Raw genomic sequence first — 70,887 nt, 5'->3', positions numbered from 1 at the left:
ACTTTGAGTCCATTGCAAAGTGACAATCTGGGACACAGAATAAAGAGGAAATTTGTGCCCTGAAATTTGGCCTTTAAATTTGAAGAAGTCAGGTCAAATACTGCCACCCTTATTCAGTTTTTCTGAACCTACCCTGCATGCATGGGGTGAGTTTCAGTATTTGTACAGGAACATGCACTCAGATACACAAATACAGCAGTGTCTTTCTGTTCCTACTTCCATATGTGTGTTTATGAAAATGTTGTTTGTTTTAAAAAATGCTGTCTCTCCTTTCCGGTGTGCGCACACCCTTCTGTCTATTGGCACAGCGTTTTCTCCCAGCTTGATTTATACACTATGTCGACGGTTGTTGATCATGGCCACAATGTGTGTCAGGTCCAAACTTTTCATCATAACCTCCATGAACTCGTCGTCTTTTCTTGCTCCCTCCACAAATTCATCCAGAGAAAGTTCACCTGTGTCAGACAGACAGAAGGCATCGGAATCATGCCAATACACATTTGAAAAGGAAAAGGAGTACAGTAATCTAAGCTTCCTTTTTTTTTTCCCCACACACAAGGGAAATGGTACATAAGAAGGAATAGAGGAAGTGAGGAAGTGCACAGCTAAGGTTTTGGGTTTTGTCAGAGTTAGGTTGATGGTTGGACTAGATGATCTGAAAGGTCCCTTCCAACCTAGGCAATTCTATGATTCTGTGACGCTAAGAACTTCCTATAAATACGGCTAGATTAACTGTCTCCTTTTTGGCCTAACCTGTCATAGTCCTAACCTGCTCCATGCTTGTTGATTTTCATGTTTAAAAGAACTGACAGAAGGAAGCTGTGAAAGGCAGAAATAGGTTTTCTGTCCTAAGCCAAAAAGCCTTTGTGCAATGAACCAGCTCGGCAGAGTTCTTCTGGAATAAAAAAAGAGCCCACCAGAAGGTAATGAGCACATGAAGTAGCAAGGAAAGAAAAATCTCTCAGGGACATAGAGCAACTACAGGGGCATTAACCAACTTTTGACTGACTGGTCCATAGCACTTCACTTGCTGGCTGTACCGCCTGTAGCAGGCCCAGTGAAGAAATTCTGAATTTCGAGATTAAATTCCAGTTTTTTCTTTCCCTGCTGCTGAAATACTTTGGAGCAGTTGTGGACATCTGTTAGTATTTCCCACTTCTAACTCTGACATAAGCTTCACAGCAACATAAAAAAGGCAAAAAAAAACCACTTCAAAAGCCCACTACCAAACTCACGTGGACAGAACATAGCTGAGACTTAGTACAGGGAACAAATCCTCTCATACTGATTATGCAAGGAGAAAAAAACCCTAGCAAAAGTCATGGAGAATGCGTTACTGGATGAGAATTCATATAACAAGCAAAGATAAAACGAAGAGGCATAAAGTTCAATCAAGAAGGGAAGACATGGGTGTCTCTCTGTAGCACAGAGACCATCTGAGTAGGATGACAAAGACAGGAATCTTACCATCTCCATTCACATCAATTTTGTTGAAGACTCGGTTGGTGAACTCTTCTGCACTAGTTTCATGGTCACCACCATTAATAGCTCGAATAGCCTAAAAGAAAAGAGCAAGAATAGGAAGCTGCCTAATGGCTACCAAAAGGATAGACTGATTCCACTGCACCCTGTCAGTGTAGATTCAGAAGATGACAGTCATGCCTGGTACCTTCTCCATACAAGTGAACCACCACCATAGGAAAACACAGAAGAAATCATCAGGCCTTACAGTTGGCATTGAAGGGTGCAAACGGAGCATGGTTCTGGAGTATGGAATGAGCAATGAAACCCAGAGGATCACACTAAATCTGCTTAGGTAAAGGTTAAACGCTGCAGAAATGGCAGAATCAGGATCCACCTAATTGATTCACTTTCTATTACCCTATGGTCCACCAAGCCCAATAAACAGCATCAAACACCCTCTGCATGTGACATTATGAAATTCCTTTGTTATGTGCCATGGTCATTTAGTTCTGTTCTTGTTTTCCCTATTTCCATTTATATACTGCTTCCTGTGTGTCCTGCTTCTCCCTAAAGCTCACTGGAAATTAATTTTCAGCTTGAGAAAGTTTGAGCATTATTCACTACTGTTTACTACAATTCGTCTCATTCGTAACCATATAGTGCAGGGTTCTCTTTCTTTCCATACCTAATTGTTTTCTTGCTTAAGGATGTCCATGAATTATGTGATTCCATAGCCTTCATATTGATTCTAAGACTATTCATTTTCTACATTTTACTTTCCAATTTTTGGTAAGTTTCTGAATTCTTTTTCAAATTACATTTTACTAAAACTAAGTGTCACCTCAGCAACTTCCTAAGGCTGCCAAAAAGACACTGAACTACACCCACAAAATTCAAAGGGCAGTAAATCAGTTATCACCCACAGGATTTTTTTCTCAAGAGCTCTGTGTTAAACAATTACTATCTGTTCTTTCACTTATATGTCTGAGTATTTTTATTGCAAGCTATTAGTAGGAGGTTATATATTATTACAGTTACTGATTTGGTTTAGTCTCTTCAATGCCCAGCACTAAAATTCATATCCAGATGAGAATGCATTACTAACATCTTATAAATGGTTTTATTTGTGGACAGCTCAGGCTTCAGATCTTTATCAAATTCATTTTCTGACCTTTCTTATTCAGAAATGTAAATTATTTAGGGTCATTGAATCTTTCCTGCACCTTTCTAGTTTCCTAGTCTCTACAGAATAATTTGAACTTCCAGCATGATTCATTCTGAGATATTCATAAGGTCATGTTATTGCCTGTAATTCCAACACCTTCCACAATAGCTATTTGCATACAATCTTTTCCATTGACAGTCATTCTTCTTCAAACTATTTGCCAAAGTCAGAAATGTTTTATTACGTTGACATTTAGGAGCTGGTTCTAAAAAGCAAGCTGGGAGTAACTCTCCAACTACTATTCACATGGGGAAAAAAACAGATGAAGGACACATTTCAGAGACTGCAACTGGCAGTCACGGAGTTTGAAGTCTTGGAAAGTGCAATTTAGGTCCTAGGCAGCTAAAACAATTTTATATAGTTAGCTATGCTGTAACATACATTGCAGTGGTAAAGAAGAGTCTGTCAAGTCTGCTTACTGACTTGGATAGATTGGACCGATGAGCCAATGCTCATGGAATGAGCTTCAACAAGGCCAAGTGCCGGGTCCTGCACTTGGGCCACAACAGCCCCATGCATCACTACAGGCTTGGGGAAGTGTGGCTGGAGAGCTGCCCGGCAGAAAAGGACCTGGGGGTTCTAATTGACGAGCGGCTGAACATGAGCCAGCAGTGTTCCCAGGTGGCCAAGAAAGCCAATGCCATCCTGGCTTGTATTAGAAATAGTGTGACCAGCAGAAGGAGGGAGGTGATTGTCCCCCTGTACTCAGCACTGGGCAGGCCACACCTGGAGTATTGTGTCCGGTTCTGGGCACCTCAAGATGAGAGAGATCTCGAGGTGCTGGAGCGAGTGCAGAGGAGGGCAACAAAGCTGGTGAAGGGCCTGGAGAATAAATCTGACGAGGAGCGATTGAGGGAGCTGGGACTGTTTAGTTTGAGGAAGAGGAGGCTGAGGGGAGACCTCATCACTCTCTACAACGACTTGAAAGGACATTGTAGAGAGGTTGGTGCTGGTCTCTTCTCACAGGTAATTAGCAATAGAACAAGAGGGAATGGGTTCAAGCTGCATCAGGCTAGGTTTAGGCTGGACATTAGGAAAAAATTCTTCCCAGAAAGAGTGGTCAGACACTGGAATAGGCTGCCCAGGGAGGTGGTGGAGTCACCATCCCTGAATGTGTTTAAGACTTGTTTAGATGTGGTGTTAAGGGATATGGTGTAAGGGAGAACTTTGTAGAGTGGAGTTGATGGTTGGACTCGATGATCCCAAGGGTCTTTTCCAACCTAAATGATTCTATGATTCTATGATTCTACTGGACTATGAGATTGTGGGGAATTCTGCTAAAAGAAAGAATGCTGCTAAAGAAGGTCTTATCCATGATCAGCCATATGGGGAATAGTGAAAGTCTTACTTGTGTGGTGGAATTTGTCTTTAAGAGGAAAGAACACAGACCCCTGGAGACTCACCTTAATGATGTTGAGCAATTCATGTCGATCAATGCAGCCATTGCCGTCCACATCATAGAGCTTGAAATACCACCGCAATTTCTGCTCCATCTTCCCACGGAGAACAAGGCTGAGGGCAGCCACGTATTCCATGAAGTCAATATATCCATCCTGTGGGAAAATGAAAACCAAATTGTGACAAGAACAAACTGAAAGAGTTATGGCTCTGGAGGTGTTTTACCTTAATGCTCTTTAGATTCACAGCTAAAAGAGAAAGGAAAACAAATGGCACAGGGACTCGGATTTAGGGAAAAGCTTTAGTACGTGTACACACACACACACTCTCCACTCTGAAAAAAAAAAAAAAAGTGACTGAAGATAGTTTTTAAAATCCATAGAACATGTTTTGATAGCTGAAAAAATTGTTCTGTACTTAGGTTTTTAAACATTCAATTTCTTAAATCTACAAAGAAACTCAAAAAGCTCTTGTTTCCTCGGCAAAAAAAATGCTGGATAGTAAAGGTTCATAATCTCTTGATATAACACTGGATAAAATTTGAAGTGGTTAAAAAGAAACAACAAATAAAGTGCCTGTCTCTGGCAAAGATTCCAAATAACTACTTCAACAAATTACAGAGCAAAAAACCGAAACTTTCATTTATTGAGGTATTTAAACGAAGTTATATGCCTTTATGGAATGGACGTAAATAAATATATGTAAAAGGTAAAGGTAGGTGGACTAGCAGAGCACTACTGTTTTACAGCAAGGATCACAACATTTTAAAATATTAATTCAGGGTCACTGTAGTACTCTCCTTATGTGAGTTTTTCATAACTTCATTGAGCAAAGTCACATAAAACAAGATAACCAGCTCTAAAGGTGGGAAGGAGGGCATGACCGCAATTTATAAAATAACTATTTAAAATTTATCCTCTACGTCCTCAGCAGAGGTCCCGAGAGCAAATGATTCCATCCATCATCAATGTCTGTACTATTACAAGGTGCTCTTCCTCTGGGTGCTCTTGTTCCTTGCCCTCGTTTATAAAAGGAGCTTAGATTAAGTGGCTAAGTACTAACAGGCTAAGATTAACTCATGTAGGTCCATCTCCACTAGCTGCCACACATTTACTTCATGACCCTTGAGATCACTATCACTTTATTTAGAAGATAGCTTTTTACCTTTGTATGACCAAATTTGAATATGAGAGTCTTCTTAAAACATTGTTTACTGCATAACATGGGCCTCACAGGAGAACTTTGGAATGCGTAACATCCTTGAACAAATTTTAAAGTCCTTAAAGATCCCAAGAAATCACAGAGGTAAAGACTTGCGCAAGAACTGTAAACGTGTCAGTTTAGTTTATAAAACTCCTTCTCATCACCATCATCATCCTGGGCACAGAGAACTTTACGATGAGAATCACAGAATCACAGAATGGTAGGGGTTGGAAGGGACCTCTGGAGATCATCTGACCAGCCCCCCTGACAAAGCAGGGTCACCCAGAGCAGGACGGACAGGAACGCATTCGGGTGGGTTTGGAATATCTCCAGAGAAGGAGACTCTGCAGCCTCTCTGGGCAGCCTGTGCCAGGGCTCTGGTGCCCTCCCAGTAAAGAAGTTTTTCCTCATGTTGAGACGGAATTTCCGGTGTTCCAGCTTGTGCCCGTTGCCCCTTGTCCTGTCACCAGGCACCACTGAGAAGAGTCTGACCCCATCCTCTTGACACCCGCCCTTTAGCTATTGATGAGCACTGATGAGATCCTCTCTCAGTCTTCTCTTCTCCAGGCCGAACAGCACCACATCTCTCAGCCTTTCCTCATAAGAGAGATGGTCCAGTCCCTTGATCATCTTCGTAGCCTCCGCTGGACTCTCTCCAGCAGTTCGCTGTCCTTCTTGAACTGGGGGGCCCAGAACTGGACACAGTGCTCCAGATGTGGCCTCCCCAGGGCAAAGCAGAGGGGGAGGATGACCTCCCGCGACCTGGTGGCCACACTCTTTTTTAATGCACCCCAGGAGACCACTGGCCTTCTTGGCCACAAGGGCACATTGCTGCCTCATGGTCAATTTGTCGTCTGCCAGGACTCCAAGGTCTCTCTCTGCAGAGCTGCTTTCCATCAGGTCAGTGCCCAAACTGTACTGGTACATGGGTATATTACCGGTTTAGTAATGGTGTCTAACAGAGACAGAAATCCTCCATCTCCTGTACACGCTGTCCTTCTTAAATGGATTAATACTGATAATTTTCAAGGCTCAGTTACACTAGTATCTCACTACATTTCTGTAACACAAACAATTTTTTAATTGGTCTTAATAATGATTACCTGCAGCTTCAGTATAAGAATACTTGCTGAGATTTGCAGTCATTTCCAGTCATTATATCCACCACAAGACCTGAGCTACCTTAATGGAGCCTAGTTACTCCTCTCTTGCCTTTAAAGATTTTGTAATATTCCTTAGCATTCCTTATTGTCTAAACCAACGTTCTTTGCTCGGTCCCTAGGCTTTCCTTCTTCAAAACCGACCCAAAACCCCCCACCTGTTTCACATGTCTCTGTGACTAGTTCCTCCTCAACTCACAGAACCTTGGAGCAGAGCACAAAGCTGAATTTTCACAGGCTGCCTTAAAACCAGATTTCTCTGTCATTGAGATACAGGCCTGCAAGCATAGGCTTAAGTATATATGGATTTTTTTTAAAAAGGAAAAAGTGAGGGGCATTGTATGGTTAAAGAAATTATGGGAGCTACTGTTTCTTACCTTAGAGACAGCCAGTAGTTGCCTGCCACAGTAAGGAATACTACCTACCTCCTAACTACTGCTATATGCTATACCTCTGTCCTGGCTTCAGCTGTGATAGAGTTAATTTTCTTTTTAGTTGTTGCTAATTGACATTTATACTATACAAAGACTTTTTCAGCTTCCCGGAGAAGCTGAGAAGCAGCATACACAGAACAATGGAATGGCCAATGAAATATTCTGTACCATAGATGTCATGTATATAAATGGGGGTTGGCCAGGGAGGAAGAATCGATGATCACTGCTTGGGACGGGCTGGGCAAACAATTTACTGAGTGCTGAGAGTTATTTGTGTTGTATTACTTTATCTCGTATATTATTTTACCACCATTATTGTTATTGTTATTTTTCTGTTATTGTTCTATTAAACTGTCTTTACCTCAACCCATGAGGTTTATTCCCTATCCTTTCCCCTCCTTTTGTCCGTCTTCTCCCTGCCCTTCTGGGGGAAGGGGGGAAAACTGCATGAGCAGCTGCGTAGTCCTGGCTGCCGGCTGGAGTTAAACCACAACAACCTCCTAGCACTGAGGAGAGCCACACAGATTGTCTGTCCACACAGTATTAACTTCAGCTGCCAAATACCTGGAAATTACATCTTCTGTAAATGTTATAATGATTTCTATTGTGTTTGGTTCCTGTAGTCTCTACTAGCTAATACAGGTGGATTTTAAAATAATAAGAACATAAGAATAAGAATAAGAATAAGAATAAGAACAAGAACAAGAACAAGAACAAGAATAAGAATGAAATCTTCTTTCATTAGTATTTTGCTAGTAAAACAAGGGGAAGTCAATTAATACACAATCAGGAATTCTCAAAATTCAAACATAAACTTGCACAAGGTAGTTAGATAATAAGGTGTTATTATCTATGGTTACGTTATCTATGTTATTATCTATGCACATTAATTTGCTCCTTGCATTTAGCTACTTTACATTACTGTCCCTCTGCAGCTTTCCACAGCAATGTTTGTAAGAGAAAAACAAGGACTCTAAAAGTGCAGGAGCTGGTTTGCTGTTAAGCAGCACGAGGCAGTTAATTTTCTTGCCAGAGGACTCACCTTGTTCATATCAAATGTGCGGAACATCTGCTCAATGTACTCATTGGCCTCTGGATCCAGCCCTCGAAGCCCAAAGAACTGTTTAAATTCATACTCCGTCAGCTGTCCAGAGGGGCACTCCGTCATGAACTTTTTGTACCAGTGGTGGATCTCAACAGCCTGCAGATCATCCACTGTTGAGCTACTATTGTTCCCCATGCGTATGTGTGGTCAGAAAAAGGATGCTACAGAAACAATCCTTTTCCTCCTGCTGCTCTCACAGCACTGCCTGTCTGCTTCTGTCACGCTTGACGTTAGTTGTCAGTTAAGTGAGGGCTCTAACTTTCCATGAGCCAATTATAAATATTAATCTGCTTAGAGGCTGATTTACAAACCTGAAAGTTTCAATGGTACAAACAGTCTTCTTAGAATGGAAAGGAAGTGCAAAATAATCTAGCAAATCACTGCTATTTCAGGAGCCAAATCAGAGAGGGTGAGAAGGTTAATCAGACACTGACATCAGGAGCTATACTGGTTTGGTAGACTACCCTATTTTTAATCTTGATATATTTATACATGAAGATAAGAGGAAAAGGCTACAAGATGTGGGATTTGAGGTGAAGTAGGATTGGAGAGTATGTTTTCTCAAATAGAAATGTTGAATTACTTAGTGTATAGGACCAGAAAGTGTTACAGAAGTAGCCCATCATAAATGTTAGGCTATGTGGAAAAAAGCTCATCTCTATATACACAAAGGGGCACATAAGAACAATGGCAGGTGGGGGCACCCAAACAATCCTCTGACCTGGCTAATCCCAGAACTACTATAGAACTGCAATCAACCCATAAAAGGCTCATCTGCATAAAAAGGAAGGTGCAAAAAGCAGGATGCATCCATTGGTGCTCTTTGTGTTTGTGTAAGTGTTTCTGTCTGTGTTGCTGGCTGGGCACGTATGTATATATGTGTTGTATACATGTGTTTGTGTGTGTGCCTACTAAGAATACATTCTCAGTTTTGCAACCAGTTGGGCCCGGGGGCATGGAGCTGTAGCAGCCTCACCTCTGTCAGGCCATCAGATCTGGCAGCTCCTAACAGCAGCACAGATGAATCGGAGGCAAATGTGTACTTAGGAACGGCTGTCATTCCAACGTTTTATCCTCACAAGTCTGTATCTACTAAAACACAGTAATAGCTTTCTTTTGTAGCATAATTTACAAAAAAAAATAAAATCCACACCCATAAACATTTTATAGTAAAACAAAGAGAAGCAATTTTAGATCCTGAAACAATGAACAGTGCTAAACGGTCCATGTACTTATCTTTTGTGGCTAGCGTCATATAACAATGTAAGTAGTACCACCTCAAATTCACTTTCTCAAGAGCGTATTAGATCAGTGCAATAAGACTATGTATCACAAATGTTTCAGCTACTTATATTGAAGTTGCAGATAATCATTATTAAGACCATCAGAAATTGTTTGTGTTACTGAAATGTAGTGAAATACTAGTGGAACTGAGCCTTGAAAATTATCAGCATTAATCCATTTAAGAAGGACAGTATGTAAAGGAGATGGAGGATTTCTGTCTCTGTTAGACACCATTACTAAACATTCTTAAATTAATAACTCAGTGTTACTTTTAAAATCTTGTTTATGGACAAAGAGGAAGTATACCTTACATATAGAATTATAGATCATAGAATGGTTTGGGTTGGAAGGGACCTTAAAGGTCATCTGCTTCCAACCCCCCTGCCCTGGGCAGGGACACCTCCCACCAGACCACGTTGCTCCAAGCCCCGTCCAACCTGGCCTTGAACCCCTCCAGGGATGGGGCAGCCACAGCTTCTCTGGGCAACCTGGCCCAGGGGCTCACCCCCCTCACAGCAAAGGATTTCTTCCCAATATCTCATCTAAATCTCCCCTCTTTCACTGTAAAACCCTTCCCCCTCGTCCCATGGCTCCCCTCCCTGATCCAGAGTCCTTCCCCAGCTTTCCTGGAGCCCCTTTAGGGACTGGTAGGGGCTGGAAGGTCTCCCTGGAGCCTTCTCTTCTCCAGGCTGAACAACCCCAACTCTCTCAGCCTGTCGTCATAGGAGAGGTGCTTTACATATATATGTAAAGTCAAGAATTTATTATTAGTATAATAGAAATTTTAACAGTCTAGTTCAAGATTCATGATCAGTTTAGATCTAATTACAGAAAAGCAAAGAAAAATAATGTAGGTCAAGTACTTATATACAGGAAAAAAGTCGCACTGATAGCAATAATACATTTAAAATTGCAACACACACACACTTAGTTCATATGCCTTTTCTGGTGTCACACTCACCTGACTGCTGCTCCTCTGGATATTAAGATCTGTGCTTCACTGATGTTTGGGGCGTGTGTGTGTCATGGCAAGTTGTCAGCATCTAGACTCCTGAACTGGGAGGAATGTGATGTTCTTGTTAATGGTTTAATCCTCTCTTTTTTCTTTTTTTTCCCCTTTCTTCTCTTTCCTTCCACTTTTGCTCATGTATATATGTTTGCTAATATAAATTTACACTTTTTTCTTTTTACGTTTATATTTGCATTTACTCTTTATGGTGCCCCATACCTATCTTAGATACATTTACTTTGTTATCCCTAAACCCAGTTTTGTCCAGCTCTGGGTCTGCATTTTTTTTAACTAATCATTAGTTAGTTGTTTATAGCCATGGGGTCTCCAGCACAAAGCCCGTGCCCCATCTCTTATTGTCCCATGTCTGTTCTCTACACCAAATCCTGCACCTCCACTTCTCAAGACCTCAGCTGTTTTACCAGGCCTGTATTTCTCTGTTCTACATCATTGTATTAGCATTTTAAATACCTCATTTTACCTAGAATAACTGCTTGCTAATACTACTGTCCTGTTTTGAGGTAAAACAGAACCAACTCTCTCTTCAGTAATTTTATTTCTCAGCTAGGCCTCTTCTAACTCTCTGAAATTAACAGCATATTGTGCAGAAAACCATTTGTTCTCAGAGTGGTGTGGTAAGACCAATGTTTATAGTTCATGCCAAGGCATGGTGTGTAGAGAGGCTCTTGCTTGTACTTACTGCTGTAACAGCCAAGCTCAGCTAATTTCATTATTTGCCGCGTTGGAGGGTCGCAAGCGGAGAAGCGCAGAGGGGTCGCACCTGCAGGGAGGGCGGACGGGACAGGTGACCCAAAATCAACCCACATGGGTATTCCATCCCATCTGCCCCACGCTCAGTGTAAAAGCTGAGGGATCAAAGGGTCAGCCTCCTTCTTCGATGGCCAGCGAAAGAGGAGGACTCTGTTTGTTTGCCTTTGATCCCTACCCGTGCATTCCTGACTCCAGCTCTGGAATCCAGTTCCCACCCGTCGCTGAGACCAGTCTGGGACTCCCCCAGTGCCTGATGGTGACATCATCCTGGGAGCTTAATATGGCTTTGTTTATACTGTATCTATTGTATTATTTCCCTTTTTATGTTATTATTAATATTTCATTAAAGTAGTGTAGTTTCTTCTAAACTCGTAAATCTCTTTATCTCTCCTCCTACTCTCCTTGGAGCAAGAGCTGGGGGAGAGCATTTGTCACGGGCCATTGGCCAATTTGGCCAAAACCACGACAACTACCTATATAAAACCATGGTTGTACCATACAAGGATAAAGAAGCAAAATAAATTAGACATAGACACCTGATAATTAGAGAAATTGCTCTCACAGCTAAACCAAATGAAACAAAGCTGCAGGCAGGTCATGACAAATTCAGAGCAGGCCTGGCAAGCCTTAGGCCTTGTGAAGTCGGTGCAGAGCCTATGGCTATTAATACCCTATGACAGGACTACATTGTCACATCAGAAGCAGGAACAGGAGTGCACTTGAATGGCGATTGCACTGCTTGGACTTCATGAAGTCTTTGTCAACTTCATGAAGTGTAAAAAAGCCAAGTGCACGGTCCTGCAGCTGGGCTGGGGCAATCCCCAGTATCAGCACAGACCAGGGAGCAAACGGACAGGGGGAAGGCCTGAGAATGGCTCAGGGACACTAGGAAATGAAAAATTGGACAGGAGACAGCAGTATGCAGCTGCAGCTCAGAAAGCCACCCACGTCAAAAGAAGTGTGAGCAGCGGGGCAAGGTGGGTGATTCTGCCCCTCTGTTCCGCTCTGGGGAGACCCCACCCAGAGCACTGCATCCAGCTCTGGGACCCCCAGCACAAGAGAGACTCGGACCTGTTGGGGTGGGTCCAGAGGAGGCCATGGAGATAGGCAGAGTGTTGGAACACCCCCTGTGAAGAGAGGCTGCGGGAGTTGGGCTAAACAACTAGCCCAGAGGAGGCGGCTCTGGGGACACCTTATTGCAGCCTTTCAATATATAAAGTGGTCTTAGAAGAAAGATGGAGAAAGACTTTACCGAGGCCTGGAGTGACACAACGAGAAGCCAGAGTTTTAAACTGAAAGAGGGCAGGTTTAGATTGGACATCCCCGGGGGTGTTCGAGGCCAGGCTGGACGGAGCTCCGACAACCTGGTCTAGTGGGAGGTGCCCATGGCGGGGGTCGGACTAGTTGACCCTTAGAGGTCCCTTCAACCCGACCCCGCAGCGCCCTCGGCCCGGCCCGGCCCGGCCCTGCGGCACCGAGCGCGCGCCGGTCACACCGCCCCGTCACACCCCTGACGGCGCCTCAGGAAGCCGCAGCTGATTGGTCGCTTCCTTGTTATTGAGCGAGTCCCCAAGTCCTGCTCGGGATTGGTGATTTTGTGCCATGTTGCAGGATAGCTATGGCGCCGAGGCGGCTGCTTCGTCGCAATTCGCTGATGATCACGTCTATCCTCGTGTTTCAGCAGTTGATTGGCTGTTCTCCTGCGGGAAGGCGGGGCCGCGCTGGCGGCGGAAGTCTCCGCGGCGTGTTCCGGTGCTGAGGTGGCTGGGGTGGGACGGGTTTTACAGCGGCGGAGCGTGGCGGGTTTGGTGGTAGGTTGGTGTCAGGTTGGTGTCTCCCTGTCCCTCTCGGTGCTGTCCTTCTGCCGTGTGCGGTCTGTGGAGTCGGAGCTGTTGCTCGGCTCTCGGCGGTGGTCGCGGACCGGGCTGTCTCCAGCGTGCAGAGCCGGGACGCTGCTGCCAGCCCTACGGGGAGCGGCCCTGCCGGGCCCAGGGAACTGGGGTGGGTTCGCAGCTTCTCGGGGTACAGGGTGGCGAGGGACAGCGGGACGGGCTGGGCCGGTGGCGGCCATCCCTCTGCCGGGCTCCGTGGTGCCTGCGGTGCCCCCGTGCCGCCTGTCGCCGGCGGCCTGCCCGCGGTGTCCAGGCGTGACGGGCAGCGGAGCCCGACCTCGGAAGGTTTCTGCCTTGCGAGGCCCACCGCAGGCCTTGCATTGGGGAGGCTCTCGTCGGTAAATCTGCGGGACTGGCAGGGCAACCAAGCGCTCCTGCAGCTGTGCCGGTGCTGGCTTTCCCTTCCCTTGGTGGAAGGTTGTTGCCAGCTCCCGAGGCTTGGGATTGTGGGTGACAGCAACAGTCGAGATCTGTTGCTCTCTTTCCGTCCTTGTCCCTTTCAGAGCCCCTCTGCACAGCGTGAGAGATTGGATCCAGGGCTCGTGTACAGCAGCAGGGCCTTTAATGCCTCTTTGCATTCAAAAGAAGGTGAAATGCAAAGAATTAAACTTAATTTAGTATAATAAATGTGTAATAGAATAAGCTAGGGAAAAACACTGTCAAGTCTTTCTTTCCTATGGCTGATACCTAGAGATAGAAATATGGGGATTTATGCATTGATTATTGCTTGTATGCAGACCGCTCTATGACTAGTAATGGGCTTAGGCTGTTTGGATCAGTAAGGGAAGTATAACTCAGAGTAAAGGAGCGTCTTCTGGAATACTGCTGGTAGTCCCAGTGTTCAAAGTGAAGTCTTATGAGCAAAAGTTCATTAGTCATAGGAACGCTGAGCAAAACATTGTTTTCAACTACAACCAGAACACAAATGGTACTGGCTTACATTTGAACATAGTGCAGGTCTTTTGTATTCTGCTATGAATTACAAAAATGGAAATCTCTACCAAAGTTAGTATGACTCTGGAAGAACAATAGTCTTGTCTCTGAGAGTTGTACTGTTTGCTTTATTTGGGTGAGGCAGTGAAACACAGAATAACCTCTGTCCTTTTGTGTTTGTCTACTTTTGTTTATGAGGAGATTGGCCAACATTGTATAATGCTTTCCTGCTATAAGCTCAGAAGTAAATAAAAAGTGCAAGCACCAGGGTGTTCCTGCCACAAGTCCTTCAGGCTAATGCATAAGACAGCTACCACCTCATGTGTGAACTGTTGGCTTGGAGACAGTATTTAAAGCTACAGTGTGCTTGTTCCTGGATTTATTCTCAGGGAGAGTTTGAAGAAGACTGAGCCAGGCTCTTTACAGTGGTGTCCAGTGACAGGAGGAGAGGCAACACGCACAAACTGAAACACAGGACGTTCCCACTGAACATCAGGAAGCACTTTTTTTACTGTGTGGGTTACTGAGTAGTGGCACAGGTTGCCCAGGGAGGTTGTGGAGCCTCCGTCTTTGGAGATATTCAAAAGCTGTCTGGATATGGTCCTTGGCAGCTATCTCTACGTGGTCCTGTTTGAGCAGGGAGGTTGGACCAGATGACCCGGTCTAACCTCACCCGTTCTGTGATAAGATCCTTCCTGAGACAACTCTTTGTTGTCCTTCATTGAATTTGCTCCAGCACGTTCCCGTCTCTCTTGTTCGGGTGAGACCAGAACTAGACACAGTACTCCAGATGTGGTCTCACCGGTGCTGAGTAGAGAGGAAGGATCACCTTCCTCCTGGCATTGCCCCTAATGCAGCCCAGGATGATGCTGGCCTTTGCCATGAGGGTGCATGGATGGCTTATGGTCAGCTGCTTGGCCACCATGATCCCCAGGTCCTTCTCTGCAGAGCTGCTTTCCAGCTTGTCTGCCTCCAGCATGTACTGGTGCATGGGGTTATACTTCCCCAGGTGCAGGAGTTTGCATTTCCCTTTGTTGAACTTCATGAGGTTCCCCTTGGCCCATTTCCCCAGCCTGCCCAGGTCCCGCTGGATGGCAGCACACCCCTTTGTGGGGTATCAGCCACCCCTTTCAGTTCTGTGTCTGCTGCAAAGTTGCTGAGGGTGCACTCTGCAGTGATATCAGCCAGCTTCTGGGTGCATCCTGTCAGGCCCCGTGGACTTGTGTATGACCAGTTTGTGCTCCCTAGCTTGGTTCTCTTCCACATAAGGTAAGTCTTCTTTGCTCCAGACTTTCCATTCGGTGTCAGTGGACTGGGATTCCCGAAGCCTGGTCTTGCCACTAAATGTTGGGGGAAAGAAGACAGTGAGTACTTCAGCCTTTTCTGTGGTCAGGGTCCCTGCCACATTTAGCAGCGGGTCCATGTTTTCCCTGGGCTTCCTTTTGCTGTTTATATAATTGTAGAATCGCTTTTCATTCCCCTTCACATCCCTTGCCATATTCAGCTCACCTGAGAATACAATGTCAAGGCGAGTTCAAAAGATGTAAATCTATAAGACTTGAGTTCAGGTTACTAAAGTCCATGCCTGGGCAAATAGTTGCAGACAGGCCTCAGTTCCTCTGTTTGCATTTTGAGGACCCAACTGTAAGCCAAGCCCAGCAAGGCATATTATCTTGAGTTCAGTATCAAGTTAATGTAGCTAGCCTGGACGAAGGCCAGGGAATCACTGACTTCTCAACATGTTCCATGTACGCATGCTTGAAATTTTAATACCTGTAGCATGCAGATATGTGCTGAGCCCCATATGTATTTCTGATTACAGTGGATGTCTGCAGATGCCTAGATTCTGCCTTTTTCCATTTTTCTAATACCACTTCTAACAATTCATCTATTGGTTCTATCAGTCCTAAGTCATGTTATCTTATGTTACCTCATGTCACATATCAACCATATATTGTGCATTTGTGACTTTAAGAACCTGTAGCCTAATGCTCAATAGGAAGATCAAATGCATTCTCTTCAAATATTATTAACAGTCTGAAAGAGGCACTTTTGCATTTGGATGACTGTTTTCTAAAATGTGCTTTTACCATTGCCAAGACAGCAGGCTCTGTTCCTTATTAGGGTGTTCTGGCGATGGTGGTTTACAAAACTATAAATTCTTTATTATTTTTGTAATGAACCAGGGATTCCAGGTCTTTAAATGAGTCTTTTATATTACCAGCTTGGTGAATAGTTGGTGTTGACAGAAGTTTCTCTAGTAGGAACAGGAAAACTATATTATTCTGGAATACCATGCCTTATTCTCACTCAGGGCCAGCTGAGACATAAGCAAAGCAGCAGTACTTTTTTACTGGCTATTGTATTGATACAGAATGTGGACAGTCCTGGCTCTCTGACATTATGCTGCTTGAGTAGATTGATCCTCTAGAACTCTTTGCAAGAGACTGTCTGAGGCCTGGCTTCTTGCCTCATGTCTTTTTGATTCACTAACTGCTTCTTGAGCGTTTTCTTCTGTAGGCTGAAGAGACTAAGCTCATGCCGTACAGCATAAGAAACAGAGGCATGTCTCTGCAAGAACAGGAGAAATTAAGTTTCCTGAATGGGGAAGAATTTTCACTTTTTATGCTTATTGCAAATGACTGACTGTAATAATCCCAAAGTGTACTGTGTAGGATGAAGAATGGGCTTATTTACTGCTGCATAAATTCTTTTCCTCTCGTTGAATGAAAGGGGCAAAGCAGTTTTGGCAGAAAATAAACCCCCATGCATTCTAACACTCCTCACTGAGGTGGGAGGCTAGCTGTGGCTAGGTTTAAATTATGAGCGATGCACAATTCAGCACTATCAGTCCAATCGCGTTTAATATGTATTAAACTATTACGATTTGGATACACTGATAGTGGACTGCACCTTCAGTCTAGTCGTGCTCGTGAACTGGCACGGCCACTCTCGAGCCTTTGGTCACATTCAGTGAGAAACCGAAACAACTAGCTACTTAAACAGCACAGTTTATTTAAACAACAGATATGTAGGTTCTTAGGATTGCTGGTGATAAATACGCTGTCTGCAAAGCATGTGCAAATGAAAGTATTGTTACATATACAAAACCTGCGACAAAGTTATAAACGATACAGCCTGGCTATAAATGTAGGAAAGAGATTCTCTAGAGAAATTTCTAACTTTCCCAAGAAAGCACTCGGTATAATCTAAGTCTTACCCAAAGGCATCCCTATGTGGGGGAAGAGAGGCTCAGCCCGTTGACTGATCCCAGAAGTCAGTGATGGAGTTCTTTGCGATGGTGTCTTCCCTGGGTATCCCCCCGTCTCTCAGGCTATTTTTATACTATTTGTTATCTTCAAGGTGGAGTTTGAGTGACTTTAGTCATACATACTTTTACTATGATTGGTGTAAAATTCTCTCGCTTCATAATTAAAGGTATAGTTTATGAGAAATTCAGGGCGCAGACTCAAGAAGGAGTGCTCGCACCTTGGAGGCAGGTAGCCTTCGGGATGGAGGTGTGTTTTGGTATTATAATGACATTATAATGAGCAAAATTAGCATAAAGGACAGCATTTCATCAAAATTTGACAAAATGTTGGCTCTGAGTATTGAGCAGGCAGCTAATTGGCAGTTTATCTGTTTCATGGTATCATCTCATTCCTATATCTGCTATACATCATAAGGTAAAGCCGCGGAATAATTGCATCCCACCCTATACCTCATGTAGATTCACAAGCATCCTTATCAGGGAGCCGCAGATGTTGTATTCTTCATGCCAGCTGCAGCTGTTTTCTACCTCAGAAGCCTCTTGATTTTATACTTTTCCTTAATGTGTGAACAATGCTGTACTTTTGTATTTTTAGACAACTTAGTAATTATTCCGCACCTCTTTTTTTTTTTTTTTTTTTTCTCTCTCAAGAGTCTTGGTTCATGCAACCTGTCAGTACCCAAGAACCCAAGAGATAAAAAAGAATGGTGTGAAGGACCTGTGTATGACCGCTCTGCCTTGGAAACCTCTTTAGTACTGAAAAAGCAGAGCTATGAGCTACTTCGTGCATAAAAAAGGTTGGTGTTCACACGCCCTTTTCTGCTATTGGTGCTCTAATGTGCATTGTGACATTTTCTACATCTGCAAAATCAGATGGTTAGAAAGTGTGACTGCTACAGAAGAATAATGCACTACTGTTCTCTCCATTGTCAATATTTCCACGCTTTAAGTGTCAATCTAAGAGCAAAGATTTGCTTACTAAGATGAAGGAGGTCAAGAATGAGTGGGTCATTGTAGCCAGATTAGAAGCCTACTTCTAGATAAGGGAGCCATCTTGTCATATTAAAAGATTCCATTTGATGGAGATAATTATTGTAATGTAAACTACTGTGAGTTTGCCTAGCTTTGCTTTGCGCTACTGGAGCTTCTTTTATATTTGTACAAATTATTTTGCCGTTTACAGGCATGGACTTACAGTTGGGACAGATCTACAGCTTTTCTGTTAAGAGATATGTTAAGTGTCACGTGTGACGTTTTTTCACGGAGTACTAGAATGATTTAGGTCTTAAGGGACCTTGGGAGTTCATTTGGTCAAACCCTCTGCCCTTAGTATGGCTAACTTCAAAGGTAGATCAGGTTTCTATGAGCCTGTTCTGGTATTTTTTTTATCATTTTCCCTGTGTATATGTGTTTTTCTGATTGAAATTTCTTGTGCTGCAACTTGTGTCCACTGCCTCATGTCCATCTGCTGTGCATCTCGTAAGAAGTGTCTGTCTCTGTCTTTAGGTTCCTAATAGGCAATTATAGGAAAGACAGCAATTGTATCCCATTCCTTACCCGTTGTTTCAAGGCTGAACAAGCTAAGCATTCTTAGCCTCTCTGTGTGGTTTGTAATCCAACCCTCAGTCATCCTGGGAGCTTTCCGCTGTACTTGCTTCGGTTTGTCCCTGTCATTTTTGTGTATCAGGGAGCTTGAAGGTGGACGCTGTACTTCAAATGTAGAATGACAAGTGCTGAATAGAAAGGAACAATTGCTTCCCTCAACCTGCTGGCTGCGGTCTTACCAATACAATTCAGTATGTAGTTGACCTCTGCTGTGAGAGCACGCTGCTGCCTCATGTTGAGCTTATCCACCAGAATCCCTAGGTTGTCTTCTGAAACACAGTTTTACAGCCAGTTGGTCCCCAACCTGTACTGCTGCATATGTTTGTTCCATCCCAGGTGTAGGACTCTGTATTTGCCTTTTCTGAACTTCATGATCTTTCTGTCAGTCTGTTTTTCTAGCCTGTTGAGATCCCTCTGGTTGGCAGCTCTATACTTTGGCTTATCAACTGCTCATTCGAATTTGGTGGACTCATTGGGGTGGATTGCATCCCATTTTCTGGGTTAATAATGGAGGACTTAATCTGCCACTCTCCTCAGAATGGCAAATTATGCATTTCTGACACATACTGCTGTATTTTTCTTGTTCTTCACCTCCACTTGCTGGATCATTTTCACTCCTGAATTTCAAGGAAAGGAAAGAAGGTATGCTAAGTAGCAGCCAGGCAATATATGCCCTCTCCAGACTATTCCCTTATGTCAAGGTCCTCTCATGTCACATGTGTGACATGCAGAGGTCTCATAATCTCTTTAATGTGACACTCTGGCATCTACTTGGCAAACATCAGGGCTGAGTTCACTGTTCCCACTACTTATTAACTGAAAGCTTCTTTTATGTATTTACAGGCTGTGTTTGGCCTGTAAATAAGTGACTTCATTGAAGAATCACTTATTCTTCATTCGAGTAAACTGAACAGATCATGGCTCTGTAATGTCATTAAGAAGGGTCAAGAATGAACTATGAGTGACTCGAAATCTGGTGTAAAAATGTATTTTTCAATCGTACTTGTAGAGCGATGAAGGTATCTTCATGTGTCTTAACAGCACATCCTCTTTTATGTTCTGAGAGTCTGTCTGCTTTTGTTAACATGATAATTTCTTTATTCCTGAGGTTTTACTTTGGCTTTTCTCTCTTGGCACAGGAGATGTATTCCCTTTAAGCCTTGTCTCCTCTATAACGTTAGAGATAAGAATGAAGGGATGCGTATTCTTCTTAGTAATTTTGACTCTGTAACTGTATTCTGACTCTTTGTTTTGTTTCAGGCTGAAGATGCTGAGCCGTTTGTCAGGTTTAGCAAGTACTGTTTTGCAAGAGCTGTCAGGTGATGATGGAGATGCAGTTACTGATCCCTCTATTGCTGTAAGTACAGTTTTTAGATCTAAAGCCTTTCAGATCTCATTGAGAGTTAGTTTGAGGAGTGTAAATCATTTGATGGCAGTGAGAACCATTTCCTGCTGCTTCATTACTGAGCACTAGACTGAGCTGTCATTCCACTCTGCTTCTCCTATATTCCTGATCTCTTAAGTCAGCACTTTTATGGGGCAGACCATATCTCCTTAGTTTGAACATCTTGAGGTGATCCTAGAAAACAAACTAGAACTAGGGTGAAGAAAGACTTTTTAAGAGTACTAATGATTCTGTGTAGCAGAAAGGGGGGCTCTGGATGATTGGGTGACAGTGGAAGGCTTGATCTCTGTGTTGCCCTCTGGTACTTGAGACACTGGGTAGTGTTTGAGTGGTAGAGTCTCTCCAGTGCCACTTATTTCGGATTTGCTGGTGTTGTGTTCAGCAAAGGTGCTCTTTTTTTGTGTATTGTCTCTTGGGTATCCTGAGCTTTACTCCTGGTTTCAGCTAATTGTATATAGTTCTATAGGCTACATGAAATGCTTGCAAGGAACAGAGTGCAGCATAGAATCATAGGGTTGGAAGGGACCTCTGGAGATCATCTAGTCCAACCCCCCTGCCAGAGCAGGGTCACCCAGAGCAGGTGGCACAAGAACGTGTCCAGGCAGGTTTTGAATGTCTCCGGAGATGGAGACTCCACCACCTCTCTGGGCAGCCTGTTCCAGTGCTCTGCCATCCTCAAAGTAAAGAAGTTCCTCCTCATGTTTAGGTGGAACTTCCTATGCTCAAGTTTGTGCCCATTACCTCTTGTCCTGTCACTGGGCACCACTGACAAGAGCCTGGCCCCATCCTCCTGACACCCACCCTTTAAGTAGCTGTTTAGGAGTAGGCATTTTATGCCTACTTTAAGTAGGCATTTAGGAGTGGAGCTGAATATATTATTTGGATGCTAGGCTGCAGTCTGTTTAGACTTTTTTCCTCCAGAGCACTCATTTCACTGTTTCAGGTACAAGCTTTAGAGCCAGAAGCAGAAAGCATGGAGGAGGCACCTGAGGACCTATTGGAGCGCCTAGCCCAAGCGGAAAAACTAGTTGTTCAGCTGAAGGATTTGATCCGAGAAAAGGATGCCCTGCTCCAGCAAAAAGAAACTGTACTCAAGGTATCATTTCTTTTACCAGGGACCTAGGAACAAGAGTAAAATGCTGCTTCAGCTTTCTGGGCAAGACGGTCTCTGGTTTCTTTTGAACATTTGGGACACCTGCACTACTAAATGCATCAATTCCAGAGAACTGTTGGAGTCCAAAGAATGGACCCTAACCCAAGAGAAGTAGGATAGCTTCTGTTCATTTCGCTTAGGGGTAATTCCTTCTAGAATAGATAAGTTATGTCCAAGTTATGTAGCATTTTGTCTCGGAGCTCCTCGAGGCCCGTGCGGATTCCTGGTGGCTCTAATAAACACTGGTATCTTTTGTGTGAGGTTTTTCTTTCCCCATTTCAGAGTGTTTGAGGCAGAGTAGGCTGTGCTGCAGTCACTCGGCATTCCAGTGGTTTTATGGCATGTAAGCAAAGATACATATTGCTTACCCTGAGGCACGACATGAGAGAAAGTGCAGTTACTTGAGACAGTGTTGAGGGACTGCATATAACAGAGGACGGCAAACTGAGTTTGCATTAACTGCTAGTAGAAGTCCCTTGAGCGATCTGCCCCTTGAAGAGAAAGTACTAGAGCAGAAGCTAACTATTTTGCTGTGTATAGTGTTTCAGAGCAAATTTGTTTCCTGGATGTGTTTAAATGAGCACTGTTACTGGGACGGCAGGCTTGGGCAAAGAACAGCAGACAAATTATCTAACTTTTCCAAGTGGTGCTTTCAGGGTGATAGCACTAGAATTTTAACTGCACTCAGTTTGTATCTTTTTACAGGAAGAGCGAGAGGCTGCAGACGCTAAACTGATGAAGCTTAAACTTCAGGCCAAAGCCAAACTGGCCTCTCTGAACAAACGCATTGAGGAGCTGACAGAGAAAGGATCACCATTGCCTGCACAGACCGTATCAGAAGAGCAAGTATATCCCAAGGTTGGGAGAATAGGGCTACTTAAGATGTGTTAGCTTCTACTGATCATCAGGTGCCACACTACATTTTAGGTCCCAGTGAGCTAGCAGGTCCTATCTCTTTTGTTAGCAGATTGTTCATAGTTCCAGTAAGGATGTCTGTGCTGTAGGAAGCCGGTCTGTCCAGCTTCCTTGTGCTGCAGATGCCCTTGGAGTGCACAACTTGACCTTCTTAAGGGTGTGGGCCAGTTTCACTTTGTGTACCTTTGGTAATCTGTTGTAGCTAAGTTCTTTCCTGCAGAAATCTCTATCTGAGCTGTAAGTTTCAAAATGTTATCTGTCATGTGAGTACAGCAAAGGAGAGGGACGGTTGGCTGAAATACAAGAACAATGAGGTAAGGAGGTCATTAAAATTGAAAGACAGTAACTTAAATGTGCTTTAAAAAAAAAAATAAATTCCAGCCATATAACTCCCTGTGCCACCACAAAGTCTTGTGGTTGGCAAGACAATTGTGTCAAGATAGGTAAAAAATGAGGGGAAAGTGTCCTGCACCAAGATATTGAAGAAGCTATTAGCTACTAGCTAGAAGCTCCCATCGGAGCTGGTAATTTTTAAAAACTTAAAATTGTTCTGCTGACCACAGTTTTCTTTAAAAGTTATTGATACTAGCCAAGGGAAATGTGATAGAAGTCCAAACAGATTGCAAGACATCAGATGATGCTTGTTAAACCAGAGAAGATAAGGGTTTTTTGAAACATTGAGGGGGAAAAAAAAAAAAGATTATAGAAAGCATTAAATGGTGAGTGTGAAAGCTGTCAGCTGAGACTAATGGAGTAAAGATTGGTTCCATGACTTGTGCTTACTACTTTTGATTGATGGCATGATAAAATCATAGAATTATACTGTAATTCACTTTACTGTAATATTAATATTGTAATACTAATTAATACTGTAATTCACTTTACAATACGTTTTTGAGTATCTTTCTCAGTGCAAAGCAGCATTTCATTTTCATATAGGAAGAACTGAGTGATCTTGAGGATTGACATAATGGAAAAATAAAGCAAAATTTAGTAAGTGCAAGATCAAACACCTGTGGTGTCCTGCCACTGTGTACTGCGAGGCCATGAAAAAAATCACCCGGCTACAGAGGACGGTGAATGCCCTAGAGGCTGTTTAGCTATGTCACTTCACATTGCTGTCCTGCTGCTGAGACCTTTTTTAGTTTACTCTTGTGTAGCGTGTATACACCTGTGCGCTGTTACATTATTTTGTGTAGGCTTGCTGTTGTGGACTAATGAGTGTTCTTGCTTCAAAATTCAAATTTATCAGTTGAAGGCAAAATCAGGGAAAGGTTATCATCATTTAATCAGTGTGACGTAGATTTTAAAAAGAGGCCTATTCTTTTTCGCACAAGGCAAACAGTTATCCTTCCAACTATTGTACTAAGAGTAGGCTTCATGTGGAGTGTTGTCATATTCTGTTCACTTGGAATTAGGAAGGGTAAATTCTGAGAGCAGCAGAAGACTTTCCATTCTCCCGTCATATATTAGTAGCTGCTCTTACTAGACACTCAAAGTAGCTTGTCTGTTTAGTCAACCAAAGGCAGAGAGGAAACATAATTTCTTTCTACAGTTGTATGAGGAAGGTAAGCACCAAGAAAGTGGGAAAACTGTTAAAGGGCAAGGACAGTACTGACGGTGGAAATTAGGCATTAAGAAAAATTACCTTCTAACTAGAGGAGTGAGGTCTTGATAGAGTCTCCAGTGGAAACAATGTGGACCAGAGCCTTATTGGTTTTGGGTTAGAACATTGTTTAAGAGAAATCATGTTAGGGCAGTTACCTGCAATATTATGTGTTTGACCCAGAAAGCACTTTCTAGATACTTTCTTGTAAGGTTAGACTTACTGAGAAGCTACAGATTCCTCTATTTATTTAGAATTATTTCCCCAAGTAGATGCTGTCTTGAGTAATGGTGGTATTTCCTAGGCAGATATCTTGGCATTTGAAGATGAAAAATTTAGGTTAAAGTTGCATGTTGTGCTGAGGTATTGAACATTCATGGTTCCTTTTGGAAATCATGAGGGATAAATACAGAAAAGGGCTTTTCTTTCCTCTCCATGACAGGGGCCCCATGAGAAGGCTGTATTTTAAATATCTAATTGGTACTATTACTTTCTGGGCTTTTAACAGAGTGTCTTATTTTCAGGAGAATAGAAGTATCAGCTTATATCTTTCTATTAAGTAGTTGGTATTTGTATACAGAACAATAGAGGCTCATCTTAATTTGTGTTTATCCACTTTAAAAGTTTATGTTCAGATATAAGAGTTTATGCATTTTGGGAAAACGTGACATTTGAAAGCTTGAGCTCTGGGAACTTTGTAGCTGTGCTACTGTCCTTAATTGCGGTACTCCACCTACTGACCAGGGTGCAAGGACTTCATCAAAAGCTTATCCAAATCTGATACTAAACATCAATCCTAAAAGCTAATCCCAAGTAAGCAAAGTAATTCATCTTTCCCTCCTAGCAACTGCTTTCCCCGAGCCTTATGAATGATATATATCTTTGGCTTCTTAAAGCTTCCTGCACTTACATTGTTTTGGTTTTTCCCCGTGTTCTACTTCTGAGTTTAAGAGCAATTAAAGCTTTCCTTGTCTGTTTTACCTGCTTCCAAAGACCTTCTCTGTAGGTGACACATCTTTTGAGGAACAGTAGCTTCTTACTTACTCTTATTACACTGACTTGTAAGTCCTTCTAAAAGCCTTCATAAATTTTTCAGAATGGGTTTAAAGGACATAAATACTCTGTACACTCCATGTGTTCTTGGTGATCTTTGATCCAATACCTGTAACAAGGAAGAGGAGAGAGGTACATTTTGTATATATTCAGTCAAAAATCCCCAGCCCTAAGGGCTTGAAGTAGTTGGGAGTGCTGTGATGATAACAATAGAAGGATGTTTTTCCTGCTTCTCAGTGACGGTGTTGACATGCTGAATCTGTTATGTGACTCTGCGTTAAGCAGGCATACGGCTGTGGTATGAGAGAATATCCTGCCATACAGATGGTCTTTGAGAGGCAAAAAAGGAGTGCAGGTGTAGTGTGCTAGTATGTCTGAGTAGACATAGCCCAAGGGCACGTTTTATGTGAAATGTCTGAGTTTAAATTTCATGGTCATGAACAGAGGGGTTTAACGCCTCAGAGTGGAGTGGAACTGATGATTGTTTGCATGTTCCCTTTGCTTATTTCTAACAGGTTCATTGCTATAAATGCCTTTAGTCTGAAGAGATTTCCACGGGCATTTTCTGTAATCTAGAATGTTTAATGTCTGCGCCTTTGTCATGCAGAGAATATCCTTCTATTGCTACTTAAAAAATGTTTAATTTCTGGTATTAGAGAAATCTGTGAAATTAAAAAGCCTCACAATCAAGGTGGTCATATCGTAGATTATGTATTATAAACTAAGGTAAATAATATTATTAAATAAAACATATGGTAAGCATCCATGGATAATTAGCCATTCCAAAGTGATTTAACACTTCCCAATTAAAGACATCTTGTGCATATCTACACAGAAATAGGGAAAATAATTACTTAGCGTAGGACAACTTCATTTAAAGAAACAAAGAAAATGTAAAGTTAAGAAATGAAGGGATGTAGTAGAAATAAGCCTCTGGTCAGGAGTTAGAAGTGCGGTAGCATTCTAATTTTTAATATTTTTTTTTAATTCACCAGTAATACTGATCAGTTTGCTTTCTTCTGTTTCTTTTCCCTTGCAATGTCAGAATAACCAAAATACAAGTGAAGGGCATAGAGAGGAAGCCGAAGCACTAAAACAGCAGCTCAAGGAGCGAGAGGAGACTGTTCAGGATCTGAAGGAACAGCTGGCTCTAGCAAAAGTGAATCTGAAAGATGCTGAAATCAAGTATGCAACACAGGTACAGAAATTTCTTTTTCTATTCATTAGTCTGTTTGTGTGTCTGTATTTCCCACCCCACCACTTACACTAGCATGATAGAATAGAGTAGTTCAGCTGGAAGGGACTTCCAGTGTTCACCTGGTCTAACTGCCTGACCAATTCAGGGCTGACCAAAAGTTAAAGCATGTTGTTAAGGGCATCGTCCAAATGCCTCTTAAACGCTGACAGTCATGGGGCATTGACCACCTCTCTAGGAATCCTGTTCCAGTGTGTGACCACCCTCTTCGTAACAATATGTTTCCTAATGTCAAGTCTGAACCTCCTCTGGCGCAGCTTTGAACCGTTGCCACGTGCCTTGTCACTGGGTAGTTTAAGAGAGACAGTTGTTCCTGAGGACATGCTGCTGCTAGAGAGTATGGCTAAATCCTAAATACCTAGATCCTAGGGAGTACGGCTAAATCCAAAGTAATTTAGCCGTACTCTGGCCAAAGCACTATGCCCCCCCAGTCCAGCCAGTAGCATGGCTGAGGATGTGTTCCCAGCAGGTGCGCATCTACAGCTCCTGTGTATGTATATCAATATCCAGCTGCATAGATAGCACAACACAGCACTCACATGAACACAAACAGTGCCAACAGCCTCACCTTGTTCGCCTCTGTGGCAGCTGAGATGGGAGAATAGTAAGAATATATACAGATGTATGCTGTGGATCTCGCCATCAGCTGTGCTTAGACACTCAGCTGGCCCAGTAACTGTCCCCTGGATCCAGGTCTCCCTGGTTGATGCCATGTGCACATGCAAAGCCCCAGGGCCCACGGCCCTACTCCAGCTGCCGGTACAGACCCATCGCTCACACACACGTGTGCACAGGGATGACTGGTTCGCCCCTGGTCCCTCCAATAGCCATCCCCCCTGTACTGGCTTGCTTTTAGAAAAATGTGCACATTAGTTCACATGTGTGTATGCACATGCACCACATCTGACCAGGGCTCCCCTGCCCCCTTCAGTAGCCAATCCGCAGCGTTGTTATCCTTGGAGAGACACAGACACACATGTGCACCCTGACCAGCACTCCCCTGGTCTCTCTAGTAATCAGTTTTCTGAGAGATTCACACATACACAAAAGCAGGTCTCATCCTTAGAGACCCCCAAGACCCTATGCTCTGTCAGCTGGCCAGAACTCCCTTAGTCCATCCAGTAGCCAGGTCTGCCTCTGGTCTCACCCTTGGGCACCATTCTTCCTCTGTCCTGGCACCCAGGCTGCTTCATCTATTTGCCACCTAGTCCGGCTTGATGCTTGCTAATGGTCATACATTCGCTTGCATACTCGCACTTGTTCCAGTTTCTGGTACCATGTACATACAAGCCCTCTGACCTGTGGTCCCACTGCAGTTGCGGGCACTTAAGTTCAGTTGCTCTAATCTCTCCAGTTGCTAGTACTGTGGACACAAGCCCTTTGACCCACAGTCTGATTCCAGTTACTAGCACTTGGACCCCCCATACACACACAAATGCACACTGAATAGAGGCCCTCTTCCGCAGTGACAGAATTAGAAATGGTGTTTGGTAAGAAGACAGGACAGACTGCTGATCGGTGCAGGACATGGACAGACAAGCATATTGAGCAGCCACTGTTTACACAGCTGGCCTCTTTAAATTCCCTTACTGTCTGGTTTTTTGTTTTTGTTTCTCCCCAGATCACCTAGGTAGATCTATTTCCCTGCCTTTCATTCCTCCTCTAAACATTCTGTAAGTCTTTTGCAATCCCACAATGCTGCTCATCCGTGTCCCGTAATATATCCTGTGCCCCTAGGCAGTAACCACCCTTTATGCAGAAGGTGCTCCACCATTTAGTCAGCTTAATGGGTTTCACGCTTGGACGATGGGACTGTTGGCCCTCTAAGGAGGGAGGCAACAGGCCCTGGAAAGGCCTGGACGGGATGTCCCTTTGGCCAGGTCAGAATCTGGGCTCTTCCCTGCCTGCCATTGCTGTTCTGTGATGGGCTTTGGAAAGCTGGAGCAGAGTATTCTTTCAGCTCCATTGCCTCTCTTTGTCTACAGTGGATGTGCAGAGGAGCTTTTTGTCACATAATGTAACAGCTGGTATTTATTTATGGAACGATTTTTATTAATACTCTGAATTGCAGGTTTAGCTTATGATCTGTGAATTGGGCTGCATCCTATACAAATAAAACCCCACAAGTTTTATGAACTTGTAATTATATAGTAATAATATCTTTTATCATTCTGTATATTTTTAGATTAAATTCTATGGGGTTTGCTTTCTGGGATCTGAAATATTATCAGTTAATATTTATGTATTGGTAGCATAAAGATACCATTTGACCAGGGTGACATAGAGGATTATCAAGCTGAAGACCTCATCACACACATAATATGGTGGTGCGTGTTGAAAGCAAGCCTGCATGTCTGTCAAGCTCATAACCTTCTTTTTTTTTTTTTTTTTTTTTGTGGCTTATATTTTCAGATGAGCACCCTGCAGGAAGTGATTCAGGAGAAGGAAGCTCTCCTAGAAGAGCAGGTTCACCATCACCAAGCTGAACTGTTCAAGATAGCGGCCCAGTCAGATCTAGAAGCGGAGATGCAGCAGGTATGTTTGATGTAATAATCTTATTATGGGAGGAGACGGGAAAAGAAATTTTACCAGTCTGAAGACACCCTGAGAGAGCAGTTGTCATCAAAGTAACTCAGAAGGGGTGAGAAGAGATAGGATTTGGTTGTTTGGGGTTTTTTTGGGATGCTACTTTGGACTTTGAGTCCTATCTTCAGTTTGCTGATTTGCTATCAGTTGAATCATAGAATCTGTTGGGTTGGAAGGGACCTTTAAAGGCCATCTAGTCCAACCCCCCTGCAGTAAGCAGGGACATCTTCAACTAGATCAGATTGCTCAGAGCCTCATCAAGCCTGGCCTTGAATATCTCCAGGGATGGGGCCTCCACCACCTCTCTGGGAAACCTGTTCCAGTGTTTCACCACCCTCATTGTAAAGAACTTTATCCTAAGTTGAAAAGAAAGAACAGTTAAAAAGAAGTATTAAATTATTGTGCTCCAGTTCCCTGTATGTAAAACAACAGTGAGCTCTTCCTACTGCACCAGGGCTCCAGAGTAAGTATCAACAAAAATGAAGTTATTCAGGCTATTAAAGTAGCTGTGTTATGAAAATTAGGTGTTTGGATGAAACCAGGAAATCTAGCCTTCTTATGTTAGCCTCACAGATACTGGTATAGCACTGACTCTCTCACAGAACCTGCGTACACTTCAGAGAAAGCTAGAGGAGCAGGAAGCAGCTCTGCTAGGACGAACTCAGGTGATAGAATTGCTGCAGCATGAATTACGTACTGCTGAACAACAAAACAAGGTACCTTTTCATGCTTTACTTATTGCTTTACTCTCATGTGTAAGTGGTGGATGGGGCCTTTGTCAGTAACTCAGAAGTTACCAGATTAGCTTATTTTTGGCACCAGGTTTACAGCATGAAATCAGCCAGGGGTGTCCTTTGGGTCAGGTTTTAGAGCTGCAGGTTTGTATGCGTTGGTTGTAGTAGGTCCAGCCAAACAACAGGGACAAGGACACTGCAGCAGCCATCTCTAGTGGCCCAGATTCTGAGCAAGTGGACAGGGAGAAAATCTATCCATGCTCCGTGCTGCTGACTGTTATGTTCAAAGCCATCAAATACACAATGCTTTGCCTAAGAATAAAGTGCTGCTCTAGCTACGATGTTTCTGGACTGCAGCATCCAGGCCAGATCAGAGTACAGGCAGCTATTCTTTGGTATGTCTTGCTGAGAACTTGATAATACGATTACACAGCTTCTGGAGTGGTATTGGCTCTTAATCGTTTTGGAGCATGAAGAGAATGAGATAAAGTCTGTGCATATATGATTATGTATAGATGTGCCCCTTGAGACAGGGTTTAGTATGCAATCATAGAATGGTTAGAGTTGGAAGGGACCTTAAAGGTCATTTAGTTCACCCCCCTGCCCTGGGCAGGGACACCTCCCACCAGCCGAGGTTGCTCCAAGCCCCATCCAACCTGGCCTTGAACCCCTTCAGGGATGGGGCAGCCACAGCTTCTCTGGGCAACCTGGGCCAGGGGCTCACACCCTCAGAGTGAAAAATTTCTTCCTGATATCTAGTCTAAATTTACCCTCTTCCAGTTTGAATCCATTACCCCTCGTCCTTTCACTGCATGCCCTTGTAAAAAGTCCCTCCCCATCTTTCTGTAAGCCCCCTTAAGTACTGAAAGGCTGCTATAGGGTCTCCCGGGAGCCTTCTCTTCTTTAGGCTGAACAATCCCAGCTCTCTTAAGCCGGTCTTCATAGGACAGGTGTTCCAGCCCTCGGATCATCTTTGTGGCCTCCTCTGGACTTGCTCCAACAGGTCCATGTCCTGATGTTGAGGGCCCCAGAGCTGGACACAGTACTCCAGGTGGGGTCTCACAAGAGCGGAGTATAGAGGGGGAATCCCCTCTCTCGACTTACTGGCCATGCTTCTTTTGGTTCAGCCCAGGATGCGATTGGCGTTCTGGGCTGTGAGCACACATTGCTGGCTCATGTTGAGCTTTTAGTCAACCAACACCCCCAAGTCTTTCTCCTCAGGGCTGCTCTCAATCCATTCTCTGCCCAGCCTGTATTTGTGCTTGGGATTGCCGTGACCCGGGTGCAGGACCTTGCGCTTTGCCTTGTTGAATTTCATGAGGTTTGCATGGGCCCACCTCTCAAGCTTCTCTGGGTCCCTTGGGACGGCGTTCCTTCCCTCCAGCGTGTCAACTGCTCCACACAGCTTGGCAAACAGTCGGCAAACTTGCTGAGGGTGCGCTCAATCCCAGCATCCATGTTGCCAGCAAAGATGTTAAATAGTACCAGCCCCAGCAGTGACCCCTGAGGAACGCCACTCATCACTACTCACCACTTGGATGTAGAGCTGTTGACAGCAACTCTTTGAGTGTGACTGTACAGCCAATTCTTTATCTGCTGGGTGATCTGTCCATCAAATCCATGTATCTTCAATTTAGAGACAAGGATGTGGTATGGGACAGTGTCAAATGCCTTGCACGAGTCCAGGTAGATATGTCAGTTGCTCTTCCCTTATCCACCAATGCTGTAATGCCATTGTAGAAGGCAGCCAAATTTGTCAGGCATGATTTACCCTTAGTGAAGCCATGTTGGCTGACACCGATGACCTCTGTATTTTCCATGTGCCTTAGCAGAGTTTCTAGGAGGATCTGCTCCATGATCTTGCTGGGCACAGAGGTGAGACTGACCGGCAATCTCTTAAAAGGCTTGTTTGCAGATATAGGATTAGTGTATTTTTAAACTTTTTTCCATTATCTGAACTTCTGAAAATAATTCTCCATCCCTTTAGAACAGACTTACACTGTGTCAGTCTCATGTTAGTAGGCTGCACAATCTCCAGCCAGTCTAGTGCTGAACCTCACTTTGGGAACTTTTACACACTTAACACACCACTCTGTTTTCTTTTCCCGTGTGTCCCAGCCAAGCACAGTGGTGGGACCTCTTACTATGAGGAAGAGGTGAAGAGCTTCAGTGAGCTGACTTGTACTCTCTACTGATCACATTGCTCATCGGGGTGTTTCATGGAGTGGTGGAATGGATGTCTTCACGGCATGGTTGTTGCAGTCCCCTGACGACTCCTCTGTGGCTTTGACTCCCCTCATGCATATTATGTGGTCAGAGGGAGACCTTGGTAGACATAAACTTGAGACCATGTGGCTGAAGTTTCTCTTCCTACCCATAAAGTAAAGGGAGCTCCTCAGTATAGCATAGCTCCTGGCTATGCTGACTGTCCCCAGCTCCAGGGGGAGGAAGTTTGACAAAAGGAATTCTGGCAAGTGTAGGGTCGGTTTCTATTCCTTGGTTGTTTCAAATCTCTTGTCAGTGTCGACTAGCTTTCTGGGATCTTTCTTAAAGCAGTGGGCACTGTGTGGAGCACTCTGTTACCTCCAGTTTCCTACGTGAGCATTTTTGACCCCCTTTCACGTACACACTCTTGTTCTGGCCTTTAATTGTACTCTGTAATTGCTGAGTTCCTCCCCTTTTGTTGTAGTCCTTCCTCCCCTTTTGGGGAAGCTTTCTTTCCTCTAGAAGAGAACTCATGGCCACTGTTCTGTTGCGTCTTTCCTCAATGTTCCTCTGCTCTAAATTAAGGCTTAGCTTTTCTCTACCAAAATTGAGAGTTCTTATTTCTTCCAGAATTGTTTTCTTGCAATTTGTAAGTAGTAGGGCAGTTTCTTTCTAACAAATTGAGATTTCTGCCGTATTTATTTCTTCCTTTGTGCTACTTAGTATTTGAAAAGGATTTTTAATGGCAATTTTAAGACACAATTCAGGTACTTTGTTTTGGCAATGTATTGAACTAGTTGAGAGTTAAATCCATTTCCATATTCTGTTACAGACACTCCTAGATCAGTGCCAGAAGATGGAAGTGGATCTAAGCTCCCTGAGGGGTGTTCTAGATGCAGAGAGACGAGAGTCTCAGAATCTCAGAGAAAAGATGGAGCTGGAACTAGCTGAGAGGAAGCAGTCCTCCCATTGCTTGCAGGAGGAGTTGCAGTGTCTCTCAGAACAGCTGGAAGAGGCAAGAAGAGCACAAGCTGAATTAGAGGTGAAGTATAAAGACCTGGAGCGGGAACAAAGGCTGGAGATAGAAGAGAAGAACCTGCAGATGAATTGCCTTAAGATGGCTGAGCAAGAGCTGCACTCTAGCCATGCTGCCATTGTAGCTGAAAATGAGCAGCTGAAACAGGATGTTGACCGGCTGTTGGTGTTATCTGCCGAAAACAGTGCTACAATACAGAAACTACAGGGTGAGCAAGCACAACGGTTTGGTGAAGCAGGTTCTCAAGAGCCTAAGGATCATTGGGTTTCCTTCTGTTTGACTTTGTTTTGATAATAGCTTATAAGAGTCTTGATATAACAGTTCCTAATTGCATAAGAACATAGGGGTGGTTGTAATGTATCGAACTAAAGGTCTCTCTAGTGCGATTCCACCTTTCTGTCTTTGGCAGCGACCAAAGTCGGTTGCAAAAGGAGGAGCATAAGAGTAGGGCAGCATATAGGGTCCTTTCCTTGTGTACTATTGCAGCCTGTAATCTTTTGAGGTTTATGGATTACAGGCCTGGCAGCCTGACCTCGGTACCAGGAAAGATCACGGAGAGGATCATCTTGAGTGAGCTCTCACGGCATGGGCAGGGCAGCCAAGGGCTCAGGGCCAGCCAGCATGGGTTTAGGAAGGGGAGGTCCTGCTTAACCAACCTGATCTCTTTCGATGACCGTGTCCCCCGCCTTCTGGACGCGGGGAAGGCTGTGGACATTGTGTATCTGGACTTTGGTAAGGCTTTTGACACCGTCCCCCACAGCATTCTCCTGGAGAAGCTGGCGAATCACGGCATAGACAAGTGTACTCTTCGCTGGGTTAAAAACTGGCTGGATGGCCGTGCCCAGAGAGTTGTGATTAATGGGGTGAAATCCTCTTGGCGGCTGGTCACCAGTGGTGTCCCTCAGGGCTCAGTTTTGGGGCCGGTTTTGTTTAATATCTTTATCAATGATCTGGATGAGGGGATTGAGTGCACCCTCAGTAAGGTTGCAGATGATGCCAAACTGGGTGGGAGATTTGATCTGCTGGAGGGTAGGAAGGCTCTACAGAGGGACCTGGACAGGCTGGATCGATGGGCCAAGGCTAGCTGTAGGAGGCTTAATAAGGCCAAGTGCCGGGTCCTGCATTTCGGTCACAACAACCCCAAGCAATGCTACAGGCTTGGGGCAGAGTGGCTGGAAAGCTGCCCGGCAGAAAAGGACCTGGGGGTGCTGGTGGATGGCCAGCTTAACATGAGCCAGCAGTGTGCCCAGGTGGCCAAGAAGGCCAACAGCGTTCTGGCTTGTATCAGGAATAGCGTGGCCAGCAGGAGCAGGGAAGTGATGGTGCCTCTGTACCCGGCACTGGTGAGGCCTCACCTCGAGTGCTGTGTTCAATTCTGGGCCCCTCTGTACAAGAGGGACATTGAGGTGCTGGATTGTGTCCAGAGGAGAGCGACCAGGCTGGTGAGGGCTCTGGAGACCAGGGCATACGAGGAGAGGCCGAAGGAGCTGGGCATGTTTAGCTTGGAGAAGAGGAGGCTGAGGGGAGACCTCATTGCCCTCTACAGCCACCTGAAAGGAGGGTGGAGAGAGGTGGGTGTTGGCCTCTTCTCCCAGGGGAATAACGACAGGACCAGAGGAAATGGGCTGAAGCTGCAGCAGGGGAGGTTTAGATTAGAGATTAGGAAGAATTACTCTACTGAAAGGGTGGTCAGGCACTGGAACAGCCTGCCCAGGGAGGCGGCTGAGTCACCATCCCTAGAGGTATTTAAGAAACGTGTATATTTGGCACTTCAGGGCATGCTCTAGTGGCAGAGATTGTAGCGGGTTTTTGTGTGTGCGTGTGGTTGGACTCGATGACCTCAAAGGTCCTTTCCAACCTTGCAGATTCTATGTTTCTATGATTTCTTGAGCCAGATATATTTTTTAATTAACTTTAATAACTTCTTGGATTTTTTCCATCAACTTATATAAGTTCTTCTTAGATGTGCCACATTCTCCAGAGTCTGAGTTTCTACTGACGTTATAAGTAAAACAACCAAGGAAAGCAAACAGTACCATTTTCTCTCTACACTTGTATTAGAACTAATAACATTGATCTTGGCTCAAACTATTACTTCAAATTGGTTTTCTTCCAGCTTCTTTACGGCCCAAAAAAGAAGCAGTGACTGAGAGATAAGGGACTTATCACGTGTAGTATTGTGCGTATGAGTAAACTGGATATATTTCAGCAAAAAAGACAAGAACACACCTTAACTCCCCTTTCCCCCCTCCATTAGATGAACTTGTACAGAAATCTGAGGAATTTGTCTGCTGTCAGAATGAGCTGTTGAAGAAACAGGTATGATATTTTCATACGATTCTCCTGAAAATTTCCCATGTGTTGAGGAACTGAAAACGAATGAAATGTTTGGATTTCCTTTTTATGATGTATTGCTTGAGAAAGGCTCTTATGGGTTCTCTTAGCTGATGGGCAGACATGTTATGACTATGGAAGCCTGGAAAGAAATAAGAGCCAATTTGAGTAATTTAAAAGTTGCCAATCGATTTGTTAAAAGCTTAACTGAAAGATCAAAGACTAATGTATATGTGTAAACTGTACTGAAATTTATCTTTCTCCCCTACGTGCTATGTTTAAACAGGGTGAAACAACTTCACAGGAAAAAATAATAGATCAGGAAGATCAGAATGGGACTTCACTCCTACCCACAGAAAACTTGGAAAGACAGAAAACTGAAGGCGGTACGATTACTTTACTTATTTGAATATTCTTAAAATATTTAAGAATTGTTCTTGCCTTTTTTTAATAATAAACATGTCCATGGTTACTGGTTCATTATGCTTTCGTTGCCAAGATCTTCAAAAATACTGTATTGTTCTTTCCAGTGATTAAAGTAGGATTTAGTTATAAAGGGAAAAGGAACTATTTGAATCTTGGACAGTGAACAGGCTGACAGAAACATGTAAGTAAACCATCTGGAATTATTAAAAAGACGGTTCATGTGCTTCATGTTCCTGCATGTATGATCTATGGTGACGGGTGAAAACAACATGGCAAAGATATGAAAAAGCTAGGATGAAGACAGGGATGGTAATATTACGTGATTGCAGGGTTTTCCAGAAAAGGGCACCAAGGTTAGCTTCATTATGGTAGGGCATATTAAGTTCAATGAAAAATTTTGGTTTTGGCTTTTTTGTTCCATTAATGTCAGTTTTGCGGAAGGATGGTAGAATAAATTTTCTATTCGTAGAATCATCTATGTTGGAAGGGACCTTTAAGATCATTGAGTCCAACCATCAACCCAACACTGCCAAAACCACCACTAACCCATGTCCCTCAGCACCATGTCTACCCATCTTTTAAATACCTCCAGGGATGGTGACTCAACTACTTCCCTGGACAGCCTGTTCCAGTGCTTGACAACCCTTTTGGTGACGACATTTCTCCCAATATCCAATCTAAACCTCCCCAGCATAACTTGAGGCCGTTTCCTCTTGTCCCATCGCCTGTTCCTTGGGAGAAGAGCCTGACCCCCCCCCCAGCTACCCCCTCCTTTCAGGGAGCTGCAGAGAGCGAGAAGGTCTCCCCTCAGCCTCCTCTTCTCCAGGCTGAACACCCCCAGCTCCCACAGCCGCTCCTCACAAGACTCCTGCTCCAGACCCCTCACCAGCTCCGTTGCCCTTCTCTGGACACGCTCCGGCCCCTCGATGTCCCTCCTGGAGTGAGGGGCCCAAAACTGGACAGAGCCCTCGAGGTGGGGCCTCACCAGTGCCCAGTACAGGGGGACGGTCACTGCCCCAGTCCTGCTGGCCACGCTGTCCCTGATGCAAGCCAGGATGCTGTTGGCCTTCTCAGCCACCTGTCCTCATCCATCTGTCAAACCCATATCCCTGCAGTTTAGTGGCGAGAATGTTAGGGGGACTGTATCAAAGGCCTTACAGAAGTCCAGCTTTTAATCTGATATCATACCCTAAGTTAAGATTGAATATATTCAAAATGTACCTGGAAGGCGTCCATCGGCTTTCTTAAAAAGAAGGTCCTTCCTCTGCTGAAAGGAGAACCTGAAAAATGCAGTGACTTTTAGAGCTTCACTGTCATGTTACTTAAAAGGTCTTTCCCAATGCATGTTTACTTGTGTGTTTACTTGAAAACAAACTTCTTTTCTTGTAATTCTGTTTCCAGTGGGTGTGTTGAACACTTGGTTACTGACATTTTTTAATATTTTAAACCCTGGGAGATGTAATTTTTTAAAGAAAACACCAAAAGATTAAATGGAAACATGTAAAAAATAATCATCTTTTAAACCTCCTCTGTAGATTCTAAATACTTTGTTGCTCTTCTTCATCTCCTGATGACTTTCTAATTTGTCAGTCTTATTTAAAGCGTGATGCCTAAAACTGCCCATAGTACTCCAGCCTTAACTTGAGTAGAATGAAATAAGGATTTACATATAGCTACCTTATATTTTGCAATTTCCTATGATTTTCAAGCAGACCTCAACAAATGCCTCAAAACTACTTAACTATAATTTTCTTAAATGTAAACACTTTCAAAGTCTTTGTACAGCCTTAATTTTCATAGGCTTAGCAGTGCATTGTATCAGTATATCTTTACTAGCCACACGGATTCCTTAAACTTTTCTTGAAGCAGCTCTTTGAGTGATTGAATGTCTCTGTGTGCTACATAAGAAACCATGGAGTTTACCTTTTTCTACTTTTTCCTCCACACTAAGAAAATAGATAAGAGTTAGGTTAACAGTCGGACTGTATGATCTTAAGGGTCTTTTCCTACCTAAGTGATTCTATGATTCTATCATCTTCAGGAAAAGCGTATGAAGTTCAGTCAGTTTCCAAGAAAGAAAACATCTGGATTGAGATCACTGCTCGGAATGGTGCCAGTTCACCAGTTTACTGGGTGGTGGTAGTGACTTGTATCTTGTATATTCTTTTACCATTGTTATCATTATGCTGTTTTCCTTTTCTGATATTGTTCTATTAAACTGTCTTTATCTCAGCCTACAAGGTTGGGGTTTTTTTGTTTCCCCCTTTCCTTTCCCCTCCTTTTCTCCCTCTTCTCCCTACCCTCCCCTAGCCTTACGCTGGATGTCAGCACAACCTTCTGGTGTATCAGCAGCTTCTCCCAGTTTTGTGTCATCTGCAAGCTTGCTGAGGATGCAATATGCCCCATCATCAAGATGATTAATGATGTTGCACAGGATCAGACCCAGTATTAACCCCTGGGGTACACTGGCCTCCAACTAGGCTTAATGCCCCTGATCACCACCCTCTGGGCTGGCCATTCAGACTCTTTTCAGTCCACCTCACTGTCTGCTCATCCAGCCCATCCATCAACAGCTTCTCTATCAGCCTCTTATAGAAGACAGTGCCGAAAGCCTTACTGAAGGCCTTGATGATATCGAGTGCTTTCCTCTCCTCTACCAAGCCAGTCATTTCATCATATACAGTGACATACCTATCATAAATGCCAGTTTACGGAAATATAAATGTAAAAATATCCTTAGTCAAATAGCATCTGAGTTCTTGTCACGGATGTGGACCATGTCTTGACATGGACTGTGGCCCTTGCGTGTTTTATTCTTCTCTGATTCTAATGACTTCTCATTTCGTTTATATCCAAATGAAATATGAAACATTTTGCTACAATAGTTCTTTCTTTCCCCTCCTTTATAAAAATGATTCTTAAAACTTGAAACTCTATTAGCTGTCTTTTAATTTTAGTCTGTATAACAACAACTGTTCTTTTCTAAAAGGTGCTTAAAACAGTATGTTGTTTTGGTGGTTTGCCTCTTAAAAAAAACCAAACCCAAACCACACTATCCGATTACAATGTTTTACATATATATATATATATATGTAAATATATATGTACATATATATGTGTACACATACATACACACACTATGTAAGTGTTACTAACAGCCATGTGCCCTGTTCTCTAAAGCTCCTGGAAGAATATCCTGTTACTCTCTAAATCAGGGTTTTAGTTTTCAAAGAAATTGTTTGTGTTTGAATGTTTCAGAGATACCACACTTGCAACTTGTTCTCAAGGAGCCTCAGCAGGAAGCTGTGATGGTCACAGAAAAGGCAAAGCAGGTAATGATTAAGCTGCTGAAATAAGCTAAAAGAGGTCAAGGACTGGCCTTAAAACAGCTAAGCCTTTTTTAACAATCCTCTTTGGAAGGTTATTATTAACTGGATTAATGATAAAATTAACTGGATTAATGATGAAAGACAGAAATAGCTTCCAAATACTGCGTGTACTGTATTCTTATCAGACTGTATTTCCCTTTGTTGGCTGTCTGGAAATCTTGTGTCCTTCATCCACCCAATCCATATTCTTGCTATTTTCTGCCTCTTGTGAATTAGTTCTTCATCAAAACCATAGACTAAACTCTGAGGCAGGTATCAGGAAATACAATTCCAAAGGCTCAGCTGTCATTATAGGACGCCTTTCAAACCAGCCCTACCCATTGCCACTGCCCTGGTGGGGATCTGGCAGACTGACTTGAGGAAGCCGAGTTCTCTTTGTTAAGTGTGAGACAAGTAGACTCTGTCCTTGTACTCTTCCACTGTGGCAGCTGCAGGTCCAGTTGCAGTCAGCCTACTGGTGACATCTGTACTAAGAATTTCTTGTAGAATTGTTTGTTAGCTTACAGCGATGTCTAGGCTCTTTATAGACTGCTCCGCTCTGTTACAACCTGCCAGCACGGGGAAGGAGGTGCTGTGTTTTATCTAATACATTTCTCTCCATCAGAGAGAGTTTATAGTATATCTATTACTGTGAAGTATTAGGGCAAAAGTTGACATTTGGGACTCATGTTGGAACTGGAGAATGCATTTTGAGTCAGCTTATCCTGCTTGGCGTCAGATCCTTACATTCCAACTGCCTGGAATTAGTTGAGATGTAAGCTAGTGGATCAACGGATACACACATGCACGGCCTTTTCAAGGGCATGTGTAAGCCTTTGAGTTATTTTCTAGAGCTCCTTTACAGACAGTGGAGATAACAGGTTCTTTAGCATATGATTCACCTGAACCAAGGTGGATGTTTAAAATGGGTCAATGAACCCAGCCCTGGAATTGTCCATTTCAGTGTCTTAATTATAAAAAAAAAAAATTAGCTAAATAGCTTGTATGTAAATATTTACACTTAAACAGCCATATCCTGCCATTTGTGCATCTGATGGCTTTTAGGCCAAGTCCTGTGTGGATCCAAACCCAGCTCAGGGGTTCGGGTCATGTGTGCGAGTTACTTGGATGCATGCCATACGTTCCATTTCAGTGCTTGGAGCTTGCGAAGGCAAAGTGCTTTAGAACTTGGGTCTGGAGATCATTCTCTCGTGATTGTGTGACCTGTTAGTGCCCTGTACTTACATTCTAGGTAGTTACAGCAAATGTTAATTCTGAACGCTTCATTTCATTTTCATTCTTTTCCTGGTTGAGTTGGGGTTGTTTTTTTACTTTCTTTTTTTTTTGGGGTGGGGAGGGAGTAGCCTTTTTTAGAGACGCTTTACTTAGTTCTGACTCGTTGTCTCCTTGTACTCTAGTTCAAACCTTTCCCGCAGAAGTAGTACAAATGGTGTCTATTGTTTGTTGTGGTGAAAGACAACATTTGTTGGGAACTAGCCAGAAATCTTGCCATTCACTTTAGGCGCATGTTAACTCGTAAGCGGACTTTTCAGAATGAAGAAATTAGTAGATGAGTCTTAGTTCTTGTATGGATGTCAACAGCAAACTAACCAATTTCCTGGGCTTTATTCAGCACCTTTGTGTGGGCAAAAAGAATTTGTGTCTGTGAAATAGCAAAATCTCCTCTCTCTTCTTCAGCAGTCAGGTTCTGTCCTGTCTGACAGAGAAATGGGAGATGCATAGCAGTTAATAGATTGTTGTGAGGTGGTTTGTTTGTCTGCGTGGTGGAGCCTAGTGTAACTTTCCTGGGAAGACTGCAGGTTCTTTATCCGCTGGAGCGGTGAGGCATACAGTGACAAACACATGATTTCACACCTTCTCTGCTTGGGTGGTTCAGTGCAAGGTTATGAATCAATAGTTAGTCCCTTTGAAGCAGTAAGGATGGAAGAGGAAGCATCTCAAGGTGGGAAGGATGTTATTATAATTGTTGCATCCATTGATATCCTAATCTGCTGAGATATGTCCTAGTGTCTTGCTTGACGTCAAAACCAATCTACCTTATTTAAAATTTATTTTCATTAGGCGTTGTTGCGTATAAAGTTGTGACTGATAGTTTTTACTTAAAGCTTGGTTGGGCAGCAGGCAGCTAAGATAGCTATCTTCTAATGCAAAGATCATGGCCAAAACTGAGTATTTTTTGTTCAATAGAATAAGGATTTTGGACCTGAGGTGAAATTGCAAGACTTGCAGACTCTGGAAGCTCCAGCCTCTTATATAGACTGCTCTTCTACTCCTACAGGTGAGGACACAGAATAAGGCATGTAACAAGAAAATTGTGGGAATTTGAGAAGTTTCAGGGACAAATTTAAGGTGATTCGGAAAGAGGAGCTTTGAGATCAGAATCTGAAGATGTACGGGAGATAGAAAAGATGCACACAAGGTAGAAGAGAACATTCTAATGTGGGATGGATAGGATATATCAGAAGAGAAGAAAGAAGTAGTTACCAAGATGAGAAAGGGAGAAGGGTTTGAAGGGAGAGTGTGTTTGTAGATGAAAAGGCTAATGTGTAACACACAAAAGAGAATTAAGATAAGATGAAGAATTGGGTTCTTCTCTGCAAGCTAGTAATTTGGTTTTTTGTGTGTTTGGAATTACCATCAACCCCTGCCCACGAATAATTTAAAAAAAAAAAAAAAAAAGAAAAAAAGAAACCAACTCACATCTCTCTTTGCCTCTTAATTTTTCTGTAGAAGTTAGATATAGTGTAGAATTAGGTGATGCCAGCACGTAGCAAATGCAGGAGGTTTTGCATGTGCACAGCTATTGGGGATGTCTGGGTGCAATGCATAGGCTCAAACTCTTTTTTTTTTTTTTTTTTTTTGTCTTTCTTGCCTCAGAAACTAGAGACGCTCCAGTCCCATGTATTGTTTCTCCACTTACCTACTGACTTTCCATGCAACTTGTTATGCTGATGGTGACAAGTGTACTTTTTATCACTAGGTGTGTCAGGAGAGCTGATGAATTTTGAAGTGCAGAAGCCTTTTGATGACACTTGGGTGCTCCCTGAGGTATAAATTTATTCTGGAACTTTTTTCCTCTCAATATTGTATGCATCTGGGGTTATGAAAACTTTAATTTAGTTTAGAAGCTCCAAAGACTTGTTTTTTTAACATCCCATAACTTAAAGTGGTTGTTGCAACACTGCAGCAGGCTTTAAGAGATAGCTCTCCTTTAATGGTTCCCCATAAATTGTTTCTGCCCTCCAAACCAATGAACAGACAGCCTTTACAACATAAGATGTTGACTTATTGGTGGGCTGCCAATCCGTGCTTTCTGGGAAGGATTTGTGAGTGCTTTTCTTTTGTAATCTGTTTTTGAAGGTGGGAGGAAACCCTAAGATAGTTGTTTGGAAAAAGCCAAGTGCTCTCGTCCAGATACTTTGTCTAGTGTTTTCACTTTGGAGATGGACACAGACTGAAATATGGGCTTCTAAACTGTTTCTTTGCCATGTCAAATGGGCAGATAGAATAGGGGACAAAACCACAAAACCTCCTCGTTCAGAGACTATGGATAGGATCCAGGAAAATGTGACTGGATTAGTACACCGGAGGGCTTGCGGGAATCACAGGAGAACTGAAACACTTCAGAATCATACTATCTTGTAATCGAGAGAGAATTGGGAAATAAGGGAATAGGAAGTTAATTTGTAGTCTAATCCTAAAGCCAGAATCTTTCATGCTGCAGCTTCAGAAACTGAAATGAACAGAAATGATCTGAGGAGACTTCCTGTTATTAGTGAGGCTACTGTTTATTGCAATAGCCAGCTCATGAAAGAGTATCCCTAAACTACGAAATGTGGAAAGCAGATACTTCCAAAAGTGACCCTTTCACAGGATTCAAAGGAAAATTGAAACCTATTATTTTATTTTAGGCGAGAACAGATGGCCTTCCCAATGGAAGTGAGCAGTTTACTGGGGAAAGCTGTTCGCCTGGAATTCTGGAGTATCTTGCTGCAGAGAAACAGAAAGAGCTGTCAGTTCTGCTGCTGGAGCTGAAAGAAGCCCAAGAAGAAATAACTTTTCTGAAAAGGCAGCTCAAGGGCTCAAATGGCCAAACTTCTACAGGTAACCAAACAGGAGAAGCAGCTAACCAGCTGGAAGATAATTCCCAGATACAGTTTATTGAGAGAGAAGACCAAAAGACTTCAGATACACAAAATGAGTTGGGCAGTAGTTCATTACTGAGAGAAATAGAAATGCAGCAAATTGGTGTGCTTCAGGAAAACAGCATCAGTCTTCAAGAAGTGCCGCAGGGGAGCACTGTCCCCTGCAGAGAGGAGGTGGAGGCAACGCAAGAAGTCTCTACAGCAGATCCAGAACCTGGCACCTCTCAATCTCAAGAACTGATAAAGTTACGAGAGCGAATTACAGAACTGCAAGTAATGCTGCAGAAATCAGAAGAATCCTATAAGAAAGATCTAGGAGAAAAAGGTGCAGAAATAAATAGGCTAAACCAATTGGCTGAGGAATACAGAAAAAAAATTGAGGATTCTGACAGTGCATTTTGTGTTTTGTCTGAAGAACGAGATCAGCTCCTGTGTCAGATGAAGGAACTTTCTACCATAGCAGAACTGAAAGAGCAAGTGAAGCAACTTGAGGAAAATCTAGCTCTTTCAGAAAAGCAGAGACTGTCAGACAGTCAAAGCATTCTTCTGAGAGAACAAATCCAGAGCCTTAAAAATGAATTTAAATCTAAGGAGGTAAAAATTGAAGCTTTGCAAAAAGACTTGGATGAAGCACAACTTCAGCTTTCTGACCAGGACATGCAACTAAAAGATCTGAGAAGCCAGATTGAGAAAAAGGAATGTGAAGTACTTGATCTAGAACAACTTTTGAGGAAGAATACAGCTGAGATAGAAGAGCTTTCCCAAAACTTAGCCTCAAAGGAACACAAAGCAGCAAGCCTAGAACAGCTTGTTGCTGAGCACACCAGGTCTATAGACAGCCTGCAACAAACCTTGCATGAGAAAGACCAACAGATGACAGAGATCAGCGTCAGCATGTCTGAGAAAATAGTGCTGCTGAATGAAGAGAAATTTTCTCTAGAAAATGAGCTGAAGAGTCTTAAAGAGCAAACAAGTCTATTTTTAAAAGTCCAGGCAGAAAAAAACCAAAATGTAGATGCTGGAGATACAAACCTGAAACGTGGGGCATCTGAGCAGCAGTATGAGGCAGAGGCAGCATGTGATGAAAGTGAGGTATTAGAAAATAAACTTGAACTTCTGAAAAAAGAAAACGAGCAAGTAAAGCGGAAGCTGCAGGCAGCACTTGTTAACAGGAAAGAACTTCTGAAAAAGGTTAGCAAATTGGAGAATGAATTAGTACAACTGAGAAAAGAACATGAATCAGAAACCTCAGTGGCTCGAGAAGCTGAAGGGGAAGAAAATGAGATAAGCGTGATAAGCAGAGAAGTGAATCTGGAAAGTCAGTCCAGTGAGGAGTATCTAATTCAGCTGCTTTCTGAAAAGGAATCCGAGTTGCAGAGCATCCGGAAGGACCTGCTGGATAAAGAAACTAGTGAAGCACGATTGCAGGCAATGATTGAGGAAATGAGGAGAAGCTTGCAAGGTACAGCAGACACTGTTTCAGTTAAAGATGAAATCATGGAGAGTCAGACAATTGCTGACAAAGAAAATGAAACCAATAAAAGCCCAAAAGATGATGAAGAAAATGAAAAAGATAGTTCAGCAGCTACAAATCTTGAAGAAAACCAAAAGTCTGCTCTGAAAGAGAGGATTTCAACTCTTGAACAAGAAAAAGAACAACTTCAAAAAAAACTTCAGGAAGCCCTGGTATCTCGCAAAGACACTATAAAAAAGGCTCAAGAAAAAGACAGGCATCACAGAGAACAGCTGAAACAGCAGAAAGATGAATACAACATCCTACAAGAACAATTTCATAAGCAAAGCAAAGAGAAGGAGAGCATCCAAGCTCAGCTCAGACAACTCCAAGAACAGAAAGGATCAACAGGGAGTGTTCTTGGGAATCAAGGCGAGTTGGATTCTTCATGCATGGAAGCAGAAAATACAACAGATAACAAGCTTATACCAGTTGCAGATGTTTCTGGGGAAGAGTTTAAGAAAAAACTTGAAAAATTGCAGATGGAGAAAGAGGAATTGGAATATAATGTTAGTCATATGCAAAGTGAAATTGCTTGCAAATCAGAATTAGTCTTTAATTTGCAAGAGCAAGTAGCACAGTTGTTTCTGGACATAGAAGTGCTGAAGAGAACCTCTGACCAAGCTGAAGCTAAGGCAGCAAGTCTTCAGACAGAACTGGACGAGAGTCGAGCAAAAATTTCTAGAGAGGGCAGTCTGGAAGACCTGAAAACACTTATCCACCGAAAGGATGAAGAAATGGAATTCCTCAAGTTGCAGTTAAGGGAGAAAAGTGAAGCTCTCAATAATGTGCAGGCACTGTTGCTGGAAAAAGAGGATTCAGTCAGGAAACTATGTAGTGAGTTGGAAACTCAAGCTCAGGTACATGAGGAACAAAGCAAGCGACTGCAAACAGAGTTGCTTGAAATTCAGGAGAAGCAAGACGATGGTGCAGAAGCAGCTAAGCAGAAGAATCAAATGCAGAGAAAGTTGCAAGCTGCACTTATCTCTAGAAAAGAGGCACTAAAGGAGAGTAAATCTCTAAAAGAGGAGCTGGCTAATGCTAAAACTACTATTGAAAATCTTTGTGTTAAGTTGACAAATATGGAAAGCCAAATATGTGGCCATGTTAAAGAAACAGATACTTTAACAGAAAAGTTAGCAGGCCTCACTGAAGAGCGAGAAAAACTTATTGCGGAAGTTGATAAAGTACTTACAGAAAATCAGAATCTTGATGGATGCTGTAAAAACCTGACACTTACTCTAGATAGAGTTGTTCTAGAGAAAGAGAAACTAGAGAATGAGATGGAATCCTTGAAGTGCCTTCAAGCCACTGAGAGTTCTGAGTGGCATGAAAAATACAGGGAGCTTCAGAAAGAATATGAAACTCTCCTGCAGTCCTATGAGAATGTGAGTGATGAGGCTGAGCGGATTCAGCGTGTTTTGGAAACTGTTAGGCAGGAAAAGCAGGAAATTTTCATTAAGCTGAAAAGTGTTGAAGCAAAAAAAGAGGAAACGGATAAGCAGCTACAGGAAGCCGGACAGGAAATTGATGGAATGAAGGAGAAAATGAGGAAATTTGCAAAATCAAAGCAACAAAAGATCCTGGAACTAGAGGAGGAGAATGAGAAGCTTAGAGCAGAGATGCGTTTTACAGATGGAGAGCTACACAGGACTGGAGATGTCTTTACAAATACTAGTCTGAAAGAAGATCTGGAGAGCTCTAGGAGGGACTACCAGTCTCTTTCTACTCAGCTTGAGACAGTAATGGCTGAAAAGGAGTCTCTTAATCAAGAGATTGCAGACTTAAAGTGTCAATTGCAGCTAACGGAATCTAAGCTGAAGGAAAGCAGAGAACTGGTAGACAAGTGTGTTGCTCAGACGACAGCAAGGGAAGAAACAAATCAAGCAGTTGCCGCACCACCACCAATGGAGAGGACTGAAAATCCAGTGGACATAAGTTTTGGACCAGAGTATCCTACTGCAGAGTTGGAACAAAAAGCCTTTGAAGGTGGTAGCCCTCGTGAAGATGTTGGTACCTACATACAGCAGATAGCTGAGCTCACAGAGCGAATCACAGAACTAGAAGATAATAGGAGGTCTTCAGAGCAGCAGCTGGGTGACATCCGCATGTGTGTTGAGACTTTAGCAGGTGAGAAAAGGGCTTTAGAGACCCAAATGGAAGAAAAAGTCCATGAATTGAATGCTCTTCGGGACACAGTAGCAAAGATGGAACAAATGGTCCAAAAAACCAAAGACGACCTTGTCAAGATGACAGAACTGAAGGACGCGCTAGAGGCTGACAAGGATGATTTGGAAGAAAGGCTCATGAATCAGCTGGCAGAACTGAATGGGAGTATTGGAAACTATCAGCAAGATGCAACAGACTTCCAGATCAAAAATGAGCAACTGAAACATGAGCTTCAGAGTTTGCAGAGAATGATGCAAGAACTGGAGGAGGAGAAATGTCAGATGGTAAAGGAGAAAAGTAAAGCAAGTTCAGAAAAGCAAAAGGAATTTGTAGAAAAGCTAAAATGCAGTTGGAGGGGAGACAGTGGCACGCATGTAAAAGAGCTTCAAGAGCTGCTGAAACAGAAACAGCAGGAGATTAAGCAGCTGCAGAAGGACTGTATTAAAAGCCAGGAAAAGAACAGTAGTTTAGAAAGAACTGTTAAAGCTCTGGAATTTGTGCAGAGCGAGTCTCAGAAAGAGGTAGAAGCAGCCAAAGAGACTGTAGCTAAAGCAGTTGAAGACACCAAGAAAGCCCAAACAGAGCTTGCCCTCTGCAGGGTGGTATTGGATGACACCCAGAGTGAGGCAGCAAGGGTTCTAGCAGAGAGTGTCAAAGTGAAAGAAGAGTTGCAGGCAAACAAAGAGAATACTAAAATTCAAATGAAGAAGAAAGATGAGGAATTTGAGAGGAGACTGGAACAGGAAAAAGACAAGCACTCAAAGGAAATTAAAAACATGGAAGAAAAGCTGGCAACTTTGCAGAGGGAGAAAGACTATGTGGAAATAACTGTTGTTGATCTTCAAAACTCCTTGAAGACAAAGGATCAAGAAACCAAGCAATTGGAAGGCAGCCTAAACAAAACACTAGCCCAGCTTGCAGCCTTCACCAGGAGCATGTCTTCCCTTCAGGATGACAGGGACAGGGTGATAGATGAATCAAAAACGTGGGAGAAGAAATTCACTGAAACTATTCAAAAGAAGGAGGAAGAAATACGTTCAAAAGAGCAAACTTGTCTTATGCTAAAGGACCAGATGAAGCAGATGACCGTACATGTGGAAGAACTTCAGACTCATATATCCAGGTAACAGAGGTCGTAATGACTCAGCTGGTATTCTTGTATTTTCTTTTGACAAGGCAGCAGCCAGAGGAGAGGTAGGGTCCCCCTTTGCTTTTGCAGTCTACCAGAAAGAAAGAATTTTGAATATGTTAATATGGTAAATGTGACATGTGATTGGCAAAGCTAATGAGTACCTAAGATGGAGAGCAGAATTAGTCTTCCTAATAAAGCCATAAACATAAGGCTTACCTTCTGAATCACTTGGTTTGGATAGAAAAGAAGTTTGGAGTTAATGTCATAGGGACTTACTATTTGTTGTCTGCACTGTGATACAGAGAGATTAACACTGTAAAATATTCCTTCTGATCATTAGGGTACCTGTGTTAAATCTCTTCTCTGTGACAAGCAGTAGCCATCTGAGTACTATCTAGAGTCTTTATTAATCTGAAATTTGAAAGAGTCCTTTGCATAGAGTTGTTGCATTCAGAGATTAAATTTGGCAGGTCAAGAGAACACTGGGATACATAATTCCAATTGAATCCCAAAGTAGATTTTGAGGGAAAGATGAAGCTATGGAAATGTACGAAAATAGATTTCTGGGAATTTCCAAAATTCAAAATCAAACCATTCTTACATGACTAAAATTGTTCTATAAAGCTTGTGATCAAAATGCTATGTCTTTGCATGCTAGGACATGAACTTTGCCTGCTGGAACATGGTGTGGACGGTTGTACGCTTTGATGGGTAAAAAAACTGGCTGGAAAGCTGGGCCCAGAGTGGCGGTGAATGGAGTTCAATCCAGTTGGCGGCTGGTCACACGTGGTGTTCCCCAGGGCTTGGTATTGGGGCCAGTTCAGTTTAATGCTTTATCAATGATCTGGAGGAGGGGATCGAGTGCACTCTCAGTCAGTTTGCAGAGGACACCAAGTTAGGTGGGAGTGTTGACCTGCTGGAAGGCTCTACAGAGGGATCCGGACAGGCTGGCTGGATGGGTTGAGGCCAACGGTATGAGGTTCAACAAGGCCAAGCGCCAGGTCCTGCACTTGGGTCACACCAACCCCATGAACGCTCCAGGCTGGGGAAACAGGGGCTGGAGAGCTGCCTGGCAGAAAAGGACCTGGGGGTGTTGGTTGACGGCCGGCTGCATATGAGCCAGCAGTGTGCCCAGGTGGCCAAAGAAGGCCACTGGCATCCTGGCTTATATCAGGGACAGTGTGGCCAGCAGGACTGGGGCAGTGACCGTCCCCCTGTACTGGGCACTGGTGAGGCCCCACCTCGAGGGCTCTGTCCAGTTTTGGGCCCCTCACTCCAGGAGGGACATCGAGGGGCCGGAGCGTGTCCAGAGAAGGACAACGGAGCTGGTGAGGGGTCTGGAGCAGGAGTCTTGTGAGGAGCGGCTGTGGGAGCTGGGGGTGTTCAGCCTGGAGAAGAGGAGGCTGAGGGGAGACCTTCTCGCTCTCTGCAGCTCCCTGAAAGGAGGGGGTAGCCGGGGGGGGGTCGGGCTCTTCTCCCAAGGAACAGGCGATGGGACAAGAGGAAACGGCCTCAAGTTATGCTGGGGAGGTTTAGATTGGATATTGGGAGAAATGTCGTCACCAAAAGGGTTGTCAAGCACTGGAACAGGCTGTCCAGGGAAGTAGTTGAGTCACCATCCCTGGAGGTATTTAAAAGATGGGTAGACATGGTGCTGAGGGACATGGGTTAGTGGTGGTTTTGGCAGTGTTGGGTTGATGATTGGACTCAATGATCGTAAAGGTCCCTTCCAACCTGGATGATTCTATGATTCTATGAAATGAACATAAAGCATATGAGAACAGCAATTTAATTGATTTTTTTTGTGTGTGTTACTACAAATAGATGAGAAAAAAGTTATTTTAATGAAAAGGAGATGATAACATTCAGTGTTTAACCTCATTTGTTTTTTCAATATTGACATAAGATTCATCTTGCTGGACAACTTCTAAAAAATATTCCCCCAGCACTGCCCCCTTCAGACAGTAGTGCAGTCAGAGCTTTAAAAACTGCCTTGAATTTTAAATTGAGGGAAAACTAACCATCTAGATATTTCCAGCTTGCTTTCTTAAAGTAAAACTAACTTTGTGGCTTTTCTATTCTCTATTTTCAGGCTGGAACACAACAAGGAAGACTGGGAGTCTGAATCCAGGAAGGAGATTCAGCATTATCACAAGACATGTGAAATGTTGCAGGAGGAAAAAAAGGAGCTTTTGACTGAGCTTGAAGAGTCTCAGAAACTGTACAGCAAGTCTCAGAATGAACAGCAGAAACTGGAGTCAGAAATAAACAGCCTGAGAGACCAGCTTACTGACTTACAGAATTCCTTCACCAATTGTGAATTGGTCAGAGAAGAGCTGAGGAGTATGGTCAAGCAACAAGAGACCAGTATCCAGAATTTTAAATTCAGCTGCGAACAGCTTGAGGCTGATCTGCAAGCTTCCAAGGACCTAACAAATAAGCTGCATGAAGAAACTAGTGCCAAGGATCAAAAGATCATTACTTTGCTGTCTGCCAAGGAAGAAGCAGTTATGGCTGCTCTATCTGAATTACAGCAGCAACATTCTGAAGAGATTAAAGAGTTGGAGCATAGGCTAAGTAAGGAGAAAGAAGATAAAAAAGCCTTGGAAAATGAGAAGAACAAATTTCGTGACAAACTTGATCATCTCACTGAACAGATGAATAGAAGCAGAGAAGAAAGGAAGCAGCAGAAGGCACAACTGGACTCCTTCACCAAGTCCATGTTGTCTTTGCAAGATGACAGAGACTGCATACTGAGAGACTACAAGCAACTTGAGGAACGCCATCTTGTTATAATCTTGGAAAAAGACCAGCTAATTCAAGAGGCTGCTGCTGAAAACAATAAGCTCAAGGAAGAAATCAGAAGTTTTCATAGCCGGATGGATGACCTCAACTCTGAGAATGCCAAGCTGAATGCAGAGTTGGTGCGGTGTAGAGAAGACCTGAACCAAGTGATTTCAATAAAGGACTCCCAACAGAAACAACTTCTCAAAACACAACTTCAGCGGATCCAAACTCTGGAAAAGGAGAAGGCAATCATAGAAACACAGCTGAGGGAGTCCGAGCATACTCAGGATGATCTCAGGAAGTGCATGGAAGCCTTGAGAGAGGATAAAGTCAATATGTCTCAAGAAATTGAAACCCTTACATCCTCTCTGTCTCGGGTACAGAGTGAGATGACAGCATTACGTGAGGAGGGTCCCATCATGGAGTGTCAAGCACAACTGAAGGCCCGAGAGGAAGAGGCACAAGAACTGAGTCATAAGCTTTCCCTCTCACAGAAAAGGATAACAGAACTTGAGGGGGAGCTAGTATGTGTTCAAAGGGATGCAGCCAAGAGAGTGGGAGAAGCTGAGGACAGGCTCCGAAAGGAATTGAAGCATCTACATCATGATGCAGGGATAATGAGGAATGAAACAGAAACAGCAGAAGAGAGAGTAGCAGAGCTGGCACGGGACTTGATGGAAATGGAACAGAAATTTCTTGCAGTCACAGATGAAAATAAAGATCTCAGAGCTCAAATTCAGTCTTTTGGGAAGTCCATGAGCTCTCTTCAGGATAGCCGGGACCAGGCCAATGAAGAACTTCATGTTTTGAAACAGAAATACTCTGCAGACTTAGAGGAACAAAAGAGTCTAGTGCAGAATCTTCAGAAACAGATGGTTCAGCTACAAGAGGAGCAACATTCCACTGCGAGGGACCGAGATACAGTGAGATCTGAGCTGACAGAACTGCAGAAAGCCACCGATGAAAGAGGTCTCTTAGCCCAGATTGAGAAACTTAATCAGAAGCTCAGAGCCAAAGATGATGAGCTTCTTCATTTGTCTTTGGAACTGGAAAGCTCTTCCAACCAAGTCAAATCTTTCTCCAAGGCTATGGCAAGCCTGCAGAATGAGCGAGACCGTCTGCTGGATGAATTGCGTAAAACACGTAAGATTGAAGAACTGAAGCAACAAGCAGAAGGGAGCAATTCTACCTCTCCTTCAGAAGTGCAGAGTCTTAAGAAGGCACTGTCCTCCTTGCAGGATGACAGAGACAGAGTAGTAAGTCCTTGTTCTCTCTTCCTGCTCTTACTTAAAGCCCCATAGGAGATTTGGATCTTCAGATCTTAAAATTCAGCACACTTAGATCTGGTATTTTCAATGTGAAACACAGATCTGTCATCACAGAATAGTTCATAGAATCATAGAATCTTCATGGCTGGAAAGGACCTTTGAGATCATCGAGTCCAGCCACACACACACACACCCACCCACACCCTAACAAAAAACCAAACAAACAAAAAACAAACAACAAACAAAAACACCCCAACAACCTACAATCTCTGCACTTCAGAGCATGCCCTGAAGTGCCAAATCTACACGTTTCTTAAACACCTCTAGGGATGGTGACTCAGCCGCCTCCCTGGGCAGGCTGTTCCAGTGCCTGACCGCCCTTTCAGTAGAGTAATTCTTCCTAATCTCTAATCTAAACCTCCCCTGCTGCAGCTTCAGCCCATTTCTTCTGGTCCTGTCGTTATTCCCCTGGGAGAAGAGGCCAACACCCACCTCTCTCCACCCTCCTTTCAGGTGGCTGTAGAGGGCAATGAGGTCTCCCCTCAGCCTCCTCTTCTCCAAGCTAAACATGCCCAGCTCCTTCGGCCTCTCCTCACATGCCCTGGTCTCCAGAGCCCTCACCAGCCTGGTAGCTCTCCTCTGGACACGCTCCAGCACCTCAATGTCCCTCCTGTACAGCAGGGCCCAGAACTGAACACAGCACTCGAGGTGAGGCCTCACCAGTGCCAGGTACAGAGGCACCATCACTTCCCTGCTCCTGCTGGCCACGCTATTCCTGATACAAGCCAGAACGCTGTTGGCCTTCTTGGTCACCTGGGCACACTGCTGGCTCATGTTAAGCCGGCCATCCACCAGCACCCCCAGGTCCTTTTCTGCCGGGCAGCTTTCCAGCCACTCTGCCCCAAAGGTTGGAAGGGACTTCTGGAGATCTTCTAGTCTAACCCCCCTGCTCAAACAAGGTCAATTGGAGTAGGTTGCCCAAGATGGTGTCCAGTTGGATTTTTAACATTGCCATTGGTGGATATTCCACAACTTCTCTGGACAACCTGTTTTTTCATGTATCTGTACTGTACTTTCATGTATCTGTTTCCAGAGTTAGTTGCTCCACCATCTTCCTGGGGATGGAGATGAGGGTGACCACTTGCAGTTCCCCAGTTCCTCCTTCTTGCCCTTCTTGTAGGTAGGGGTGACATTTGCTTTTGTCCAGTCTTCAGGAACCGTTCCCAGACACCATGACCTTTTAAAGGTAATTGCGTTGCCTCCCAATGACCTTAGCACTTGTGGGCACACTCCATCAGATCCCATGGATTTAGTATGTGCCATCTATGTTATCTTCTCTAACATATGGAAGTTGTGATTTCATTCTTAACTTTGCAGGGTGGTTTCTCTGGTTAGTTTGATTTAAATGTGGAATCATAGATATGGGTTCCCTATTAACCTGCTTAGTCCACATCTATGGAAACTCATGAATTTGATTTGTCTTAGATGTCTTAGAAGAGACTACAGGAAAGACTCGGGCCTGTTTCTCCTCTTGGCAGCTGACTGTCAAGACAAATACAAGGCATTGCAGCTTCATTTTGACATCCTTGCTTGCATACGTAACGTGTCTGTGTTTGTATAGCCTCTGGCACAATGCAGCCCAGCAACTTTTAGAGTTCTAGTTGGATGACAGACTTTTACAATCATTTTTCACTGTCACTTAGTCTGTCTTAGTTTTCCCTTCTGTTAATTCACAACAGACTTTGTGATACAATTCTTAAACATGTCTTCCTTCTTGTCCACTTTATGTCTCGGTTCTTTGTAGATTATATCTCCTCTACTGCTGTTTTGTTGAACTTGCGTATCTGTGTAGTGCTGCTAGTACTAAGATAGATCCTCAGTAGAGGGATTTCCTGACTCGTTAAGTGCTTACCTGTCTCTAGAGTCAGTCATGTCTTGTCTTTGAAAACTGATTACAGTGGTGGATGTGTAATGACAACTTATTTCTAATTCCAGTCTGAGTAGACTGTCAAGGGGATTTTAGTTCCTCAGTTCCCTGGTTTACAGAAAATACAAACTTCAGGAGTTATTCTTAACCAGCTCCTTCTGTCTCACTATGTCTTCCTCCAAATAAGGGAATTAACATTGTAGTCTGGGATCTTTTTGTTAATTTATGTCAAATCTTCATGGAAGGTCTCAAAACTCACTACTCTCATTAACATTAGAGTTCTCTGAGGGTTTTTTTTCTGAGTAGTTTTTAGCAGACTGCTGTAATAACTGATTCTATTTCTAGTTTCTCTGTCATCTGAAGGTGACTTTTTTTGTCCAGATGCCACAAAGAGAAATTCTCTTAAACCCTTATAAGTAATAAACCTAGCTGCTTGCTCAGTTGTGATACGTTCTGATATTTTCCTTTACTTAAAGGTAAGAGAGCTGAAGAACCTGCAGCAGCAGTACATACTAGTCGGGGTAGAATCAGCTGAAAATTCCCGCTTAAAAGCACAACTACAGGAATATCAGCAAGAGGCAGATAAACAGCACCGTCTCCAAGAACAGCTGAAGCAAGAAAGTATTTTCTACCAGCAGGAGCTCCAGCAGCTTAGGTGAGAATTACCTGTCTTCTCACTGCCTCAGATGCAAATGTACCGTTTCTTTCATTCAAAGAGCAATTGTGGGCAGAAGGCAAAGAAAGCATTGAGAACCTCAGCAAAGAAAGCATTGAGAACCTCAGCCTTACCTGTGCCAGGCATGATTAAATCAGTTTGCCTTGTTCAGGAGTGGGTGCACATTTCCCTGGTTCTGCTTTTGCCTCAGACTTAGGGTGAAGGATTACAGCCCAGCATTTGAAGGAAATGCCTGTGTGAAATAAATCAATGACCTTTTAATTTTTATTTCCTTCATCCAGTGGTGGCCGATATCATTTGTTTGTGAGGAAACTTAGGCTGTTTCTTGTATTGGAGCTTATGTATATAACTACAAAACTCTCCATTCCAAGCTGATGGTGAACACCCTTTACCCATTGATGTCGTTGTTTAGAAAATACTAATTTTACATGACTAATCCTTTGTTTCATTTGCTTTATGTCTTCTATTTTTAAAATAGTCTGTAATTCAAGTCTAGTAAACTGTCATCTCCAACTGAACTAAAATTAGTCAGATAAATATGCTCTGTTCTAGAAATAGGTAAAAAATTCTTTCATGTACTTCAGAAATCCATCTAATAGTGACTGAACCTGGAGTGAAAGGGGTGGGGTTTTTTTGTGGAAAGATCATAGAATACTTTGGGTGGGAAGGGACCTTTAAAGGTCAACTAATCTAACCCCCATGCAATGAGCAGGGACATCTTCAACTGGATCAGGCTGCTCAGAGCCCTGTCCAACTGGACCTTGAATGTTTCCAGGGATGGGGCTTCGACCACCTCTCTGGGCAACATGGGCCAGTGTTTTGCTGCCCTCATTGTAAAAAAAAAAAAAAAACTTCTTCCTTATATCTAGTCTAAATCTGCCCTCTTTTAAGGGTAGATTTTTACCCTCAAAACCATTACCCCTTTGCAACCCAGGTCCTATTGCAACAGGCCCTGCTAAAAAGTTTGTCCCCATCTTTCCTATAGGTCCCCTTTAAGTTCTGAAAGGCTGCTATAAGGTCTCCCTGGAGCCTTCTCTTCTGCAGCCTGAACAACCCCAACTCTCTTAGCCTGTCCTCATAGGAGAGGGACTCCAGCCCTCTAATCATCTTCAGGGCCCTCCTCTGGCCTGCTCCAACAGGTCCATGTCTTCCCTGTGCTGAGGGCTCCGTAGATGGACGCAGTACTACAGGTGCGGTCTCCCCAGAGCAGAGGGGCAGAATCCCCTCACTCGCCCTGCTGGCCACGCTTCTTTTGATGCAGCCCACAATGTGGTTGGCCGCCTGGGCTTCCAGTGCACGTTGCCAGCTGATGTCTAGCTTTTCATCCACCAACACCCCCGAGTCCTTCTCAGCAGAGCAGCGCTCCATCCCCAGCCTGTGCTGGTACTGGAGGTTGCCCTGACGCAGGTGCAGGGCTCTGCACTTGCTGAACCTCATGAGGTTCTCATGGGCCCACTTCTTGAGCTTGTCCAGGTCCCTCTGGATGCCATCCCGTCCCTCAGGCATGTCAACCACCCCACTCAGCTTGGTGTCATCGGCAAACTTGCTGAGGGTGCCCTCAATCCCACTGTCCGTGTCATTGGTGAAGATATCAAACAGTACTGGTCCCAATGCAGACCCCTGAGGGACACCAGTTGTCACCAGTCTGCATCTGGACATTGAACTGTTGACCACTACCCTGTGGATGCGACCATCCAATCAATTCTTCGTCCACCAAGCAGTCCACCCATCAAATCCATCCCTCTCCAATTTAGAGAGAAGGATGTTGTGGGGGACTGTGTCAAGGCCTTAGAGAGGTCCAGATAGACAACATCCATAGCTCTTCCCTTGTCCACTGTTGTAGTCACTCCATCATAGAACGTCACTAGGTTGTTCAGGCAGGACTTGCCCTTAGCGAAGCCATGCTGGCTGTCTCGAATCACCTCCCTTAGTGTAGCTTCCAGTAGGATCTGTTCCGTGATCTTCCCAGGCACAGAGGTGAGGCTGACAGGGCAGTAGTTCCAGGGTCCTCCCTTCTACCCTTTTTAAAAATAGATGCAATGTTTCCCTTTTTCCAATCACCAGGAACTTCACCTGACTGCCATGGCTTTTCAAATATCGTGGAGAATGGCTTGGCAGTGACATCAGCCAGTTCCCTCAGGACTCTGGGATACATTTCATCAGGTCCCCTAGACTTCAGTATGTTCAGGTTCCTCAGGTGGTCACAGACCCGATCTTCTCTTACAGTGGGAGGGACTTTGCTCCCCCAGGCCCTGCCTTGCAGTCCATCCACTAAAGAGGTGTGGGGAGAGAGGTTGCCAGTGAAGACCAAGGCAAAAAAAATTTGTTGAGTCCCTCAGCCTTCTCTTAGTCTGTTGTTTGTCAGTTGCGCTCATCGGGCGGGGTGGGGGGAGGGGGTATGCCTTGTTTGACCTTCCTTTTCTGGGAGGCATACTTGTAGGAGCCCTTATTATTCTTTGCATCCCTTGCCAAGTACAGCTCCATCCACCCTTGGCCTTCCTGACCACATCCTTACACAACTGGGCAGAGTCCCTGTACTCTCCCCAGGACACCTGTCCCTGCTTCCACTGCCTGTGCATTTCTCTCTTGCCTTTTAGTTTGACCAGCAGGTCTCAATGTATGGCTTATCTTTGTCCAAAGTGACATAAAAACTTGTAGTGTTTCTTCCACCTCTCTGTCTCCAATCTGACTGTCAAACTTAACACTTCAGATCTCGTACAGTTTGAAGTAGCTTACAAATGTTATTTATCTCCTGATAAAAGAAAAGGAGACTTACTTCCTGTCTGGCTTTAACAGTGTGAAAGAAGCTAAGGCCTCAAGTTTGCATGTTGGGACCAATGCTGTGGTTCTGGTGCATATTTGACTGAGGCAGTGATAATGTTATGATGACAAGTGGCATTGTCAATGACTTGCTTGACAAAACTCTTTGTACAGCAAGATCAAAACAATATCCAGGAACACTAAAAGTCTGAGCATTAAACAATCTGCAGTGTTGAGCCAAGTACAGAATACTTCCTTAAACCTGCTTTTAAGGTTCCTCTACTTAAGTGGGTTGTTTTGGTTTGGTTTAGATATCAAACTTCTTTTCTGGCATGGGGTAACAATAGGAAGTAGAATCATCCTCGGCTTGTTCTGAGCTGGATACCTGAATATCATAAGTGATACTGGTAATTTCCTTTGTGTTGTACTGGGCAGACAAGAGAAAACTACCTGGGAAAAGCAGAACAGCAGCATAAAGGAGCACTACCTGATGGTCATAGCGGAAAAAGACAAGCAACTGAGCCATTTACAAAGGATCACGCAAGAAATGAGACTGCCCCTCAGCAAGTCTCAAATTGTAGAGGAGCAGTACGAAATGAAGGTGGGTGGAAACACACAGATTCTTTATTGCATGGAAATGTGAAGCTTGAAATTCAGCCAAAGTAGTACGTGTTGCTTGTATTCAGCTTGTATAGACTGCAGTATTGGATTTTGTTGTGTGGCCTCCAAGGACTGCCAGCGATGCAACTTCAGTCATTGAAAACGTTAAGAAAACTCTGGCGTACCCTTATGCGCTCTTCCCTTAGTTCATGGTTTCTAATGTTTCAAGAAAGACAGTAGAAGAGACAGGGCTTCTTAGGTACCATAGGTCCTTCTAAGCAGTATAGAACTTCTCAGGTCATTCTTTCTGGCTAATTTAGAATTGCTTCTTGCACTGTGTTTCAATCTAAGATCTGGTTTAGTTCTTCTTTTAATGTCACATTCCAATTTTTAAGTTTTCTATTGAATATTTATTGCTGTTTTTACCGTGACAGGAATCTACAATCCTGACTCTACAATCCTGACAATCCTCAGCCCAGAGAGACTGAGGGTTGACCATTGCACTTTCTGCCTTCCTTCCCCTGTATCACAGTCCTAAAAGTAGAGTGGAATATGTTGAGTATTTTGCTTGGTCTAGGGAAGGATGCTTGCCTGCTGCATGTACAATACCATTACATTATGAGTAAGGAAAGAACTCTCCTGCCTAGGTCTGTAATGTTCCAGTGAGAAGCTTTTGTGTCAGCGGAGGAGGGAGGAAATCTCCCTTTATCCCTTTGCATCCCACACATGCATATATGCAGAGAAAAAAGCTAGAACAATGTGCATGTGATCCTCTCCTGGATAATGTTTCAGTGCTAGCCTTTTAGTCTGTGTTGACTGAGAATAGTGTGGACATTGCTCTGGTTTTTTGTTTGTTTTTCTTGTTCTCATTTATACGCTTCCCCCTCCCCCTTCTTGTATCGTGGACAGCTTTAAGACAACTTCTGAGGAGGCCCATCATATGTACAAGTTCAGTGATCTTTCCTAATTGTTTGGATTTTCGGGTGGCTTTTAGGATATTTCTGTTTATTCCCTTTTGCTTGATCAGATCAAATTCCAGGCATAGGAATAATGTTCGGCTTTGACCTTGGAATACTAAGTGGAGAGGACTAATACAAGAGTGGGTTGTCATGTGTGCAGTACATTTTTCATTGTTCTTTCTCTGGCAGATTTCTTCAGAAGTTCTGAGAGGGGACTTCTCAAGCCTAGAAACAGAGACAAAACATCTCCAGGCCCAGCTAAATGACAGCCTGAAAGAACTACACCAAAAAGAGCTCAGAATTCAGCAGTTAAACAACAAGGTACCGATTATATCTTGCATTTGATTGCGGAATCTGGGATGAGGAATGTTGGGAAGAGGGTAGGCTTGAATAGGGCTCAGGGAGCAGGAATGAATCTTTCTGTTCTTGTGGGCATTTAGTGAAATAACCCAAAATCAGAAATATTAGTTAGAAGAGACTTGCGGTGATGATCTAGTACATCCTTCTGCTGCTCAAAGGAGCACTGTCACCAACATTAGATCAGGTCAGCCATGACTTTGCCTAGCTGCGTGGTGAAAGAATAGAGATTCCAGAACCTCTCTGAGCCTTTGTCCAATGCTGCTCTACACTTTTGATACAAATGTTTTTCTTAATGTCTAGTCTGATTCTTCCAAGCCACAGTCTGTGGCTATGGCCCCTTATTATATTTTTTGCCACTGTCAAAAAGTGTTTAGCTCTGTCTGCTTTATGACTGCCTTTAATTTAATTGTAATCTATTGTAAAATGTCCCTTTAGCCTCCTGTTTAGCAGGCTAATGCAGCCCAGCTCTCACGGGCATCGTGTGCTCCAATCCCTTGACAATCTCAGCAGCCTTTTCCTGTATCCTTCCCATTTCTCTATCCATTTTAGAATGATTTAGGATGGAAAAGACCCGTAAGATTACCTAGTCCAACCATTAACCTAACACCGCCAAGTCCACCGCCAAGCCATGTCCCTAAGTGCCATATATACATGTCTTTTAAATACCTTCAGGGATGGTGCCTCAACCACTTGCCTGGGCAGCCTGTTCCAACACTTGACAACCCTTTTGGGGAAGACATTTCTCCTAATATCCAATCTAAACGTCCCCAGCATAACTTGAGGCTCTTTCCTCTTGTCCTATCAATTGTTACTTGGGAAAAGAGACCAACTCACCTCCCCTCACTATCCCCTCCTTTCAGGGAGCTGCAGAGAGCGAGAAGGTCTCCCCTCAGCCTCCTTTTCTCCAGGCTGAACACCCCCAGCTCCCTCAGCCGCTCCTCACAAGAGTCCCGCTCCAGGCCCCTCACCAGCTCCGTTGTCCTTCTCTGGACACGCTCCGGCCCCTCGATGTCCCTCCTGGAGTGAGGGGCCCAAAACTGGACAGAGCCCTCGAGGTGGGGCCTCACCAGTGCCCAGTACAGGGGGACGATCACTGCCCCAGTCCTGCTGGCCACGCTGTCCCTGATATAAGCCAGGATGCCAGTGGCCTTCTTTGGCCACCTGGGCACACTGCTGGCTCATATGCGGCCGGCCGTCAACCAACACCCCCAGGTCCTTTTCTGCCAGGCAGCTCTCCAGCCCCTGTTTCCCCAGCCTGGAGCATTCATGGGGTTGGTGTGACCCAAGTGCAGGACCTGGCGCTTGGCCTTGTTGAACCTCATACCGTTGGCTTCGACCCATCAATTCAGCCTGTCCGGATCCCTCTGCAAAGCCTTCCGACCCTCAAGCAGGTCAACACTCCCACTCAACTTGGTGTCCTCTGCAAACTGAGGGTACGCTAGATCCCCTCCTCCAGATCATTGATAAAGATACTAAACAGAACTGGTGCCAGTACTGAGACCTGGGGAAGACCACTTGTGACCAGCTGCCAACTGGATTAAACTCCTTTGACCACCACTCTTTGGGCCCAGCTTTCCAGCCAGTTTTTTACCCAGCGAAGAGTATTCCTGTCCAAGCCATGGGCAGCCAGTTTCTCCAGGAGAATACTGTGGGGAAATAGTGTCGAAGGCTTTAGTAAAATCTAGGTAGGCAACATCTACTGTGGGGAAATAGTGTCGAAGGCTTTAGTAAAATCTAGGTAGGCAACATCCACAGCCTTTCTCTCATCCACTAAGCAGGTGACCTTGTCATAAAAGAAGATCAGGTTAGTCAAGCAGGACCTGCCTTTCATAAACCTGTGCTAACTGGGCCTGATCACCTGGTCATCCTTATGTGTGTCACGTAATCGCACTCAAGATGATCTGCTCCATAAACTTCCACAGCACCAAGGTCAGGCTGGCAGGCCCGTAGTCCCCGGATCCTCCTTCTGGCCCTTCTTGTAGGCAAGTCTCACATTTGCTAATCGCCAGTCAACTGGGGCCTCCCCAGCTGAAAATGAGTGACCTAAAAACAGTACCAGTATTCCAAGTACAGTCTTACTGGTACCAAGCAGAGCAGGTAATAACTTCCCTCAATCTGCTAGCCATGCTTCTCCTAATGTAGCCCAGTAGACAATTTGCCCTGTTCACAATGGGGACGTACTCTTGACTTGTTTTCAGCTGGGCAGCTGCTGTAACTCCCTGGTCCTTTACGGGAGAGCTGTTGCCTCAGCAGTCTTTTCCCATCCTATACTGATGCATGGGTTTTGCCTCAGGTGTAGAAGTTTACATTTCTTATTGAACTTGAGATTTTTGTTGGCCCATTCCTCAAGTTTCTCAAGGTCCCTCCAGATGGAAGTTTTGATCTTTGTCATATCAGCCACTCCCCAACGTTCAATATTGGCTGCAAATTTGGTGATGCTATACTCTGTGTCAGAACTTCTGTTGCTGTCAATGTTGACCAATGTGTGCTCCAGGTAGGCCCCAGGATTATTCTGCGCATTGCTGGCTGTCAAGCCATTGGTCATTGCCTTTAAATCTAGTGGTCCGGATAATTTTTGACTATGTAGCAGTTAATTTGTCTAGTTCGTAGAATCATAGAATCTTCATGGTTGGAAAGGACCTTTGAGGTCATCGAGTCCAACCATACACACACAAAAAACCTGCTACAATCTCTGCACTTCAGAGCATGCCCTGAAGTGCCAAATCTACACGTTTCTTAAACACCTCTAGGGATGGTGACTCAGCCGCCTCCCTGGGCAGGCTGTTCCAGTGCCTGACCACCCTTTGAGTAGAGTAATTCTTCCTAATCTCTAATCTAAACCTCCCCTGCTGCAGCTTCAGCCCATTTCCTCTGGTCCTGTCGTTATTCCCCTGGGAGAAGAGGCCAACACCCACCTCTCTCCACCCTCCTTTCAGGTGGCTGTAGAGGGCAATGAGGTCTCCCCTCAGCCTCCTCTTCTCCAAGCTAAACATGCCCAGCTCCTTCGGCCTCTCCTCACATGCCCTGGTCTCCAGAGCCCTCACCAGCCTGGTAGCTCTCCTCTGGACACGCTCCAGCACCTCAATGTCCCTCCTGTACAGAGGGGCCCAGAACTGAACACAGCACTCGAGGTGAGGCCTCACCAGTGCCGGGTACAGAGGCACCATCACTTCCCTGCTCCTGCTGGCCACGCTATTCCTGATACAAGCCAGAACGCTGTTGGCCTTCTTGGCCACCTGGGCACACTGCTGGCTCATGTTAAGCCGGCCATCCACCAGCACCCCCAGCTCCTTTTCTCCTTAGTTACCAAATGTGAATACTGTGAGTGATGATGTTAAAAGCTCTGTGTACTGGAGCTGGCTAGGATGGAGTTAATTTTCTTCATAGCAGCCCCCAGGGTGCTGTGTAATAGATCTGTGACTAAAGCAGTGTTGACAACACACCAATGTATTAGCTGTTGCTGAACAGTGCTTGCACAGCATTAAGGCCTTCTCTGTTTCTCGCTCTGCTCTCGCTGCAGTGAGTAGGTTGAGGGTGGGCAAGAGCCTGGGAGAGGTCAGAACCGAAACAGCTGACCTGAAGGGACCAGAGGGATATTCCAGGCCATGTATAGATCACATTCAGGAGGATCAGTGACAGTAGTGTCTGAATGAGCAACTTTTCTGCCACTGAATTTTAGTGCTCTATTTCTAAAGTTGCCAGAGGGAGAAAGGAGGAGGGAAGAGGACAGAGGAGGGGAGGGGGAGGGGAGGAAAGAAAGAGAGGAGAGAAGGGGGAGAGAGAGAGAACAGACTGGGGGGGACAATGGGGGAAGGATGGGGGGGCGGAAGAGAGAAGGAGACCAGACAAAGGGACCAGAGAGCGAGATTATGTGAAGAAAGTTGTTTCCAGGTTCCACTTCTGTTGTCAGGAGTTCTTTCTAGCTTCCTGCTTTCTAGACTCCTGAAGGCAGTCGCTCCTTTGGAAGGCACGCTTGTGATCTTCAGTGCTGCCTGTGATCTTGAAAAAGTTTCTATGTCTTAGTGCAAAATGACAAGCAGTTCGATTCCCACATTGAAATGGAAGATTCAGAATTTGGCAGTCTTCAGAAAGAGTTGCATTCAAGGAGAAAGCAAGAACATAAAATCATAACTTATTGACGATATTTCTGAAAGGTTTAGGTCAATCTCAGCACTTTAGAAACCTTGTTTTGGAAGAGTGTTATTCTGTATGTCGTGTTGATGTTTTGGGACTCCTGTTCTGGAAACCTTAGCCACAAGCTACAGTGGGGATTATCACTGGTCTTTGGACCTTAGTAACATGCAGCATGTCAGTTCCCATGTTCTCAATAGAAGTCTTACCCTCATTTACACAGAGAACAATTTTGCTTTCACAAAAATACGATTTCTTTACCTAGCAGTTGTATTGTCTTCTCAGCTCTCTCAGGTCTTTGAGGAGAAAAACGCCCTCTCCCTCCAGCTGCGCGGTAGCAGTCGGAACATTTGTGAGAGCCATCAGCACTACAGCGAGGTTCTGAACCGCTGCTTGGTGCTTGAGAGACAGCTCCAGGAGCTGCAGTCTGCAGACAAGGGCTTGGTAAGGATGGTCATCTTGGTGCCAGGGAGGGAAAAGCTTATTGCAGATGGTTCCACTAATTGAGCAGTATTGTATCTGCCATACATTCATGCTTTCTTTCAGGAGATGTTTGCAACAGATGCTGCTCCAGGAGCACCCCAAGAAAAGAATGAGCCTCAGAGAGGCAGTTACACACCAGAATTGCAGGAGTTACAGCTGAGGTAAAGAAAGCCTGAGAAAACAGGGGTGAGGATGTTAGTCCTGATGGAGGTGTTTAGGCTAGTGATGAGCCTATTTCTGTTGCTCTCTGTCAGAGTGTTGGAGAAACTCAGTTCCACACTAGGACCTTGTGGAAGTAGAGGAACTGTTACGTGCCCTTGACAGCTGTCATTAGTTATCTCTTTGGATTGAACTTCAAAAAATGAAGAGATGACATGCAGCAGCAATTCCAGTTGACCATCACCAGCCAATCTAGCATCTTTGATTTGATGGGCTGGGTCCTCAGTAACTGCTTAAGTATATTAGTGGTCCTGGTCTTAAGGCTGTTATGCTGAGTGTGTCTGGAATTGAGACCTAGCACACGACTCCTTGTAACCTTCTGGAATTAAGATCTAGCACACGATTCCTCATACCCTTTCAAAATAACTTTCAGAAGGTGGGGCCATGGATGACAGGGCCAAGGAACTCCTTCCTGATGTGACACAGAAGCTTCAAGAGATTTAGCTTCTCTTTATTAATAAGAGGTGACTTATTAAATATTAATAAAAGATGACTAAGTCTTCTGTGTAAAGTGAAAGGGAATTGGAGTCTGTTCATGTACTGCATCAGTGAGTACAACAGAAACAGAATAGTCCATGAATTAACCCTTTTTTGACACACGCTTGGTTATTTTCTGACAGGTTGTCTGAAACGGAACACTTACATAGCAACACAAAGCAGGATCTGAGGTATTTAGAGGAGCAACTGGAAGAAGAACGAGACCGTCGTCTTGCTGTAGAGGAGGCACTGGCTGCTGCACAGGATCAGATCAGGAGGTGAGGGAGCTTGAGCAAACAGGCAGTGTCAGCCTAAAAGTATGGTGATCCTAGCTCTGTGTTCATCTGCACTTCATTACATCCTTCTGTCAAATGTCACTGGGGGCACAGAAACAACTCTACCATGTCTATCACAGAATGGTCGAGATTGGAAGGGACCTCGGGAGGTCATCTGGTCCAATGCTCAAGCAGGGCTATGTAGAGCTGGTTGCCCAGGACCATGTCCAGATGGCTTTTGAATCTCTCCAAGGCTGAAGACTTCACAACCTCCCTAGGCAACCTGTGCTGGTGCTCAGACACTCTTACAGTAAGAAAGAGTTTCCTGATGTTCAGGCTATCTATCCTTCAATTGCAGACAGAGATAGAATGAGACAACTGACTAGACATTAAGACAAATTCTGACTAGAAATGAGATGCCAGCTTTCTCAATGAATTAAATTAACTGCTGGAAAATATAATTTGGAGACTGGGAATTGGGTGAAGGCAGAAGAGGAGCTTCCATACTTCCAGGGGATTTGTCTCCTCAGTAAGCATCTGTCTGTCATGGGCAAAACAGTCTTGACTCAAAGAATGTCACTCAGTTTTAATGTATTGCCAATTAACAAACTTCTACTTAATTTGGGATTAAGAAACAACTAAACACTTAGGGAAAACACTTCCCACTGCCTTTCCCAGGCTCAGTTTCAGTCCAGACACCTCTCCTCCTTTGTTGCAAGTATCCAGTCCTATTGTTTACACCGCACATTACACTCAGTCCCTTTGGTGAGGCAAAGGGCCGCGTAGGAGGCTGGGGTCAGTATGTAGTTATTTCTCTCCGCTGCGCCTTGTTTCTTGCTCATTTCCTCCTTCCCCTAGCAGCTACCACCCTTTATTAAATATGTTTGAGCAGAGGCACAATATCCTCCTCTGATTGTAGTTTTGGCAGACAGTGAGGAATCACTGCTGGAAAGCAGCTCTGCAGAGAGAGACCTTGGAGTCCTGGCAGATGACAAATTGACCATGAGGCAGCAATGTGCCCTTGTGGCCAAGAAAGCCAATGGTCTCCTGGGGCGCATTAAAAAAGAGTGTGGCCACCAGGTCGTGGGAGGTCATCCTCCCCCTCTGTTCTGCCCTGGGGAGGCCACATCTGGAGCACTGTGTCCAGTCCTGGGCCCCCCAGTTCAAGAAGGACAGCGAACTGCTGGAGAGAGTCCAGCGGAGGCTACGAAGATGATCAAGGGACTGGACCATCTCTCTTATGAGGAAAGGCTGAGAGATGTGGTGCTGTTCGGCCTGGAGAAGAGAAGACTGAGAGAGGATCTCATCAGTGCTCATCAATAGCTAAAGGGCGGGTGTCAAGAGGATGGGGTCAGACTCTTCTCAGTGGTGCCTGGTGACGGGACAAGGGGCAACGGGCACAAGCTGGAACACCGGAAATTCCGTCTCAACATGAGGAAAAACTTCTTTACTGGGAGGGCACCAGAGCCCTGGCGCAGGCTGCCCAGAGAGGCTGCGGAGTCTCCTTCTCTGGAGATATTCCAAACCCGCCCGAATGCGTTCCTGTCCGTCCTGCTCTGGGTGACCCTGCTTTGTCAGGGGGGCTGGTCAGATGATCTCCAGAGGTCCCTTCCAACCCCTACCATTCTGTGATCATTCATTGCCAGCCAGCTGGAACCAATCGTGACTGGTACAGGACATTTCATTGCCTCCTGCCACACAGCTCTCCCTTGCAACTCCCTGTTACCAAAACCTTGCCATTTATACCCAATGCACTGTGTCTTTCAGGTTACTTGACAGATGTCCTTATAGTCAGCAGAGAAAAGGAGGCTGAGCTAGACTAGATGTTAGGATTAGGATGCAGTGAGTTGCATGTTAGAAATGCCTGTTTCTTCTCATTGACTATAAAAGTGGGTTTTATCACATAACTTGATTCTAGGCACTTGTGCTGTGCATTTCTTGTAGTTAAAATAAACCTCACTATTGGAGTTTCTTACATGAAAACAATGGCTTTCTTCTCACACACATGCCAATTTAGCCAAAAAATAATGCTCTGGATGGAGTTCCCTGGTAATTGCTACACAACTCAGACAACTGTAGTGCCTTCTGTAGCATTAAAGTCTATGGAAGCCTCCTACAACTGATTTCACTTCACTAACTAATGATAGCCCAAAGATTTGACGGTACTATTTCCGCATTTCATCCTTTAATAGTATCTTATCAATCTTGAATATCTGTCACTAGAAAATACTTAGGAAGAACCAGTACTATTGAGACCAGAGCTGGCTTCTAGAATAATTTCATAGAATTTAAAATATACACTTAAATCATTTGCCCTGGCTTCTTTCAAGTTACACGCTATGAAATTTCACTTGAAAGACCCTGTTAACACAAAGACCTCAGTTAAGTTAGAGAGTTCTAAATTCCTGAAAGATGAAAGGAAAAAAACAGCACCAAAAAAGTCATGAGTTTTGAAGTGACAGGATATAAATTAGGTAAGAAGGGACTCCACTGCCAGCAGCCGAGTTGCTCTCTCTACTGGAGAGGAATGGTAATCTGCATATCACGCAGTATGGAAGTTTTACTTTTCTCTGACTGCAGGCGCAGGAAGTGGCTGGCACTGAGCAAGTATAATTTGTATAGAGAGCACAATATGCCTACGCTGTAACGGTTTCACCAGCCTCCTGGTGGAGGAAGGAGGATCACTGCTAGTTGGATCACCCAGTCCTCCTGCTCAGCTTGAGCTCAGGAGGCACCACCTTTGTACAAATGAAACCAGTTCTTGTCAAGTGAGGCCATAGCTTGTTTGCAATGGTTCATTACTTTTTGCAGAAATACGTCCTTTCCTAAGCTTGTCTACAGTGTTGGGTTTGGGGCATCATAAGAAACTTAATTTAATTTTGTGTTTTTTTGTGACAGGTTGCAGTCAAGTGAGTGGACGTCTTCCTTAAATGCTAGCATTGATATGACTCCAGGTCACGAGCATTCCTTGCTGATTGACTCCGTGGATAATAATTTCAGCAAAGTAAGACTTTACATTCGTAGCTCAAAGATGCTCACATCTCAAAGATGTGAGCCCTGGCTGATACAAGAAAATGCGAACTGAAAACTGTGAACCTATAGGAGCTAAATCCTTCTGTAGGCACATGTAAATCTGTTTGTGCCTGTGTGGGTTTCTGCTCTTATCTTCCTCTGTTTTCCACGCCAGAAGCCACATGTTGTTCTGATCGCGACCGTGCTACAGTCTGCATAAGCAGACTAAATTTCAGAGGTCACTAAAACTGTAGAGCAGCATTGTTTGTGCCTAAAAGGTGGTCCCAGGTTCCTTGTGGAATATTCAAGGCCTCAGTGGGGAGCAAACAGGCAAAGCCTGTGCAAACAGTGTGTAATCTCATGCATAAGAAGTGTACGTGTTACTGAACCTAGCCATCTGCAATGTCTGGAGAGTCTACCCTTTTGTTTAGCAGCCACCTCAGTTTTTCCCTACTCGTCATCTTTCAAAGCTGCATCAGTCAGGCTGGAAGCTGCTTTTTCGCTGTACTGAAGGACAGCCTGGCAGTCACCTGTCCTGTTTTGCTAACCGTGAAGCCCTGCTGAAGAGTTGGGGGTGGTGCTCTCAAGAGGAGCATCACCAGAATTACGGCAGGAGCCGTAACCGGATGCTGCTCTGTGCTCATGCTTGGGGTTTGTTATAGAATAGACAGTTTTTTCTTTCTATTGGAACTTTTCTAGTAGATGTTACATTGTCTGAGGACTCCTGGAAGAGCCCCTGTAGAGTAAGGTCACTCTACAGCAGCTTGTTCAACAGCTTCAGAAGCCCTTTCAGCTGCAAGGGTGAAAGAATGCAACAAATAAATAATAATTTTCTTCTTCTAGGCTAGAGATTGAATAAGGATTCTTAGTAGCTCAAGGCTCTAGCAGAAAAGTACTGTTGATCCATTTGTTTATATTTCACTTGAAAGGGCTGGAAATTTGTAGGGACCAAATGTTAGAGGGATATGTTCTGCAGTCTGTTGCCCTTTCTCAAGCAGAATTGGAGAGAGCTGGTTCATAAGAAACCTGCAGAGAGCAGGGGAAGGGGAATATTTCACTGAGGATCAGCTCTAGAGGCCGAATCTGACAGTGGAACGGGTTTGGGAAGGTTGATGCTCATTAGCTTAAACTTAACTTCATGGTCAGGAGAGCTCTGGATGAAGGCAGCTGGACATACCCATTCCTGGTACTGACTGGTCTCTCTTTTACTCTTCCAGACTCGGAATATCCTTGGACTGCGACGCCTGTTACGCTCTCTCTTCCGATCCCGGACGCACTTGCCTATGCTAGTGGCCATGTATCTGCTTGCTGTCCACGTCCTGCTCTTCCTGTGTTTTACAGGCCACCTATGAACAGCAATAACAGCCGCCTCTTGAGCCACAGCCCTCTGTGTAATCCCTGGGCCTGCATTCCCTATCAACAGGGCAGCACGCCACCCAGCTGCCTTCTTTTTCCAAATTGGCCCTTAAGGAGCAGCTGCCCCCAGCAACTTGCACCTAGGTCGCTTGCTGGCAAGTACACAGCAGCCAGTGCTGATGCCTGGAATCTGTTTCCCAGACATCTGCCATTCCTTCAGTGTTTTTAAACGAGTGGTACATTTTCTGAGCCAGGGTCCTCATGCTACAAGCCTCAAGGACAGCATCTGTTCATGTACCTGGAGGAAGCACCACTCATTTTGTATAGTATCATGCAGTGGTAGGAATAAGAAAAAAATTCTTGAGTTCCTGCAGTACTTCAACACTTCTAGGAACTGCAGGATCTTCCCCACTGAATCAGTGAATTGGGTTGGGGAAACCCTGTAGTTAGATACAAGAAAGAGAAGTTTCTTCCTTTCTTCCATCCCTTAGATTTGCTCTGTGGCTCAGTGCTGTTTGAAATGCCATATCCTAAGGAAGTTTTAGACACTTTAAGGAACATGAATTGAATTTCAAAATCGTGTTCTCTGCTCAGTTGCATCTCCTGTTGAAGGAAGGCCAAAATTAGTATGTCTGGACCTGCTGAGCATTCCATTTAAAAACAGTCATATGTCTGCCCTGACAAGCTGTAAAATAATGTCAGTAATTTAGTTATTGAAAAGGAATAGGAAGCAAGAAACTTTTTAGCTCTAAGTTAATAACCTTGCTGCTTATAGCATTCGTGCACCTCTCACCGTGGAAGGTGCTTGCATACCTCTTGAAATGAGAGCAGCCGTGCTCCTGCGTTCTCATCCACTGAACCCTTGTCACAAGATCAAACGTGTACAGGCTGTGTTGAAGAGTTTCATCATGTGGTATGTGGGCCCACATCAAAGGCAGAAGCTCCAGAAGTAAACTGTTCCCCCCCTACACTGAGGAAGGGAATAGAGTTCTGAAAACTTCTGGCATCTCTGCTTTAGGAAAAGCCTGTTGTAGAAAGTTAGTGCTGGTCACTGGACTTGTTTGAATCTAAAGCAAACTGATGCAAATGGACTTGATCTTATAGGATATATGTGTTTTCTAAAGAATTCCTGAATACGTCCTGGAATTGAGACTGCTGTCTTCCAAAGGGAGAATGCTGAATGAGTCGAGTTCCCTGTCAGAGACCAAGTGGTGGTTCTGTTCAGAGTATTTGCCAGAAGGATGGTATTTGCTTCTTGCTAGTGTGTTAACAGTCACATTTTTCCCATGGGAAAGGGGTAGTCCTTTTGATGTTGCTGGTAAACTAAGATTCTGTAGCAGTGAACAAAGCCCGTTTGAGGATGGATTGATTTTATTATGGTAGCTAAAAATAACTGGCAGGTCCAGAACATTGGCACTATATATCCATTTGTGCACTACCCTTGATGATCCGTGTGGACTTCCTCAACTATATAAAATTCAGTGACCAAATACTTTGCCTATACCTTCCTGGGGGATGTGCTGCTGTATATAGAATAAAGATTATTTTTCAGATGGAATTTGTATAATGGTGTCATGTAAATGTCAGATCTCTTCAAGGTATGGTGCTGCTGTATCATACCTTTTACAGGACCACCATGGGACTGTGGGTCACCTTTGTATACGCTTCCTTGTATGTTGATTGCATACGCTCTATTTCTTTATATTATTTGAATGCCTGTGGAGATGACCTTTTTCCTCATCTCGCCTCTCAGCCTTTTTCAGCTTTTGCTGCAATGACAAAAGAGG

At 44.0% G+C, this 70,887-nt stretch overlaps 2 protein-coding genes across 5 annotated transcripts in view; one reads left to right on the top strand and one right to left on the bottom strand.

Moving 5' to 3' along the window:
• Positions 1-8,262, bottom strand: part of LOC134510478 (guanylyl cyclase-activating protein 1-like) — an 11,678-nt gene extending 3,416 nt beyond the window's left edge. Inside the window, exons 1-4 of the mRNA XM_063323834.1 lie at positions 7,927-8,262; positions 4,093-4,242; positions 1,468-1,558; positions 1-455 (exon numbers count right to left, since the gene is read on the bottom strand). The exon at positions 1-455 is cut by the window's left edge and continues 3,416 nt beyond it. Coding sequence (XP_063179904.1) covers positions 328-455; positions 1,468-1,558; positions 4,093-4,242; positions 7,927-8,124 — 567 coding nt within the window. The 5' untranslated portion in view covers positions 8,125-8,262 and the 3' untranslated portion in view covers positions 1-327. The remainder of the gene's footprint in view (positions 456-1,467; positions 1,559-4,092; positions 4,243-7,926) is intronic.
• A 4,555-nt stretch (positions 8,263-12,817) lies between these two features.
• On the top strand, positions 12,818-70,651 carry GOLGB1 (golgin B1). Of its 4 annotated transcripts, none has more exons than XM_063323830.1 (24): positions 12,818-12,864; positions 17,801-17,946; positions 20,015-20,111; positions 21,103-21,255; positions 22,018-22,170; positions 25,932-26,084; positions 28,554-28,676; positions 29,330-29,443; positions 32,499-32,910; positions 34,960-35,021; positions 35,323-35,422; positions 38,721-38,794; positions 41,039-41,129; positions 41,832-41,899; positions 42,763-47,801; positions 49,903-51,853; positions 54,269-54,447; positions 57,664-57,829; positions 58,977-59,108; positions 63,564-63,722; positions 63,825-63,922; positions 64,601-64,735; positions 67,631-67,736; positions 68,962-70,651. In XM_063323830.1, the coding sequence occupies exons 3-24, from the start codon at positions 20,022-20,024 to the stop codon at positions 69,094-69,096; spliced, it is 9,693 nt and encodes a 3,230-aa protein (XP_063179900.1). In that variant the 5' UTR covers positions 12,818-12,864; positions 17,801-17,946; positions 20,015-20,021; the 3' UTR covers positions 69,097-70,651. The 4 variants fall into 4 exon arrangements, with proteins under 4 accessions (XP_063179900.1, XP_063179899.1, XP_063179901.1 ...); XM_063323829.1 differs by having other exon boundaries at positions 12,822-12,879; XM_063323831.1 differs by having other exon boundaries at positions 12,826-12,868.
• The last annotated feature ends 236 nt before the right edge of the window (positions 70,652-70,887 follow it).

Source organism: Chroicocephalus ridibundus, chromosome 1 (assembly GCF_963924245.1).
Source record: "Chroicocephalus ridibundus chromosome 1, bChrRid1.1, whole genome shotgun sequence".
NCBI classification, from domain to species: domain Eukaryota; kingdom Metazoa; phylum Chordata; class Aves; order Charadriiformes; family Laridae; genus Chroicocephalus; species Chroicocephalus ridibundus.
The sequence above is the reverse complement of the archived record's forward strand: the minus strand, read 5'-3'. Positions and strand labels throughout refer to the sequence as shown.

What these genes read in the sequence shown, in the direction of transcription:
- GOLGB1 (XM_063323830.1), top strand. Translation starts at nt 20,022, where the DNA reads ATGCTGAGCCGTTTGTCAGGTTTAGCAAGTACTGTTTTGCAAGAGCTG. An exon ending in TTACTGATCCCTCTATTGCT is followed by an intron (nt 20,112 to 21,102) that starts GTAAGTACAGTT and finishes TCACTGTTTCAG; the next exon opens with GTACAAGCTTTAGAGCCAGA. An exon ending in CTTCAGACTCATATATCCAG is followed by an intron (nt 47,802 to 49,902) that starts GTAACAGAGGTC and finishes CTCTATTTTCAG; the next exon opens with GCTGGAACACAACAAGGAAG.